General features: G+C 39.6%; 1 long non-coding RNA gene across 1 annotated transcript; it reads right to left on the bottom strand.

Moving 5' to 3' along the window:
* Positions 1-33,023: 33,023 nt before the first annotated feature.
* On the bottom strand, positions 33,024-35,360 carry LOC111883592 (uncharacterized). Its single transcript, XR_002847486.2, has 2 exons — positions 34,824-35,360; positions 33,024-33,343 (listed from the first exon to the last, which is right to left on the bottom strand). It is a non-coding gene; the product is annotated as an uncharacterized LOC111883592 (long non-coding RNA).
* Between the last annotated feature and the right edge of the window lie 36,729 nt (positions 35,361-72,089).

Genomic DNA, 72,089 nt, shown 5'->3' on the forward strand with positions numbered 1-72,089 from the left:
CAATTATCTTATAATTACAATTCCAGTCCCTTAAGTTTAATTAATCTCTTTTAGTCACAAAACTAATTACCAATTAATTATTGACTAATATTAATTAAACAATATGATTTATCCTTTAATATATTATTCCCATAGTATATTAATAAATCATATTTAATCCTTTCTCTCCATAATTCATCCTATCAAGTTGCTTTGGTGAAGGCAACCCAAAAGGACCATGCACCATCGGATCAAGTACATACCAAAATAGTTATGGACTTAGACACTAATCCAACAGATAGTCCATGGAATTTTTAATCCATGGATCCTATGGAAATGAAAGGTCATGGGTATTAGGGTTTACATGAATGTAACCCTAATACCCCATACTATATAAAGAGGTCTTTGGCACATGAAATGGCACTAGTGTGTGAGTGAACAAGAGTGGGCTAATTTCTAATGTGACTACTATTCTCTCAAGTTTTCCAATGTGTTTTGGTGATTTGTGATTCCACTTGAGGCATCCACATTATTGGTGTTAGGCTCTTGAAGCTCCAAGGAATCAACCACAAGAAAAGGTATGTCATCCCACTAAGTTTTATATTACAAGTACCCCATGGTATGTTAGTTAGGATGAGAACCTTGGAAAAATCATATTTGCATGTATAATAGAGAAAACATAGATCCAAGGTTTTTAGGGTTGCATATACACCATAGGAGTGTTAGAATGCTCAAAACCCATCACCAACTGCTACGCACAGTCAATCACCTCCCCATTAGGGCCCAACCAATCCATGTTGATGCTTGTTCCCACGCAACGGAATGGGAACCAAATCCACGAGATAGCGCTCGTCATACAACCTCAAAACGCAGTCTCTGAAAACCTTTGATGCCCGGAAAGATCGGTCGTCAGCAATCTCAACCTCTAAAGGACAATCCAATATCCCTGATGACTCGGAAAACCTCTTGCTAAGATCAAGAGACACAAATGATCGGGTAGCCACCGAGTCAAATAACACCTACACCGGAATGTCGTTCACATGGAACGATCCTAAACAAAACACATAAACATAGCCAATAAATATCATAAACGGCATGTAATAAGAGTTAGGGAGGAGAAAACATACCCATCACCACATCCGGTGCAACACGCACCTCCTCGACAGTCAGTTGGAAGGCTCGACTCCTCACCACTGGAGCATCTGTCTTTCCCTGTCTGCCATCGGTGATTCGCAGGGTCGCTGGAGCTGGGGCTGCCACTGGCGCCCCCGATTTCAACCTTGGGCATTTGGCCTTTTTATGGCCCTTCCGATTGCAATGGAAGCAAATCAAGTCTATTGTCTAAAGAGTGGGGGTAGGGGCAGTACAATTGTAACGCCCCGTCTTTGGCATGATGCTTTCGTGGCTTTTATTTAGAAGTTTTATTGAGGGACTCGGCGAGTCTATGGCCTGACTCGTCGAGTAGGGTCGAGTTTGCGTGCACGTGTTAGTTGGCGACTCGGCGAGTCCATATTCGGGACTCGGCGAGTCTGCCTGTCTGGAAGAAACCCTAAATCCCCGAGTTGCTCACTATTTAAGCAATGCTTTGTGCCCCAAACTCGCCTCCTTCACCCTCAGAGAGCTGTGAGAAAACCCTAATCCATCCCTTATTTATTTTAAGTGCTTTTGTGTGTGGATTTTGAAGGCTTGAAGAAGAAGAAGAAGAAAGGAGCAAAGAGAAGAGGTGTAGAGCAAAGATCCAAGGGCAAATCAGAGTTCATTGAGGTATTTCTCGGATTCCTTCTGTTTTATGCTTTAGATTTCCAATTGAACTCTTCTAGGGCTAGTTTGATGCATTCTCCAAGTCTTATAGTTGTTTGGATGCCTTAATAGGTCGAGATATCCCTAGATCTGTTCATTTAGGAGTTGTAGAGCCCGGATCTATTGCCTTTTTGAAGATGCTTTGCATAAGAACCCTAGATCTACTCTTCTAAGTGCCTTTTTAGCCTTTATCTCCTTTTTCATGTGTATGTACACGTAAAGTTGGAAACTTTACGTGGTGAATCAGCTTATTGGACTCAGATCTATCATTTGTATGCGATGGATTCAAGCAGAATCGAGTTTAGAGTAGTTGCATGGATGTGACTCAGCGAGTCGGAAGAACGGCTCGGCGAGTCAAGTCGCGAGTCCCGTTTTTCCCCTTTTTGAGTGATGACGAGTGGAAGCCTGTGAGTAGTAGAGTGGACTCAGTGAGTTGGAGAGCAGACTCAGTAATGGAGGGACTCGACGAGTTGTTCATACAACTCGGCGAGTCCAAGGCAATCGTCTTAAGCCCAAGAACAGCTCGTCGAGTTGTTCATATGACTCGGCGAGTCGGATGCAGATTGTCTGAGTTCTTGGATCGAGAGAGTACTCGTCGAGTCGATGCCATACTCGACGAGTAGCCACGAGTGGGGTTGTGAAATGAGACTAGAGACTCGGCGAGTTGGCGGCCCAACTCGGCGAGTCAGGTCAACTGTGGGTTGACTTTGACCGAGAGCGTTGACTTTGACCGGGAGAGTTGACTTTGACCAAGGGTAAAAGAGTCATTTTACCCCATTGCAGTGTTTAGTATTTGATTGAGTGTGTTTATGGCCTTGTAGCCGAGGAGATACCGGAGCAGCAGCAGTTAGCTTCCAGAGCCATTCACACAGCAGCTAGTTCACGAGGTGAGTTTCCTTCCAGTAGTAACGGGTCTAAGGCCACAATGTCGGCCCGTTTAGCTAGCAGTCAGCTTCGGACCTCGATCCGATGTAGTAGTTAGTACGTTTGATGCCTTCGTGGTTCAGACAGGATTTATGTGTTTATGCCAGTTGATATGTTTATGCTATGTTCAGTCAGCTTCGGACTTTGGTCCGATGTAAGGGACAGAGGTCCAGTCAGCTTCGGACTCCGGTCCGATGTAGGGGACGTAGGTCCTAGCCAACTTCGGACTTCGGTCCGATGTCTCAGTCAGCTTCGGACTTCGGTCCGATGTCCTAGTCAGCTTCGGACTCGGTTCGATGTAGGGGACGAAGGTCCCAGTCAGCTTCGGACTTCGGTCCGATGTAGGGGGCAAGGCCCCGGTTAGCCAGACTTCGGTCCGATGCAGTGGGCAAGGCCCAGTATGTGCTTTCTATGTTATTGTGTGGTATGTGGTAGTTTGGGGGAGCTCACTAAGCTTCGTGCTTACAGTTTCAGTTTTGGTTTCAGGTACTTCCGCAAGCAAAGGGAAGAGCTCGGGATGATGGCATCGCACACACCACAACTACAATTTTTATCCTGGGAGTTGATCAGCTATCTTAGATATGTTTTGATACAGTTGTGACACCGTTTTCCCATTTGTATTTTAGTATGGTTTTGTGATTTGCAACGCATGGTTTTATTATGATATACTCCGTTTTATGATTTTTGGTTATATTAAAAATGAAATTTTCGGGTCGTATTTTTGGGTCGTTTCAACAATCCCTGCCAAAATGCCTAAGCTTGTCACACTTATAGTAGCCCGATGACCCTAGTCTACAAACCCCCTCATGTGTCTTGTTGCACTTCCCATAATGGCTCTATCCCTGTTGTCCCTTCGACATAGTGTCGGATCCCTTGGTTTTCTTCCCCCGAACCGCAGTCACCTACCCAGCATCCACCTTCCTCTTCTGGATGTGCTTTATATCAATATCCCTCTCTTTCGCCCTGGTTATCATGTCCTCAAAGTCGGGCATGTTGAGTAGCTGACATGTTTCTTGATGTCAGCTCTCAACATGTCATAGTACCAGGTCTTCCTCATCCCCTCATCCCCCGCGTACTGAGGCACCAGTAAGTGCCTCTCCCTGAACTTGGCGGTAATCTCCGCCACCAACTCAGTCGTCTGTCTCATGTCAAGAAACTCCCTGGCCAGCTATTAAATCTCTACAGTTGGCGCAAACTCAGCCCTAAACATGGTCACAAATTCCGAGCGGGTCATAGCCTCAATGGATGGGGCTCCCAACGAATCATTGATTGCCTCACACCAGTCTCTAGTTCTGTCCGTCAAACACCCTGCAGCATACCGGACCTTCGACCCCTCAGGGCAGAAGCTCGTCAATTGTGCAGACTTGATGTCTGTAATCTACCTCCTGGTCACATTGGGGTCCTTCACCCCATGGAAGTCTAGCGCACTACATCCCCTGAAATCCTTGAAGGAAAGTGTGTGTGTCCCTGACTGGCCAGATGCCATGTCGCTCTTGAACTCCCTGAGGCGCTCCTCCATCAGCTCGATGATCCTTTCCTTGATCGAACCTAAAATCACCAGGGTCGCCTCAAGGATGTATCTCGTAATCTTAGACGTGATGAACTCATGTAGTTCGTCATCAACCGGCTCGGAACCTGCACCCGAACTTGAACCTGATCCTGACCCAGACCCTGAACCTCCTGCTCTGTGATGTGTCACCACCATTCTGAAACAAAAAACATAATCATCAGGGTCATACATAACCTCGAGAGGTCTTAAACACTCTACAAGTTCCCTGGTTCTATCTCAGCCCTCCTTGACTCGAGTACGGATCCTCTGCTTTCATTAGTACGGGCCCATACTACCTTCAACATATACCCGTACTTTCCTCAAGGATTGCCTTGACTTCACCAAGTCCCTTCTACTACTACTGCTCGCTGCACTAATCTCATCCTAAACTTACCCTAGGGTAACTCTCCGACCTACTCTCCGCCATCAGTTGCATAAGAAATTCGTGCTACCTTTACCTAACTAGCTCACGAATACCATTACATATCATTAATACCAGATAATTCTTCGAATGAGAGGTCCTACCCTACAACAGTTGGACTCAGACAAGAGCTGTGAAATAGAGCTAGACCTAACCTTCTTAAAGTATTCAGTCCTCGCAATATGTAACTTAACGTATTCATTTACTAATTAATTAAAGATAACCAGAACTCCTAAAAGCACAAATCAAGCAACATTCGACATTGAGTAACCAAACCAAGCATATCTTACTCAGGCCATCATATCACTGACTAGTCAATTCTAGCATGTAATTCAATAAGCACATATAGCAGGCACATAAGGCATCTTCCTAGATGCTTAGCTCTAATCTAGCATGCAGTTCTCATACGCATACAATACGCATATAAGTCATCCTTCCTAGATCCTCAACCCTAATCTAGCATGCAGTTCTCATAATTATATCATATCATAACATAACATGTATGGGTATCTTGGGGAAATTTACTTGATCTCGGCCGATTGCACGCATCACACACCTTGTTCTTTCTTAAAACTCTTTATTTTAAATTTTAGAAAAACTATTTTCTTGTAAAAATCTTTCAAACCCTCGATTTGAGTCCAGACACCCCCGAAGGTGTGTCCGAATCCCTCAAACCAAGGCTCTGATACCAACTTGTAACATCCCAAAATTCTAGACCAAAAATTTCATTTTTGATATAACAATTCATAAAACAATTTATAGAAAACATCATCAAGTTATTACATTTCATAAAGAACATAGATCATATTTCTCAAAAGCATGTGATAAGATAGTAATAATGTCATAGTACAAATCCCAAGATTCTCATATGCGGAAAATAGTGTGTGTGATGCGCTGCTACCGTGTCGGCTCCTTTCCCTTCGGAGAAGAAGGACCTGAAAAACAAAACTGAATACCGTAAGCACAAAGCTTAGTGAGTTCCCCCATCATACCACATACCATACAACATACTCTTGGATTAGGTGTCTAAGCCCATAACTATTTTGGTATGTACTTGACCCGATAGAGCATGGTCCTTTTGGGTTGCCTTCACCATAGCAATTGATAAGATGAACTAAGGAGAAAAAGGATTAATTATGATTTATTAATATATTATATGAATAATATATTAAAAGAGAAATCATATTGTTAAATTAATATTAATCAAGAATTAATTTGTGGCTAAAAGAGATTAATTAAATAAAGGGGACTGATATTGCAATTATATGATAGTTGCAATTGGGCTATGGATTCCTAATGGAAAGGGCATTGGACGAAATCTATGGGAAGCCCATATGATTTTGGTCCAAGGGCTTTCTAAGGGAACTTCATGAGTTGCTTAAGGCCTAAGTAGAGAATTAGGGTTTCACCTGAAACCCTAGCAGCCCACACAAGTATATAAAGACCCCTAAGTCTCCCAAAAATGTGGCTAAGTCATCTCTAAGGGTTCTTAGACGTTTTTGGTACTTCTTCACCCTCTCCTAAGTCACCTTGTTGCTCATGGTGTTTGTGGATCCATTAGAGGTGCAACATTTGAGGCACTAAGCTTTCAAAGGTCAAGATCAAAAGGAATTATGATTGTTATTGCTACATAACAATCAAGGTAAGATCTAAACCCTATTTTTCATATATGATTTCGATTATAGTATACTAGATATAGGGTTTATGAGCTTTGGATAATTTGCATGTACAATTAGATAAACCTAGATCCAAAGTTTTAGGGTTTTGCATGTGTACAATAGGATTGATGATTTGCTCAAAACCCATCAGTGGTATCAGAGCCTAGGGTGTTCTTATATTGTACTTGATGCAAAACTAAGTTTTCAAAGATGAAAATTTGTGAATTTCGAATCTGACCTGATTCACGTCGTGAACACAGTGTGTTCACCTTGTGAATTCAGTCTGACTGCAGATTTTCGAATTAAACCAGACTCATGTCGTGAACACAGTGTGTTCACCTCGTGAATTCAGTCTGACAACACAATTTCAAGATTTTTGCCTTAGTTTGCTTTGGATAATTAACTTAAATTATTTTTTCAAATTAAAATCAGATTTTATATTATGGTAATTGATATCCTAATCAAATTAATGGATAATTGTCAATTTAAGATAAATACTTGTTTTATAAAATAAAGATTGATTATTTGTAAATTGATTTGAATTATCTCGTAAGGAAATAGATTAGGTCAAATTATGTGATAATTATTAATTATATGATATTTAATTATTTTTCAAATTTGATCTAAAAGATATTTTGAAAAGTTTCAAAATTTGCCCTCAAGTTTTGGAATTTAAAATTTAGTTAAAAAGTTTAATTTTGAAATATTAAATTCTAAAACCCTAGTTGTTTGAAAAGTTCAAATTGCACCTTATGGTTTTATTAAGTTAATTAAAAGAGAGTTAATAAATCCATAATGACATGGTTTGTATTTAATTAAATTAAAAATATAATTTTGTTACATTACAGTATTACACCACGAAGATGGAAAGTCGGTATGTGCTCATGTCTTGGATATGAAGTTGCATATTGATAGATTGGGAATGTTGGGCGTCGATGTCTCAAGGAAGTTGGTTGTTGACTTGGCTCTTCCGTCACTTCCCGAATCATATAGTGAGTTCATTAGAGAGTACTATATGATGGACCACGATGTAACCCTCATTGATTTGACTTATTTGCTTATTGCTGCTGAATCAGCGATGATTTCGCGCACTGGTCAAACTAATTTTTCTGGTAAATAAATGTCCCATCCTTCTATGGGAAATGGCAACATTGGAAGTCCAGAAAAGTCTTCACTACGCAAGAGAAAAGCTGAGTCTGAGATAGTCTCGTGTACCATTCCAGAAGAATCCATATGTTTCTACTGCCAAAAGAGGGGGCATTGGTTACGAAGCTGTCCTGACTACCTGAGAGATCTAAGAGATGGGAGAGTCATGATGTATGACTTTGCTTCAGGTAAAATCCACTATCTAACTCTATTAAGTTCCTATTTGGAGATTCTTAATACATGATGTGATAAGATTGCATTTTGATGTGTTGCAGGATCAAAGAAAAGAGAGGAAGCTTAAAGGAATAAGTGAGTTGAGTCTATTCATGCAGAAATGGATTTCGATCGCATGATTCGATGATTGGATTTTTGGAGCTGCTACTTTTAGAGTTATGATAGATTGTTTAGGAATATGAAATATCATAGTTTTCATTTGAATTTGCATTGTAAGGAAAAGTTTTTCCGCACCTTTTATAAATAAAATAAATTTTGGTTTTTGTCTTATTTATAATTCCTTGCAATGGCATGTATGAAAAATGATGTTTGTGTATTTCTATTTTTAGCAATATTGAAATGGATGTTATAACACCCGGTTCTTGGTACGTATTCTCTTGTTATATACCTTGCATTTTGGCCTTGGACTCGGTGAGTTGAAGGTCCAAATCGCCGAGTAGAAGCGAGAAGGGACACCGGACTTAAGCGGTGGACTTGGCGAGTCGGTCCCGGACTCAGCGAGTAGACCATGTTTGGACAAAAACCCTAATTCGAGGGTTTGCACCCTATTTAAACGCCTTAACTCGGCCACCTTCGTCCCATTTGCTCCCAAAAGACCCCCATAGTAAACCCTAGCCGTTATTGAAGCAATCTAAGGCATTTGGAGTGACTTTGGTGCTTTTGTGATCCAAGGAGGGAAGGAAAAGCTTGAAGGAACAAGAAGAGGCTAAAGGGATCCGAGTTTGTGCACCATTTTCAGCTCATTAAAGGTAAAAAGCCTGTACCTTGCTCTTCCATTTGCTAGATCCCATTTTGTGAAGTTTTAGGGCTTTTCTAAGCCATTTTGGTCACCAACCACGATTGAAAGCATGGTTTGGAGTTGATGTTTCGGATCTAGGCCCTTAGAGGGGTTACAAGGCAGAAAGGAGTGGCTCTTGCACTCAAAGAAGGCCCCATGCTTTGAGAGGGCTTGTTTAAGGACCTCTTATGCTCAAAGTCCCATGCAAGCACGTAAAGGTTGTAACTTTACGTGCTAGATCGATTGTAGAAGCATAGATCTATCTTTTGATCAAAGGTTGTACGTCAGAAATCGAAGATTCAGTGAGTGGTTGTGACGAACTTGGTGAGTCCGTTCTTGGACTCGGTGAGTCCAAGGTTCTATCTCATATTAGTTGAGGATCATAAGGAACCAATTGAGTGTGGAAAGGTTTTAAGGGGGTCCCAGGGAGTGACCCAACGTTCTGACTAAGCCATTGTTCTGGAAATTCATGGGACTCGGTGAGTGCATGAACAGACTCGGCGAGTCCAAGGCAATCTTCTTAAGGATGAAGATGAACTCGACGAGTTGTTCATACAACTCGGAGAGTTAAGGACAGGACCTGTGTATCAGTTGATGATGAACTCGACGAGTTGTTCATACAACTCGGCGAGTCGGATGAGGATTCAGTCGATGTTCATTTAGAAGGAAAACTCGTCGAGTCATCGCGTAACTTGACGAGTAGAGAAGGGTATGAGGTCTAATGGAAGGATAGGGACTCGGCGAGTTGGCGAGCCAACTCGGCGAGTCAGGTCAACTAGAAGTTGACTTTGACTTTGACTTGGTCAGGGGTAAAATGGTCATTTTACCCCAAGAGTAGATGTTAGTTTCTGACTAAGTGTTTTGTGGGAATTATAGCCGGAGGATTTTCGGGGCAGCAGCAGCAGTCAGAGGATTCCCGCACAGTTCGGCAGCTACTACGAGGTGGGTTACCTTCCAGTAGCGGTGGGCCTACGGCCACAATGCCGGCCCACCAGTAGGGATCGTATGTTAGATGTTTATCATTGTGATATTCATCTGTGTTGCTACTACCTGATATGATATATGCTAGCGTGATATGATATGTGATAGTGATAGAGTTCGATTGTTAGGACCGAAAGGGTAGGTTAGGCACCCCAGATATGCCTAACAGTATGTTATGATATGTTTAGCTGCTAGCATGATATGTTATATGAGATAAAGGTAGTAGAAGGGGGAAAGGTCCCCGAGATTCGGTCGTTGGGACCGAAGGGTAGGTCAGACACCCCTGATATGTCTGACAATAAGTTATGCTATGATATGTGTGATAGTAGTAGTAGGGGTGAAATAGTCCCCGAGGTTCAGTTGTTAGGACCGAAGGCTAGTCAGCACCCCAGAATAGCTCGACATGGGTAGGTCATCGCCCCAGAATGGCTTGACACGGATAGGTCGACACCCCAGAATGGTCGTACCAGGTAGGTCGGGCACCCCAGAAATGCCTAACAGTATGTATGTGATGTGATTGTATGGTATGTGGTACGATGGGGGAACTCACTAAGCTTTGTGCTTACAGTTTACAGTTTTGTTTTCAGGTACCTCATCAGCGAAGGGGAAAGAGCTGGCACGGTAGCGGCACATCATACACACACATTGGTTTTTCCGCATTATGAGATGTTCTGGGATTGTACTCTGACATTATTATTATTATTTTCATGCTTTGGTTTTCAGACACGAGATATGTTTTATGAATTGATATGATCGAATGATGTTTTACTACTAAAGTTTTGCTAACCACTTAATTTAAAATTAAACTTTTGGGCGTGAAAATTCGGGTCGTTACAAGTTGGTATCAGAGCCCTGGTTTGAGGGATTCGGACACACCTTCGGGGGCATCTGGACTCAAACCAAGGGATTAAAATATTTTATAAGAAAGTGGTTTTGTAAAGAATAAAACAGAAAAGTTTTGAGAAGGAACAAGTGTGTGATGTGCGCGACCGGCCGAGCTCAAGTAAGTATTCCCCAAAGTACCCATACAATGTTATGCTATGTTTATCAGATTCAGTAGAACAACATGCTAGAATAGGACTAAGGATCTAGAAATGATGCCTTATGTGCCTGCTTTATGTGCTTCAGCTTATGAGAATTGCATGCTAGTATTGAGTAGACAGTAGTAGGATAGCCAATTTAGGCTATGCCTGGTAGTATGAGCTTAGAATTATATGGTAGTTCAGCTTCTCATTATGAGTACAGATTTGCTTGAGTAGTTTTCCTGCGTCCGAATGCTGCTTGCTTTGTGCTTTGTGGAACTCTGAGTGATGGGAGTTAGTCATTAGGTGAATACGTCACATTACATGTGATCAAGGTTGAATAATCTCAGAGTGATGGATTTGGCCCTATTGCACAGCTCTTGTTTGAGTCTAACCGTTGTAGGGACGAGTATGTTACTCGAAGGATTATCTGAGCCTCATCACATGTGATGGTATTCTGGTAATGGCTAAGTGGCATTATAAGGAGGCCCTCAACAGCTGAGGACCGGTTTGGGTGGAGTCAGTGATTTTCCCTAGGGCAAGCCTAGAATGGGAATAGCAGAGGATCAACAGTGGTGAAAGGGATCTGGTGGAGTCAAAGTTGTCCTTCAGGAAGGTACAGATAGATGTGGAAGGTAGTATGGGCCCGTACTACTGAAAGCAGAGGATCCATACCCTAATTAAGGAGGACTGAGGCAAGACCAGGGAACCTGTAATAGATGTGATCCCTTTAGAGGTATCAGTATCACTAATGGTTGCTGTATGTATTGCAGAATGATGGTATTACGTCCAAGGCCAGCAGTTGGCAGTTCAGGAGAGGGATCGGGTTCGGGATCAGGTTCTGAGCCATTAAATGAGAGGCTACGCGAGTTCATCGCGTCAGAGATCACCAGAGGCATCCTTGAGTCGACCCCCATCATTTTCGGGTCGATCAAGGAAGGGATAGTTGAGCTGATGGAGGACCGCCTCAGGGCTTTCAGGAGTGACATGGCATCTGGCCAGTCAGGATCTCGCACACTGTCCTTTAAGGACTTCAGGGGCAGTGGTACGCCGGATTTCCATGGGGCGAAGGACCCCATTGCTACCAGACGATGGATTGCGGACATTGAGTTCGCACAGCTGACCAGCTTTTGCCCCGAGGGGTTGAAGGTGAGATATGCAGCAAGTCATTTGAGCGACAGAGCTAGAGACTGGTGGGAGTCTATTGGTGACTCATTGGGAGCCTCGACTGTTGAGGTTATGACATGGTCAGATTTTGTGACCCGGTTCCGTGCAGAGTTTGCGCCAGCGGTAGAGCTTCAGCAGCTGGCCAGAGAGTTTTTGGACATGAGACAGACTACGGAGACTGTGGCGGAGATCACTGCCAAGTTCCGGGAGAGGGCATTGTTGGTGCCTTAGTATGCGGGAGATGAGGATATGAGGAGGACTCGCTATCATGATATGCTACGATCCGACATTCGGGAGCATGTTAGTTTTTCAGCTTGCCCTACCCTGGAGTCCATGGTTGCCAAGGCGAGGGAGAGGGAGATCGATCTGGAGCATGTCCGGAAGAGGAAAGTAGAGGAGGGTCAGTCGATTGGGGCTTCGGGGAAGAAGCCCAAGGGATCAGATGGTAGGCCGAAAGTCCAGTCAGGACCGGGCCGCTGCAGGAAATGCGGCAGGCCACATGAGGGGGCGTGTAGACTGGGATCATCGGGCTGCTACAAGTGCAACAAGACGGCGCATTTCAGCAGGGATTGTACTGCCGCTGCACCGGTTATACAGACGTCTGAGTTGTTGTGTTTCCACTGCAACCAGAGGGGCCACAAGAAGGCCAATTGCCCCCAGTTGACAGCAACATCAGCGCCAGTGAAGGCGCCAGCTCCAGGGACCCTGTGGATCACTGATGGCCGGCAGGGCAAGGCAGAGGCTCCAGTAGTGAGGAGCTAGGCATTCTAGTTGACTACCGAGGAGGCACATGCTGCACCCGATGTGGTGACAGGTATGACTTCTTATTTATGCTGCTATGATATGCTGCTGTGATTTTGATATGTTATGTATGTGCTCTGTTTATGATCATTCCATGTAAACGGTATCCCAGTTCAAGTATTGTTTGATTCGGGTGCTACCCGATCGTTTTTTTCTCTTGCGCTCTGCAAGAGATTTTCCGAACCTTCAGGCATGTTGGATTGCCCTATAGACGTAAAGATTGCAGATGACCGTTCGGTGCGAGCTTCAACGGTATTCCGAGATTATGTGTTGAGATTATTCGAGGAGCGCTACCTGGTGGATCTGGTTCCCATACTTTTGCGGGGGAACAAGGTTATTATTGGTATGGATTAGTTAATCCCCATTGGGGCAATGATCGAATGCACGCAGCAGTTGGTGTGGATCAGGAACCCAAGTGGGGGAGAGCTGGTGATTCAGGGCGAGAGGCCACAGCAAGGACCAGCTCTATTGTTCAGCAGCGAGAGCTAGGCGTTACCTCCAGCAGGGTTGCGCAGGTTATGCCGCGTATGTTATGGATACCCGGGAGGCGGGTAGGGCGACGGTGGACGAGGTTCCCGTAGTACAAGAGTTCGCGGACGTATTCCCCGAGGAGCTGCCTGGGATACCTCCGGAGCGCCAGGTGGAGTTCAGGATCAAGCTCCCTAGTGCGGCTCCGATATCCAAGGCACCATATCGGTTGGCTCCTCCCGAGATGCAGGAGTTGTCTACGCAACTGCATGAGCTGATAGACAAGGTATTTATCAGGTCAAGTAGTTCGCCTTGGGGAGCCCCGATTCTATTTGTGAAGAAGAAGGACGGGTCGCATCGTATGTGTATAGACTATAGGGAGCTGAATAAGGTAACGGTGAAGAATCGTTACCCACTCCCGAGGATTGACGACCTCTTTGACCAGCTACAGGGAGCATCTTGGTTCTCCAAGATTGATCTGCGTTCAGGATATCATCAGATGAGGGTCAGAGAGGAGGATGTGCAGAAGACTGCGTTTCGGATGCGCTATAGCCACTACGAGTTTGTGGTGATGCCCTTCGGGCTCACCAATGCTCCTGCCGCGTTCATGGACCTCATGAACCGCGTGTGTAAATCGATGTTAGATCGGTCTGTGATATTCTTTATTGATGATAACTTGGTTTATTCCAAGACGCAGGAGGAGCACGAGGAGCACCTGCAGGAGGTGCTGGAGACTTTGAGGAGGGAGAGCTTGTATGCCAAGTTCTCCAAATGTGAGTTTTGGTTGCGCGAGGTGCAGTTTCTTGGGCACCTTGTCAACCAGAACGGGATTTTGGTAGACCCGGCCAAGGTGGAGGCCGTGATGAGATGGGAGGTTCCGAAGTCTCCATCTGAGATTCGGAGTTTCCTGGGATTAGCAGGATATTATCGGAGGTTCATCCAGGATTTCTCCAAGATATTCCTACCTTTGACCAGGCTAACAAGGAAGGCCGTGGTCTTTCGTTGGGGGCCTAAGCAGCAGGTAGTGTTCGAGACACTGAGGCAGAGGTTGTGCGAGGCGCCAACCTTAGCCCTGCCAGAGGGCATGGAGGATTTTTTTTGTGTACCGCGATGCGTCCATCTCAGGTTTGGGCGCAGTATTGATGCAGAGGGGGCATGTTATCGCCTACGCGTTGAGGCAGCTGAAGCCTCACGAGGCAAACTACCTGACGCATGATTTGGAGCTAGGGGCTGTTGAGTTCGCCCTCAAGATTTGGCGTCAGTACCTCTATGGGGTTTGTTGTACCATTTACATGGACCATAAGATTTTGAGGTACCTCATGGATCAGCCGAATCTAAACATGAGGCAGCGTCAGTCGATGGACATGGTAAAGGATTACGACTGCGAGATCCTTTACCATCCAGGGAAGGCCAACGTGGTGGCCGATGCGCTTAGCCACAAGGCGGCGGCGATCAAGGATATCTGGATGCGGATGACAGTGGTGACTCCGCTATTGGAGCGGATTCAGGAAGCCATGAAGGAGGAACATCGGAAGAGTGAGCGCATAGTGGGTCAGGTTTCCTCCTTCGACTATGACAGCAGGGGATTATTGACATTACACCGTAGTGTGTGGGTGCCATACCTCGGAGGCATGCGCCAGATCTTGATGGAGGAGGCGCACAAATCCCGATTCTCCATTCATCCCGGGGAGACAAAGATGTATAGGGATCTTCATCTAGACTATTGGTGGCCCTGCATGAAGCGGGATGTGGCATGGTACGTGGAGCGGTGCTTGACCTGCAGGAAGGTCAAGGTCGAGCATCAGAGACCACACAGCAAGATGCAGCCGTTGGATATCTCGCTGTGGAAATGGGAGGGTATTACGATGGATTCTATCACCAAGCTACCCAGGACCGTGCGGGGAGTGGATTCGATCTGGGTCATCGCCGATCGATTAACCAAGAGCGCCCACTTTATCCCAATTCAGGAGAGCATCTCGGCCGAGAAATTGGCCGATATGTATATCAGGGAGGTGGTGGCACGGAACGGAGTGCCAGTTTCGATGATTTCAGATAGGGATGTACGGTTCACTTCCAGATTCTGGAAGAAATTCCACGACGAGTTGGGTACTTGTCTGCTTTTCAGCACCGCCTTTCACCCGCAGATGGATGGCCAGAGTGAGCGGACCATCCAGACTCTGGAGGACATGCTGCGGGCATGTGTTTTAGACTTCGGAGGTAGCTGGGATACTTACCTTCCGTTGGCGGAGTTCTCGTATAATAATAGCTATCATGCGAGCATCGACTGTCCTCCCTTCGAGATGTTGTATGGGAGGAGGTGCAGGACCCCGATATGCTGGGGCGAGGTTGGTCAGAGGATCATGGGGAGCACCAAAGTAGTGCTCAAGACGACAGAGAAGATTCAGCAGGTCCAGAGCAGGCTTCAGACTGCTCAGAGTCAGCAGAAAAGTTATGTCGATAAGCGTCGATCAGACCTGGAGTTCCAAGTCAGAGATACGGTTCTCCTAAAAGTGTCGCCTGGGAAAGGCGTCATTCGATTCAGGAAGCGGGGAAAGTTGGGCCCAAGGTATATTGGATCGTTCAGGGTTATAGCCCGGGTGGGCAAGGTGGCATATAGGCTGGATTTGCCAGTCGAACACAGTCAGATACACAACACTTTCCTTGTTTCTCAGTTGCGACAGTGCCTGGTGGACGACTCAAGAGTGGTACCCTTGGAGGACATTCAGGTTGATGACAACCTGATTTACATCGAGCGACCTGTAGCGATCCTTGACCGGAAGTCGAAGGATCTGAGAAACAAAAGAATGGAACTCGTGAAGGTGCAATGGCAGCACCGGAAGGGGTCGGAGTGGACTTGGGAGTCGGTGGATGAGATGATGGAACATTACCCCGAGCTGTTTTATAATCGAGCAGCAGACTTCTAGGATGAAATCTAAAATAAGTGGGGGAGATTTGTAGCACCTGGTTCTTGGTACGTATTCTCTTGTTATATACCTTGCATTTTGGCCTTGGACTCGGCGAGTTGAAGGTCCAACTCGCCGAGTAGAAGCGAGAAGGGATACGAGACTTAAGCGGTGGACTCGACGAGTAGACCCTGTTTGGACAAAAACCCTAATTCGAGGGTTTGCACCCTATTTAAATGCCTTAACTCGGCCTCCTTCGTCCCATTTGCTCCCAGAAGACCCCCATAGCAAACCCTAGCCATTATTGAAGTAATCTAAGGCATTTGGAGTGACTTTGGTGCTTTTGTGATCCAAGGAGGGAAGGAAAAGCTTGAAAGAACAAGAGGAGGCTAAAGGGATCCGAGTTTGTGCACCATTTTCAGCTCATTGAAGGTAAAAAGCCTGTACCTTGCTCTTCCATTTGCTATATCACAATTGATCCTCTAAGTAAATCTTAGTGCACTAGTATGGCTAAGAAGAGGAATCGGAAATTGTTGAAATACTTAAATCAATAGGTGAATCATACTTCGTTCCGAAATCAAGTCTTAGAGTCATACTCCAAGATTGTGACTTGAGTGAAATATCTTAAGAAGTTTTAACACACTCATCATATGTAGAGTAGAAAATGTTTTTCTTACTTTTGCACAATTGAAATTGGTAAGTTGTGATGTCTTGGATAAGACAAAGACCAACTAAGACCAATTGTGTGTAGTGGTTTGTCTTGATAAGAATCCACACTAACTCTTGAATATTTGTTTGTCAAGAAATGTTTCTTGACAAGAGAATCTTATATGTCAAGAGGTCAGTGGGAGTCTAAATGATCTTGAAAAAGGTTCAAGAACTAATCAAGAGTAAACCTGTTGGACACTAGTGCACGACTTGAGGTTCTAACCTATCGTGTTGACAAAATTTTATTTCTATGCCATTCCAGTAAAGCTACCTATGCATATGAGTTCTACGAGTTCTCAATTGACTGCAGAAGGGCAAACACCTTGTTCAATGAAAGTACATTGACTGGTATAGGTGAGCTGCTAAATAACTTGGAAGCAATGGTGGGACCCTTGATGGCCAGAAATTAAGAATGAACAAGTTCTTTCCATAAGAGTCTGGATTTGTCACAAACATTATCTTACGAATATGGTTATGGCAAAATTCACATGGATAGGAACACATACACCATAAAATCTAAGTGTCATAAGGTTTCTTTCCTTCATGAAAATGATTGTGAGGAAATGCTTTCACTAAGAGAGATTTTAAGGAGATATCGATTGTGTAAATTACGTTCTTAAATTCGATTATGATTACGGCATCCCTCTTCATAGTTCGAATTGTGAAATTTGGCAATTAGTTTAAACATTTAAGACTTATTGCTATAAGTGCTTAAATTGTTTAGACACATATATGAGCTATCTAAGGAAAGGTGTATGACTTTGAGAAGCTTAGATAAAAGCTTATCGAAGCATATCGTATTAGAAATATGAACTTTGGAAGTCAATAAGTATTGCTTTCTAAAAGTCCAAATGTTTTCTGAATACGTGTCAAAGCTAGTGGGAGCATAAGTGTTATGCTGGTATGGAGATAATTATCATGTTAGTGGGAGCATGATTATTATTTTAAGTGTTTCAAGTTAGCAATATTAATTATAGAAAACAAAAGTTTCACTTCGCAAAGTTGCAGGGGTTGAAAAGTTGTTTTACTATAATTAAGGGAGAGAATATTATACTTCATTTCAAATCTAAAGGCTTAGATCGAGAAATTTTAATTGAATTTAGTCAAAAGACATATATGAATGTTATGTTCAAAAGGTTTAACATAGGGGCATTCTATATCTAGCAATATTATAGCAAGAAACTGGTAAAGTATCATGTTTTTTCATTATGAATCGTGTCCCATACGCTTCGGGTATAGGATAGATTGCATATGTTGTAATATTCGACCGTTCTAAAATTTTACAAATGCCTAGGGCATTAAGAGGGAAAAAGGACTAGAACCGGTTTGACTAAAATAATTAAACATCTGTGAACGACAATCTAAGGTTCGCTAAGGATTGGTCGCTTGTGGGCAGTTGGAAGTATAGTAAAGAATGGACCATAATGGAATTATTATAATTAGATATGATTCTATTAATAATGAGTTATCGTATGGCAAATATGGAAATGTTTCCATATTGGGAGTTGGATATCGATAATTTATGTCTAGATAAGAAACTTTTATGCAAGAAGGATGTTCAAAGGAATGTACTTTGAATGTGAGACTTCACATCTATGGAATTGTCTTATAACAATCTTCAATAGAGCACTTTGTAATATCATTGGCAAATTCTTGGTGGCTTTTGTGTTGTGACATTACGAAAGGATCGTTGCATAAAATGTTAGAATCTAACATATTCTAGTAGTGGCGAGAATTTTGTTTTCTTACACTAACGATAAGGATTATTAGTTGTGAAATGAGTATCATTGGAAATGTTTTTCAATTGATCTATTTCACAAAGTATGGACCATAGGTAAACAGAGTGTGCATGCTTGGTGCATGGGACAACTGCTGTTATCATTCAAGTAATAAGTTGATCATCCGAAACATTATACAATGAATAATGTGTAATCAATATGGTGACTAAATAAAAGGAGTTTTATTTATACTCAAAAGTTTGGGGCCATATTGGATCCGATTATTCTTGTGTTTCACTTTGCATGTTTTGACATCCTGAATAATAAGATTATTCGAACGTTCCACAATCGCTCATACTTTGGGAGTAGGTATAAAAGAAGATTGTCATGAATTGGCTTGTAGATTGTCTAAAGTGTATTAGACATAGGAAAAGTTTGTTGTAACATTCAGGAGTACTTATGAATTAAGATATGAGTATTAGATTAAACCAACGCTCACTTGGACCGCTTCATGGATTTTATCACGGGTGATTGGTGGGACGATAATATCTTATATTCTTGAAACTTAGACATGTTAGTTGTATTCTGCAAGTTGGTTGCACATTGATAATATGTAAACGCACCAGTACTTTGGTGTTATAAAACATATTGTTATGTGTGATTTGATGAGTAGGTACAAGCGAGCATTGAGTCAAAGTTTATCCGTTCCTTTTACCCAAAGTGTAATAAAAGTGATATCTGTGGGCCCCTTGATGATTTAGTGATGACACCCTAAGCGCTTGGCCAAGTCGGGACTAAATTGATGTGTTTAATTGTAGTTTGTTGCCAGTCATCATAAATTGGAAATTGGGAAACAAAAGATAGACTGAGAGAATGATTATAATCCATGTCTCATGTCTATACGATATCTAGAATTGAGGAATATATGATCCCTTATCTAAAGGACACGTTTCAGATATGATCAGAATTCGACAACGGCTTTTGAAAGCTACGATTGCTGATCAGATTCCGAAGTCATACGCAATATAGTTATTAGACTTATCCAAGTGGGAGACTGTTGGATTAGGTGTCTAAGCTCATAACTATTTTGGTATGTACTTGACCCGATAGAGCATGATCCTTTTGGGTTGCCTTCTCCATAGCAACTGATAAGATGAACTAAGGAGAAAAAGGATTAATTATAATTTATTAATATATTATATGAATAATATATTAAAAGAGAAATCATATTGTTTAATTAATATTTGTCAAGAATTAATAAGAATTAATTTTGTGGCTAAAATAGATCAATTAAATAAAGGGGACTGATATTGCAATTATATGATAGTTGTAATTGGGCTATGGATTCCTAATGGAAAGGGCATTGGACGAAATCTATGGGAAGCCTATATGATTTTCGTCCAAGGGCTTTCTAAGGGAACTCCATGAGTTGCTTAAGGCTTAAGTAGAGAATTAGGGTTTCACCTGAAATCCTAGTAGCCCACACAAGTATATAAAACCCCTAAGGCTCCCAAAAACATGGCTAAGTCATCTCTAAGGGTTCTTAGACATTTTTGGTGCTTCTCCTCCCTCTCCTAAGTCATTTTGTTGCTTATGGTGTTTGTGACTCCATTAGAGGTGCAACATTTGAGGCACTAAGCTTTCAAAGGTCAAGATCAGAGGAATTGTGATTGTTATTGCTACATAACAATCAAGGTAAGATCTAAAGCCTATTTTCATATATGATTTCGATTATAGTATATAGATATAAGGTTTATGAGCTTTGGATAAATTGCATGTACAATTAGATAAACCTAGATCCAAAGTTTTAGGGTTTTGCATGTGCACCATAGGATTGATGATTTGCTCAAAACCCATCACATACATATTGTCTAACATATCTGGATACTGGACTACCCCTTCGGTCTCTTTTAACCGGTAACTGCCTAGCACATCAGGGTGATGGGCTACCCCTTCGGTCTTATCGACCGGTACCTAGCCTAACATATCAGGGTGTTGTCCTACCCCTTCGGTCCTTTTGACCAATACCTCACCTAGCATATCAGGGTGATGGCCTACCCCTTCGGTCCTTTCGACTGGTATCGAGGACTATTTCACCCCTTACTCTACCACATAGCATCCTAGTGCATAAAATTATAAATCATATACTACCTAGCTTATCCGGGTGTTGGCATACCCCTTCGGCCCTATCGACCGGTATTGGGGTCTATCCTACGACTATCAGATAACATCATAGCATACTAGCACATAAAGCATAATAGATAGTGACATACCAGATAATTATCCCAAAGACAATCATCTCTACTATACTCTTACTAGTAGGTCGGCATTCGTGCCTTCGACCCACTTCTACTGGAAAGTAACTCACCTCAATGTCGTGAAGTAGCTAAACTGTCCTTGGTGTTGGGATCAACTCCTCTCTTACTCCTACATATAACAATCTCCTTTAATTACCCTTTCATACTCATAACCCCTTTAAGGGTCAACTCTGGTCAATGATCAAAGTCAAAGTCAACATCCTGGTCAAAGTCAACATCCTGGTTGACTCAACTCGTCGAGTTGGTCCATCAGCTCGTCGAGTTCCATGATCCATAAAAACCTGAGATCTCGATCCTACTCGTTGAGTTCTTTCATGAACTCGTGGAGTTCCCCTTCATACAGAGTCGGGACATTTTGCTCACAACTCGTCGAGTTCCTCAATCTTCATAACATAGTCAGGACCTTTCACTCACAACTCGCCGAGTCCTTCCTTGAAATCGTCGAGCTCCTCAATCTTATAACATAGTTGGGACCTTTCACTCACAACTCGTCGAGTCCTTCATTGGACTCGTCGAGTTCCTGAATCTTCATAACCCAAAACCATGGTCAACTCGCTAAGTCATCTCCTAGACTCAACGAGTTTACTCGGTAACAGAAAAGGTTGGGGGAACACGACCCAACTCGCCAGGTTGTATGAACAACTCGTCGAGTCCCCCATAGCCTATATCCATCAAGTCATTTTCAGTTGGGCTTAATGCATCCAAGTCATATATCTGGTTCCCTAGGGTCGATCTATCATGTAAAGTTTCTAACTTTACGTCCATGCATGGGTTATTTAACTCAGAAGGCCCTAAAAAGTGGTTCAAAAGTTGCATGGGACTCCCATGGCCATAAATTGGCACCTTTATGCCATGAAGTCCCTCAAGGGCTCTAGATCTGAAGTCATGACTCCAAAACATGCTTGCATCCATGAATGGTCCCAAAATAGGCTCCTTAAAGCCCTAAACTACTCCATGAAGAGATCTAGTAAATGAATAGTCAAGGTATAGACTTTATACCTCAATAAGGCTACTTTGACAACGAAATCTTTGGATCCAAGGCATCTTCCTTCAACCAAGCACTTCTTGCTACCACTCCTTCAAGGAAATACCAAATAACCACTCCTTTTTCACTCACACACACTCAAAAGGCTCAAGATCACAAATTAGGGTTTTGCTGGACCGAGGGAGGGGATGAGGGAGGCCACGATGAAGTGTTAGTACCCTTAAATAAGGTACAAACCCTGAAAATTAGGGTTTCACTCTGACAGCCCTTCTCGTCGAGTTGAGGCTTCTTAACTCGTCGAGTAGACTTCAAGTCCCGCATCCTAAAAATCCGGTTCTACTCGACGAGTTTGGGGCCTCCTCCAATTCTTTGAGTCCCTTTGCAAGAATGAATAATTTGGCTTAAGGTACATACCAGGAACCGGGTGTTACAACTTGGTTGCTTAATTCATGCGTTTTGAACGTCATAAATTCTTCATACGATCTCGGATTTTAACGATATTTATATCCATGCATTCGTATTTTAGTCTATTACAAATTTTGTTTAGATCACTCTTGTTAAAAAGTAATATATTTTTACTTACTATCTCACATTTGATTACTTCTGGTTACACATTCCTTGGATTTTTATAGGATGTAGCTGAGTTGTAGTGATCTACGAGATTTATGTATATATCCTAGTATGATAGGATGCAACAATAGTAGTATATTGGTTAGAGTACCAGTAGGTTGGTTATTGTCTAGTGGAGTGTCATAGGGGTTGTATGTAGTCATGTAGGATAGCCTGAGAACTTTTGATCTAGGCTTTCTTGTTTGTTCCTTGTTTGGTTGTGGCTCTAGAGTATGATCATCTATTCAGGTTGCTATCTTACCTATGGTTACGTATGGTTACGCATTTTATAGAGGTTAGCTGGTAGCGGAGCAGTATGCTATGAGAGACTAGTAGGTGATAGTGAGATGTATGATTGATAATTGTCTGTATTATCTGCTTACTTGATCTTTGATGATTTATATGTCGACATATGGTGGTGGGATAGGTTGAGGCGGTCCTGCTATGTGCTGTAGGCCAAGATACCTGGTGTGAGCTGGTTGTAAGTCGTAGGCACGGAGGCATAAGAAGAGCAGTTGGGTTGAGGCGACATGCCAACAAACCATGGTATTCCAGTCCGATGAGTGATTGGACCCGTTGCATGTTGACATTCCAGTCTGATGACTGATTGGTCCAGGGTATTCCAATCTGATGATTATGGGCTCGTTATACATGATAGTACGTTTGTTGTATGGGGTATTTTGAGGGAAACTCATTAAGTTTTGTGCTTACCCAATTATTTATGTTTTCAGTTCTATCATTGATCGTAGGAAGGCGAAGGCAGGATTGTACATATTCATCAGCAATATTAAGGATTATGTGTTTTCTATATTACTCTGATTTTCGATAAATGTATCTTAGATTAAACGATTTTTATTAAAAATGGATTTATAATTAGGGATTTTTGTCTTATTTAAAAATTAAAACTTTTTGTTGTGAAAACGGGACGTTACACATAAGCATCAACATTCCCACACCTCTCATTAATAATTGTCTCACGTAAGATGTCGTAAGAAAAACCTACAGAAATCATTCATAAGTATTGAATGAGTGCAAAAATAAAAAGAACTTATTTTGAAACAAAAAAAAAATTAAGGACTATATGTGTACAAAATGAGAAATATATTATCATATTAAGTCATTTTTCCGACTAACTTGAAGTAACCATTCATAAGGACTGAATGTGTACAGTTTAACAAATTGAATGAGTAAATGTGGACGAAAAAAAATCAGTGACCAAATGTGTACAAATCAAAAAAAATATATTACCTTTTTAAGTCATTATCTCATCACAAAACCTAGAAACCTTCATCCTCCCTCCTTTCACCCCACAATCATTTGTCTTTATCGACAAGATCACCACCTTCATCATCATAGATTTATCTGGTGTTAAAAATGGAGATTTAAAAAAAATGTTCAATCTAGCTTATCATGTATTAAAACGTAATAAGTTGATAAGTTATTTTTAATGTTTGCTAAAATTTGGCTATACATATAAAATGATCAAAAAAATATATATATTTATATATTATTGATTCTTTTTTCTAGCATATATAATAGTACCTAAACAAAATGTTCAATTGCACATATCATATATGTTTACATGCTAAAAAAATATACTTAAATCATATGCTTAAGTTCTATTAAAAAGCAATATTACTTTAGTTTTTTATCGGGAGGTAGGGATGCAAACGAACCGAACGAACATGAACAAATGCTTGTTCGTGTTCGTTCGTTTAAGTTAGTCAAACAAATAAACTAACAAGAACGGATAAACGAACAAATTTTCTTGTTCACGTTCGTTCGTTTAACAAATTACATTGTTCATGTTTATTTGTTTATATTCGTGAACATGCTAAACGAACATAAACAAATGAACATAAATTAACAAGGATTAAAAAATAATTGAGCCTATATGAACATATAATATAGTAATGTAATCAAACACAATTAAGCATATATGAACATAAAATGAATTTATATAAACGAACATAAACGAACGTAAACGAACAACATAAACGAATGTTCAAGATTCATGAACATAATCGAATGAACGTGACCATTGTTCATGTTCGTTCGTTTAGTTAAACGAACGAGAATTTGTGTTCATGTTCGTTCATTTATTAAATAAACGAAGATAAACGAACATTCCGTCGAACGGTTCACAAAAAGTTCGTTGAACGTTCAGTTCGTTTACAGTCCTACAGGGAGGTCTATCAATTCTAGTACAATTGTATTTCATTTAAGTTTTTTTTCTTTTTTTGTTATTCAAGTTGACTTAAAAAGTTTTGGAGAATGTATCTAAGGGTTTAGATACATTTTCTTTGTTTGTGATTGTCTTATAGTTTCCTCTTATTTAATCATGCTTCTGTTTGGTACATGTTAGTTTGGAAATCTATTTCTACTAATGTTTTTTATGCAGTGATTTTAGTGATTTTTATGTAGGTTCATTTAGAAATAGACGTTACTACAAAACTTTTATTATCTGTGTGTTCTTTTTTATATTTTTATTTGATAGATTTTGTTTTGCCGGAGGTTTCTACAGCAATGATCATACTTTCCTCTTACCTTATTTGTATGGAACTAAGTTAATATTGTTTGTTGTAACAATTCATAAAAATCATATTTTAACACATCAATCCATAATTTTTATACAACAAAACATTTATTATTATACATAAGTTATAAGTTATTTTAAATAAGCTAGAAAGCATTAACTTATGAAAAAAAAATTAATCAATAAAAATTTTCAGTTTTTGTCTATCCACACCATGGTTGTCAAAATCATGATCCTGATCGTAGGATCATACGATCCTACGATCCTAGGTATGAAAAACGACCCGGATCGTATTTAAGGTAGGATCGTAAGATCGTAGGTAGGATCGTAGGATCGAGATCCGATCTGATCCTATCTTCCCTTGATTTTTTTTTTTTTTTGCAAATGAAATTTTTTTACCACTTTATGTCTTTTATCCTTTACCAATCAACAATTTATTATTTTTTATTGTGACTTATGACTAATATTTTGAAGCTTTATAACTTTTGAACGAAAAATTAAATGTTTGAAATATTTTTCATGATTAAATAGTATAAATTAAAATTATATTTTATTTTGTGGGATCTTAGGATTTCGATCCCGATCTTGCAAACTCAAAAACGATCCTATGTAGGATCCCAATTTTGACGACCTTGATCCACATGTTAAAAAAAAAATGCTTATTAGCAATGTTAAACCACATAAGCTAATAAGCATATTGAATAAGCAATCAACACCTCCAAAGTATGTGGTTAGAAATGATTTTCTTTGTGACACAAAAAAAAGATTTTCTCGTCGACAATGAGTTTGTATATCTAACAAACACTTAAAACATTGTTACTAAACTATTTAAAGAATAATCAATTTATCCACAAAGAAATTAAACAAAACACCATCAGTCGACATTAAATAGTTATGTTCATCTAGAAAAATATAATTTAAAGCATGATTGGAAGTAATATTTTATTAAAAGCTTAATTTATCGTTAGTGCACAAGTGATTGGCCGAAATTATCGGTGTTTAGTTTAAAACATGGCCATGAAATTGAACATCTCTGTCTCTTTAATCTTAATCAAAACTTTAAACAAAAGGGAGAATGGGCTATTCATTTTGTGACAACTAAACCAAATGATTCCTTCTAAAAACAAAAAAGTTTAATCTCAGATTAGACACTTGTATTAAGTTAGGCATAAATTCACAAAGTGGCATCACTTTTGGACCACTAAATAAATTTTTACCTTTATTAAACCACATAGCTTACTCCATTTTTGCAAAAGATAAAGAGTTTTTATTAATGTTAATGATGTCCAAGCACCATATCCGCTTGTTGTCGTAAACACAGGGTTAAAAGCTACATCATGTTTTCGTAAAGCAGACATCAAGAGTGTGTTTTTTTTTAACTTTAAATGTTCGTACACTAATGATTGTAATATTAACTTGATTAAATATTATTTTTTAACAAAATAACATTTAAATAAAACATATAGTTGAAGGCATAAGATTTTTTGTTTATATTTAATGTGATGAGGACATTGTGATTGTGTAATTGGTCATGGGGTTGTATGGGCAAGGAATACGGATGTGTCTTGATCATATTAAGACTGAATGAAAAATGTTTCTATCACATGTAGAAGGTATGTCTGGATCTTAATGAAGATGAGATGTGACCCTAGTGTCCATGTACCACTCATTGTCTCCTTCATCATGAAGATTCATCATGTTAAAGGTTTGTGAAAGAGACAGGGTTTAAGCAGTGTTGGTAGGTGGATGAGACCATATCTATGGAAGCGACAATGTAGGGTCTGCTTATTACTGTAGTTTTCGAGAGGTTAGGGGTTGGTTTCAATATTTAGAATCATAGGAGGCGAGAAATTGTCAGAGAACTGAGGTTTGCAGATGGAGGACATGCATTGTTCCTCGAGAAGAATCATGGATCGTGTTTCTGAAAACATGGGAAGATCAAAGATGGATTTGATGCATGTGCTGAAAAATTTAGTGGATTAAAAGTTACGTTTTATTCAACTATCAAATGGTTTATATACAATGAGTTCTTGATCAACGAGAAAACAAAGATAACAACTAGCTAATGGATAATAACCATGGATAAATCAGATATTCCAGGAGAGGATAACTCTTCGTTTTTTTAAATTCCTTTACTCCCCCTCAAGTTGGAGCATGTAAGTTCCGAATGCCAACTTGCTAAGCAAAAAATGAAGACGTTGTGAACCTAAAGCTTTAGTAAATAAATCAGCAACTTGATGTGTAGTGTGAACATGCATTGGACGAACCTCTTTGGACTCAACTCGTTCACGGACAAAATAACAATCCATTTCAACATGCTTAGTTCGTTCATTAAACACAGGATTATTAGCTATGTGCCTTGCTGCTTGATTATCACAAAACAAAGGTGTGGGACCAACAGGAGGAGCTCCCAAGTGTTTCAATAACCAACGTAGCCACAAAGTCTCACTAACAGACGTTTCCATGGCTCGATACTCTGCCTCTGCTGAAGAACGAGAAACAACGGACTGCTTTTTGGTTTTCCAGGAGATGGGCGCACCTCCAAGTAGAATCAAATACCCGGTACGAGAACGCCTGGTGGCAGGACAACCAAGCCAATCTGCATCACAATAAGTCGCAAGATTCATTCCTCCACCTTTTGGAAAAAATATTCCCTGACCTGGTGTTGCCTTTAAATATCTTAAAATTCGGTGCACTGAGTTCAAGTGTGTTTGCCTTGGATCGGAAACAAATTGACTCAGAATGTTTACCGGAAAAGCTACGTCCGGCCGAGTTGCTTGTAAATAAAGTAGTCTTCCAATTAAACGTCGGTATTGACTAGCATCAACAACAGGACTATCCTTGCATTGATCTAGTTTCAGATTTTGCTCCATCGGAAAGCTACAAGGTCGACAACCTTGCATCCCACTGTCTTTAAGAATATCTAAAGTATACTGACATTGACTCAAAACCAAACCATCCGTGGTCCGAGCAACCTCTAGTCCAAGAAAATACTTCAATGGGCCTAGATCTTTGATGCTAAACATTTTGTCTAGATACATTTGTGTGTCTTGTATCTTAGAAGCATCATTCCCAACAATAACGACATCGTCCACATATATAAGAGCTGCAACAAAACTTCCCTGTTGCTTGTATATGAAAAGTGAATGATCCGCATGCGATTGTTTGAAATTGATTACGAGCAAAGCCGTTGTAAATTATACCAATTATGTGATGCTTGCCTGAGACCATAAAGAGATTTACGCAACCGGCATACTCTAGTATCACCTTCTTTGCTAAAACCTTGGGGTATCCTCATGTACACCTCCTCATCCAAATCTCCATGCAGAAATGCATTGTTGACATCAAGTTGATGCATGATCCAGTCTCTTTTTACAGCTACAGCAAGTAATGTTCGGACAGTAACAAGTTTCGCCACCGGAGCAAAAGTGTCATGAAAGTCTACCCCCTCTAACTGAGTGAAGCCTTTTGCAACAAGTTGTGCCTTGTACCTCTCAATTTCGCCATTTGGTTTGTATTTAATCTTATAGACCCATTTGGAGTCTATAGCACGCTTTCCTTTTGGCAACTCCTCAAGTGACCAAGTTCCATTTTCCTCAAGAGCGTTTACCTCTTTTTGCATTGCTTCTCTCCACTTAACATCCTGCACGGCTTGATTAAAATGTTTCGGCTCATGGTTTGAGCTAACTGAAGTTAAAAAAGCTTTGTGCAAATCGCTAAACTGATCATAAGACAAAAAATTAACTGTGGGATGTACCGTCGAAGGTTGTTGATTGGCGGTGGGTGCTGCATGGTCTACCGAAGATGGCAAGTCCACAATGAAGTCATCGAGATATTTGGGTCTAGACCTGATTCTTTTATCTCTGTGTTCTTCAGTGGGTTGCATTTGATCAGCTGTGTCTTCTGTAACATGATCTGCTGGATCTTCAGACGAGTTTAGATCAATGGTGGTCTCGTTCTCATTACATGTTCCCGAGTCTAATTCAGGTTCGTTCAGTAAACCTTGATCAACCTCTCTTCGTGTTAATTCATCACTTTCTTCGACAGTGTTGCCTAGAAAATCATCGAGCCCTGCTTCACTATTGTTCCTTTCTATATTATCAGAGAAAGGAAAAACATTTTTCACAAACTTAACGTCTCTAGAGACAATGATCTTCTTATCGGTAAGGTCAAATATTCGATATCCTTTTTTGCCTTGTGGATATCCTATGAACATGCCTGGTCTCCCCCTCACTTCAAACTTATCTCCCTTGGTTTCCGTGTTTCTTGCATAAACTAAACATCCGAAGACTTTCATGTGGTCATAATTAGGTTTTTGTCCAAACAGGACTTCATATGGGGTCTTATGTTTAATGACCTTTGAGGGTAATCTATTGATAATGTACGTGGCTGTGAGAACACACTCTCCCCAAAACTTGATTGGCACATTGGCCTCAAACTTCAACGCTCTTGCGATCTCAAGAATGTGTCTATGTTTTCGTTCCACAACCCCATTTTGTTGTGGGGTATGTGGACATGTGGTTTCCAATATGATTCCTTCCTTAGCATAAAAATCTCTCATGGAGCCTGATATGAATTCACCTCCATTATCTGCTCTTATTCGCTTGGTTTGTTTTTCAAATTACGTTTTCACCATGTTGTGAAAATCAATTAAATAGCTGCTTGCTTCATTCTTGTGTTTAAGAAGATAAACCCAAACAGCCCTACTGAAATCGTCTACGATGGTAAGGAAATAAGAAGCACCAGAAATCGAAGGAGTACGATACTTACCCCAAGCATCAACATGTAACAAATCAAAACAACTATTTGTTTTTATTGAACTAAGAGTAAATGGAAGCCTAGTATGCTTAGCTTTTACACAAGAATCACAAACTCTTTCTTTTAATTTCCTATAATGATTTTCCAAAAAATCGACTTGGCTCAACTTTGATTTGGAGGCATGACCCAACCTCTTATGCCACAGCTCAACATCAACAGTTGTCATCATAACACTCTTCTTTTCTGTTGCCAAGCCCATTCGGTAGAGACCACCTTTGCACTCACCCGCGCCAATCAAGTTCTTCGAGTGTAAGTCCTGCATGTAGCACAAATCAGGAAGAAAGGTTATGGCACATTGTAAATCTCTAGTCAGTCGACTAACTGATAATAAATTGCAATTGAATTGTGGAATATGCAAGACTCCTTCAATTTTGATTCCATTCTGTAAAGTGCAATTTCCTTTTCCATCAACGAAAACAAGGTCTCCATTGGGTATTGTAACTGATGGTTCCAGTGGATTTCTTGTTTTGTTTTCTAGCAAATCTTGTTTATATGTTATATGTTTAGTAGCACCAGAGTCAACGACCCATGAATCATCAATCTCAACCTTACCAGCCATGTTTACTGTGGGTGTGGTGTTGCTGTTTGACCCATCTTTAGAGAAATGTTTGATCAGGTTCTGGTATTGCCCATTCGATAGACCTGGAATAGGACTAATTCCTGAATCAACGAATGTTGCCTTCGTTTTATTCTTTTCTTGTTTCGCCTTATTTGGCCACCAATCAGGATACCCGATTCTTTTGAAACATCCGTCTCTGTTGTGACCATTCTTACCACAGTGGTTGCAGTGCTCTACCTCTTCTCCTGTCACCTTCTTGATGTCTTTTGATGCAGACTTCTTCCTTTGTTGGCTGAAATCTGCAGTGATTTCTTTCTTTCCTCGAGTGTAGGTCTGAAAGTTGCAGCCTCTGTGCTTGTCTTCTTGGATGCCGAAACAGCCCTTTGTTATTCGTCCTCAGCCACCAAGTGATATACGGTTCCTAAAGAGGGTGTGGGTTTCATGGCAAGGATTTGTTTCTTGATTGTAGAGTATTCACTGTCAAGGCCCATGAGAAACTCGTAGAGCTTTTCTTTTTCTTTGAACTCATTAAGCCTTTTGCCAATATCACAGGTACAGTTGGAGCATGAACAGCGTGGCAAAGGTGATATGGTCTGGATCTCGTCCCACAGTCCCCGTAGCTTGGTGTAGTAAGCTGAAACCGATGTTCCTTCTTGTCTTGTGATGGTGAGTGACTGTTTCAACTCATATGCTCTTGGAGCACTTTCTTTTCCAAACCTCTCCTCCAGGTCATCCCAGATCTCCTTCGATGTGTCTGCATATTTGACGCTTGTTCTGATGTCCTTCTCCATGGCTGTAGTTAGCCATCCCTTGATCATCGCATCTGCACGCGTCCAAGGCATGTATACGGCTGAATCTTCTCTTAGTTTCTTAATTGATCCAGTTATGAATCCAACCTTGTTCTTGGCGAAAAGGAAGTTCTTCATCTCCTGGGCCCAGTCATTATAGTTGTTATCGGTTAGGACGTCGTTAACTTGCATTTACCTGGGGTACTCCGATGCATGGATGTAGTAGGGAGAATTGGAATCGATGGGAGTTCCATCGAGTTCCTTCGAGGATTCTGGTTTCTCACCGGTCATCTCCGGTTAGGTTCGTCGTAAGCCTGTGGAGCCTGCTCTGATACCATGAAAATTTTAGTGGATTAAAAGTTACGTTTTATTCAACTATCAAATGGTTTATATACAATGAGTTCTTGATCAACGAGAAAACAAAGATAACAACTAGCTAATGGATAATAACCATGGATAAATCAGATATTCCAGGAGAGGATAACTCTTCGTTTTTTTAAATTCCTTTATGTGCAATATGTCAATATATGGTTATAGTGGAGTCACAGGTGTCAATATATTATCGAGTTGAATAGATTTTGCATCAGTATTACTTTAAAATAGATTTTCTAAATTTACTCAAATATGTCGCATGTCGTGACATTTTTTTAAGGATCATATGTACTAAATGTAGAATCCACAATTTAACAATTGAATTATTCATGTTTATATTTTTTATCGACTAAAGACAACTTTAGGGTCCATTGTTGAACTTTGAAAACTATGGGGTAGTAAATGAAAATATCAAGTGCTAACCATGTGATCTATATAATTAAAAGAACTCTTTTCATAATCCTCCCTACTTAGCCTACAAACCATAAGATAGCAAACATATCTTTAGGTGAACATGTTGATAGCATTTTCGTAATTATTTGATATAATAATGATCCTATCATATACTATATACATAAGGTGATGCTAATTAAGGGAACATCTAATCCATTCCCCCCATTACATCTCCAAAGAATATCTTTCACTTTATCCTACACAAAATCACTTGAAAAAGCGTCACCTACAATTTTAAATAACTAGACATCTTCACTTTAGGTTTGGTTTAAACAACCTTCTAGAATAAAAAAACTTACCCTAGCTTTTACATTGTAAAATCTATGGTTATATTTAACCTATGATATGTCTATTTGCTTTAGTTTAGTGATACTTAATGATGTTAAAACCTTAATTATGTTTATGATTTTATTGTGTTGCTAAAAAAAGACATATTGTGGGTCAATTTATATATAGTGATGTCTACTTTCTTTCACATATCATGATACACTATCTACTTTCTAACCTAAAGTCAAGCATTTTAACTACTTCACACACACACACATGAATCACATGTAACGTAAACAAGCATTTTAACTATTTCACACACACATGAATCACATGTAACTTAAACATTGGATCTGTAATCTTTTTTCCTAGTGGAAGATATATTTACATTTAAAACCGGTGAATCCTCCTTAATAAATGAAGGTTTTTTTGTTACATTTCAATCTCCCATGAGTTTTGACACTTGTCATTTTGTGGTATTTTTGAAATAATTATTATCCACTTATTAATATTTGATTTGTTTCAATTTTTAAAATTAAAATCATATATTTATATATACAAAACATTAAATATCATATATATGATATTAAATTGCAATAAATACCTTTATTCCTTTCTTATTTTAAAGTTATACATTAAAAAATATTTTCTATTTACACTTTAATTTAATGTTTAATTTTTTTTAAATCAATCCGTATAATACACGGGTCTCACACCTAGTATTTATTAAATTAGTAATCTGCTCAAGAATACTATGAATTCCACAACATATCAAGAAGCATTAAGATTGAAGAATGAAATAGTTAAATGTGAATATGTGATATTACAACTATATGAAAAGATTTTTTTTTTAAAAAGACACCTAGCGTACCTTTTAAGGGCATGTGGTTGCATTTATAATCCATTAAAATCAAGAATTCTATAAAATGGGCCTTCATATCCTATCATTGATTGGGCTCAAATAATCTGGCTTGGGACCATGACAGCTGTACAAATTGATATTTATATAAACAATAAAATAGAAAAAAAGCAATTGAGCTTTAAATACGCAGACACGCAACTAAAAAAGATGAAAAATTATTAGTCAAATGTACATGTGAAAGTAATGTAATATAATTATGTTTTGTACATATAGGCGAACAAAAGCATGTATTAATGATTAAATTAATTTGTTTGTTACATGGACAAAGGCAGAAGCAATCTTCTGTCTTTTTTTCTTGCGATTGTTTGCCTAGAAATCCTCAAGCGAATTGGAATTGAAATAGAAAGGCAAATGATGATAAATGAAAGCCAATAATGTCTCAAATAGAGTGTCATGTATGATGATGTTACAAGGATAATGAGCACAATCAGCCAGAAAATTGCCACACCAACATCAATCCTGCAATTTTCAATTAAACTTCCCATTATTTCACAACCAGTAAAAAAAAAAAAAAAAAAGAGGTATTTATTTACTGCAATGTGAATATTTGACAAAGTGAGCAGACAAAAAGATACATTAAAGAAAAATTGGAATTGAAGTGGTTACAAGTGGGTAAAGTGCTACGCATCCATTTCAGCCTTGTATTTTTATCCAGGGGTAATTTGGGAAACTCAGCGAATAATTACATTTTTGATAGTGGAAAGGCAATTTGGACGCCCTGTTTGATAGGCATCTTTTCAGGTCCAAACAGATCTTTCTGGCTGAATGGGTCGGAAAACTGTTTGATTTGCCAAAAAAAATGGTCTTTTCCGGTAAGATATGTCTTTCCCAGAAAGCCCGAAAACCATATCTTTCTAGCTGAATAGTCATTTTTCATCATTCAACACAGTCAGGCCTGTTTGATAGTTGTTGTTTGGGAAATTGATGTCTTTCAGTTTACTGACTGAGAAAGAAACCATATTGTTTGATTGTACATCTGACTGACTATGTTGAATGATGAAAAATAACCATTCAGCCAGAAATATATGGTTTTCGGGCTAACTAAGAAAGACATATCTTACTGGGAAAAACCCATTTTTTGTGCAAATCAAACTGTCTTTCCGGCCCATTCAGCCAGAAAGATCTGTCTAAACTTTGAAAGATGTCTATCAAACAGGGTCTCAGTCAAATGTATAATCAAACAGCATGGTTTCTTTCCCGGACAGCAGTTTCCCAGACAGCAACTATCAAACGGACCCTTAATTCCTCATTAGTGTTTTAGCCACACCATGTTGCCAACTCCATGACTCGTTAACTTATATAGCGATTTCACATTATTTAAGCGACCACATGTATCTTCTTGCTACTATATTTCTCCACTAATTTCTCCTACACAAAAGCATAAAACCTAATACAAATTTCCTTAACTAACTTTCCCTATTTCATACTTCATTTTCGTGAAGAATTCGCCTTTTTTTTAAAAAACTCTTCAAGTAACATGTAATTCAATATATGGCTCCAAATTGCTCCTGATGAGAATATACAAGACTAGCTAAAAATTCAATATAAAGTTGCTACATTATTTTGGGAATTGAGTATTGACTAATTCAGTCATCCCCCACAGTTCTTTCTCAACTCCAACATCTTTCCCTTTACTATTTCTCACTATCATCTTATACTCTTAGTCCAATATTAACAAAATGTATACTGATCCTACTTATGGTCAATTGATAATCTTTCGTTCTAATGATACTGTCTTCTTCACTTCAAGTTAAGTTCATCAAAACCACTAAAATATCAAGTATTCCACGGAATTTCAAAGAAAAAGTAACCTATATAAGTAAATCATTGCTCAAAACAAGGAAGCTAAACATACAGTGTGCTAATTTCGATACATAAACTATAAAATTTAGTAACATATACAGTATCAATGAATGTTGGTTTTAGAGAGAGATTTTACCAGGAGGAGAGATTTGGTTTGGGGGAGAAGATAACGAGAGGAGACCACTTGTGCTGAGATCGGATCTGGCTATCTCGGAGTTGCTCTACGAGCTTTGAGCGCGTGATCATAATAACAGAACGGAGATACAGATTTCTCTCCGACCACGAAAAACCCTAAAACGAGTATGGAAACCTCCAAAATGACAATATCTTCAAAGAATAGTTGCAAAAAGATGTCCGATTGGAAAAGAATAACCTGCCTGAGATTCGATTAGTGAATCGGATTGAGAGATGAGAGTAGAACCGAAATGTTAGGTCGTCGCCGGATTACCAAGAAAATCGGAGAAGAAGGAAAGATTTCTCGGTTCGATCTGCTTGTTTGTGTCGCTATTATTCGTTTTTTAATGCTTTATGAGATCTAAATTTACTTGTATATTTCATAAATAATTTTTTCTTTTGAAGGTTTTACTTATAGACATTATGAATCTTATTCTTAAACTTTATTTTCACTTGAACCCTATTTTTTTTTTCTTGAGGTGTCATATTTCCAACTTGAACTTCATTTCCTACACATCTAATATCGTAAGGCATATATATATATATATATATATATATATATATATATATATATATATATATATATATATATATATATATATATATATATATATATATATATATATATATAGGGTAAAGTGAATATACCTAACAACCTTATATAAGCTTAGGCACCTAACCACATCATACTACGTAATTTTGTATCATATTTGCATTGTAATCACCCAAAGTTCTTAAAATTCAACCTCATAACTCAATTGCTTCCAAAATCTTTGGACTTTCACCATTATCTTCCTTCAAATGACGTCTTTCTGTCGGAGACCCCCTGGTGGGTTTTATATACTACCGTTACAAATCAAATGGTGTAGAAGGAATATTATGGTGAATGTCTGAAAATCTTGGAAGTAAATCAAGTTAAGGTTTGAAGTTTAAGAACCTTAGACGATTGCAATGGAAATATAATGCAAAACAATGTAGTATAATGTGGTTAGGTACCTAAGCTTATATAAGGTTGTTAGGTATATTCACTTTACCCATATATATATATATATATATATATATATATATATATATATATACACTAGCAATTGGCTCGCGCAAAGCGGCGGCAAAAGATTAGTTTGTTATTAGAGAACATATTCCAAAAAAACAGTTACCACATTGATCAATCGAATATGGAAATTTTTGAACTTTCGCGTTTTATTGGACATGTGTTCTAATTCGATTGATTGTCTTTGTGTTTGTTCGGTATGTATTTTCTTACATTGGATTCTTTATACCAAAAACATATAATATACAACTACATTTTCATTTTGTATGATACCAGAAAAAGTGTCATCGGTGAATAGTTTTTTTTTTTCGGAGACATTTCACATTCCAAAAAACATGTGGTGAATATTTTTAATAAAATATGTTGAATATTAATTGGGTAGGTTGGTTTTAACATGCTATTCTATCTCTTTGTTGATTTTGTAGCTTTTGAGTAGATTATTTCTACAATTGTTCTAACAATAATCTCTTTTGTCTTTCTAGAAAAAACATGTGGCGAACAAAAAAAAAATTAGTGGTCACTTTGCTTTTCGATAAATATATTTATCGATTTTGCATTTGTTGTATGTGTGTTTTTATATATTAATCGGTTTTGCATTTGTTGTATGTGTTTGGTTTGCTTTTGGATTGATTTAGAAATTATCAAAGATCACCTATAGTCGTTTACCCGCGCAAAGCAGCGGTGACAAATAGTTTTCTAGCAATGATTAATTCATTTCGTTGAATAGTTTCATAGCAGCTATAAGATCATACCATTACGTGTTAACCAAATTACAACATATTGATAATTCTTTAGTTCTTACAATCTTTAAACAGTGATAAATCCAGTTATATGTTACTTCCTTGAAAATTTCAATTAATCACTCATAAGACAAACTCCAAATAACTATAACATCTTAAGTTGTTCCGAAACTTTGGCCGGTTTGGTGGGTGGTGCGTTGGTGGTGACCACCGTCGAAGGTGTACACTGGTGGTGGTGACCTTCGATGGTGGTGAGAATTCACCACCATCGATCATGGAGCAAAGAAGAACTGTTAATATTGTACATGGAACAGAGATGATGGTGGGTCAAGGGTTAATTTGAGAATGGTGGTTGAGAGGAAGAGCAGTGGCAGTTTGGCATGGTGGCGTTAATGAGTAAAGGGTGCAAGTCGCCTTCATTTTTCTTGTAGAGAAAGAAAAATTGTTAGTTCGAGGCTTTTGGTTTCTGAAGGAGTCTCCCACTTCAAATGAACTGGGAATTGCTCACGTTAACTAAAAAAAAAGGATTTGCCAAGATACGTGGAGAATTAATAAGCCAGGTCAATAGGATGATAATGTGAGATGAGCTGCGTCAAAGGTGGATAAGAGGGTGTTGTTAAACACATCCGATTTAAAAGATAAAAACCACTTTAAAAAGTCAATATCATCTTTACATGGGTTAAATAACCCTAATTGATATGATTTGAGGTAATAATTACATATTAACATAAATTGTTACATTTTTATTTTTATTTACGGATGGAAACAATATTTTATCAAAATATTAAATAACTTTTACATCTTTACCCTTTCATTTAAAACATATTTTCAATTTATATCATTTTCTATTTTGAAAAATTACTTTCAACCCTTATTACTTCACTTTAATATATATATATATATATATATATATATATATATATATATATATATATATATATATATATATATATATATATATATATATATATATATATATATAATACTTCTTTGTTGTGTCGGTATTTGGAGGATTTTGCGGAAAATAATTTACAAGTCGGTCACTGTATCAAATAAGAAACTAAATAAAAATAATTTTTATACAAGTCGGTCAGTGTACCAAATAATAAAAATAATTGTTATTATCACTTATATTATTTTTTTGGTTAATATAATTTTTATACAAGACGCTTTTAAATAAGAAACTAAATAAAAATAAAGTATAAAACAATCAATATATTCTTGCTATTAATCTTAAACAATAATATATTTATACATTTAACCCTAAATAACAATGTATTTTTATTTGTCACCCAAAATAACGTATTTTTTATTTTTATCTTGAATAAGCTTACGGAATGAAAAACTAATTGCCGTTGGAAATTAATCACCGGAAAAATTATATATATATATATATATATATATATATATATATATATATATATATAATTAAAAAAATAAATATAATTTTATAAGAAATCTATAGAAACTCTATTAAAATAAAGAACAAATAAAATTGTTATATAATAATAATAATAATAATAATAATAATTTGTTAAAAGAAAATGAAAAAAAAAGGAAGATTAAGTTAGTCTTTTTATCCCAAATGACCAAAACTGCTATATATATAAACCACAAGGATACAACCTATTAATTTTTTAACTTAGGGACCAAAACTTATTAACTTTTTAACTTAGGGACCAAAACTTCAATCAGACCAAAGCTCAAGGGCCATTTCTATAATTTACTCTAAAATAAACAGGAAAATAGTTTTGAAAAGTGGACGGGTGGTTTTGACTTTTTATTGGGTGCCTTTAAAGGGATAAGATTTCAAAATATAGTTAGTTTAACTTTTAATTATTATTTTAATAAGAGATAATTGTAATTTAAGCTTATATATTTGTACAACTTAAAATATTATTATTTTATTAATGGTTACTTGTACTATTAGCTTAATGACTTGAACGTGTTAAAAAAATATTATTATTATATTGAATCTATTTTTAGAAATAGTAAGATTTACTTTATAATGTAGTGTGTGTGTGTATATATATATATATATATATATATATATATCTATATACACACACACACACTAGCCATTTACCTGCGTAAAGCGACGGGTGCGGATCAACAAAATGACATAAAAAAATTTATTAAACAAAATGACGAACAGATAGAGATTTCTTATACCTGGGCTAGGATTAAACGTAAGACCTTTTTGGGCTTATTCGATTTTAATAGAAAGAAAAACAAATGAGGATGTAGCGAGCATGAGAGAGAACCAAGGTTTGCGGTCAATGGCAAGTAATTCATGATAGACGAATGCTAGATCAATGCGCCTCTTCCAGTTTATATGAAATGTTTTATAACGTGTACATCGTATTAGACCGATTCAAATGGATATGAAGAACACTTGGTCAAAGTTTGACCCATTCAAAATCTTATCATCATCATCTTATTTGACTTTTTCATAAATGTTGTTCGGATAAGATTTAGTATTTACCGATTCAATTGGATATGAGGAACACTTGGTCAAACTTTAACCCATTCAAAATCTTATTGTGACAACCCGAAATTTCCATTCGGTCAAACCCTACAAGTCAACCACTTCGTATCATAAGTCAATGTCAGTATTTCTTATTTTTAAGAAATAGAAAGTTCATTTGATTATTTTAATATTATTTTTAAACGAACGGGTGAAAGAAAGTGTCGTCTCGGGTTTTGAATTTTAAAAACCGCAAACACCTTGCGTCTTAGAAACACCCGACCAAAATTTTATGTTTTGGGTTGAGAAATCACCCAAAACCGTGAACTCATACCTATGTATGAGTTTACTCCCCAAAAAGTTAGTCGTTTGTGTTTACTCCCCAAATGTCAAAAGAGTAAACTCCAAAATATCCTCTCAAGTATCATCCAAGTTTTTATTCTAGATCTTCAAACTAGTAGGTGTTCTAACCCTTTCAAGTTAGTATATCACTTAATCTAGTGATTTTACATCCTTTAATCCATTCATTTATGTGTTTTGACTAGTTTTTCCAAAACACCAAGAACACACACTAGTGTTCTTGGACTTAAAGTTCATTTCAAGCTTCCACAATGTAAGTACTTCTATCCTAGAGTCATTTTAAGCTAGCTATACATGTTTATACCCAGGAAAAAGTCCCAAGAACACCAAGAACAAGGTGTTCACGGTTTTGGGAGGCTCCCAAAATCGTAAACACCAAATATAGTGCCTTAGGGTGCTTTAGGGTGTCTAGATGCTTCACAATGCCTTAGGGACTTGTCTAGATCCATCCTTGATGGGTGTATCACACAAAAAGCACCAAAATCATATATTTTTATGTGTTTATGGTTTGGGGATCTCCCAAAACCGTAAACACCTCAAATGTTGTGTAAATGTCCCATAAATGGCCCATGGTTGTTCCTTATGGCTAGAATCTAACCTAGACTAGTGCCATGTTTGAGCTAAGGACTTGAAAACCGCCAAATACCAAACTTAGGAGTTTAAGGTAGTAAACTCATGGAGAAATGGTCCTTAGACCGTAAACTCCATTTAGGAGTGTTTTGATGCCACACAGCACTTCCTAAGGCTAAATCATGAAGTAGGAATGCTTGGAATAGCTTAGAAGACTTCAAACCAACAAATGGTCATAAAATGTAGAGTTTACGACCATAAACCCTTGAGTTTATTGTCGTAAACTCCTTGGTTAATGGTCATGAAAACCGTAAACTCCAAGGGAGTTTACCCTTGAACCCCAAACACACTAGCCTTTCCCTACAACACTTAGATGCACTCCTTAGCACTTATAACACTTATACAAAGTGTTTGTCATGCCTTAGAGTGTCTTGACTTTATTTATTAGTTGTTTAAAGACTAATTGTTTATATACATATATCCTTATATGTTATTAGGATCTTTGTGCGTGTAAGTCTTCACTTGACACCAAGCACTTATCCGACACTTCTTTCCGATCCACTTGCTACAGGTGAGTTCATACCCCTTAATCAATGTTTTAACTGTTTTTAAATGTTTTACCGGGGGAGACAAGTAGAATCATGCTAGTTATTATATCAATCACTTGTGATTAATAAACAACATACAAATGATTGGCTACTCATTAGCCGTTTACCAAACAGTTTCCTTCAAATGTTTATCGTAAACACTTATTATGTTTAAAATTCCTTATTAAACTATACATTTTACTCTGTATGTCCCATTCAAACTCATTTACAATTGTGTTTCAAACAAATGCTTCCTTATACTTAAACTGTTTTATCAAACCCATGCCTTCAAACCGTTTCATAGATTGACATCATGTCGATCTTTTCTTAGATAATAATTATGTTCAAAGGTTTTACAAAACTTATTTTATGCTTTTATATTATAAATTGCATGCCTCTATATGTATTGTTATATAAGAAATGTTTAAAAGACTTAGGAAGGCTATCCACCCTGTTTCCTTTTCCTCGATTTGGATGTGGTCTGGTGGGATATCGGGTTTTCGTCCGAAGGTCGTTTAAATATTAGTTATATAACATGTGTACATATATAGTCATAAAGGCCCTTCCAGTTCATCCCATGCCCTTCGGTAGCAAGGGTATACATCCATGTCCATACGTACCAGTTAGATTACTAGTAAACTACCATATGGGTAGTTTAGGAAGATACTAGAATGTGATATCATACAATGAGTCAGTTCATTCATGAGTCAATACTTGCTAGATAGAGAGAACATACATTACTATGAGAACATATACATTACATTACTATGAGTACATATACAACTATACTAGAGGAAGAACATATACAACTATACTAGGAGAAGAACATATACAACTATACTAGAGGAAGAACATATACAACTATACTAGGAGAAGAACATATACAACTATACTAGAGGAAGAACATATACAACTATACTAAAGGAAGAACATATACAACTATACTAGAAAGAGAACATATACAACGATACAAGAACGAGTAACAATACATTACATATACATATATACATTGACAAAATTGTGATCCACTGTATCGGAGCATGCCTTAAATGTCATGGCCCGAGTTGTAGCCAGAGTCTCTTGGAGGGAGAGCATGAGTTTGCGTATAGATCTATATTGGATTGACTATCCTACACCTTGCTGCTAGCTACAACCGGACCTGCAGGTCTGCGGGTGCCAAATGTCATTTCTTTTTACGACCATACATTTGTCATTGTTACCAGTCGATAGTATGGTACAATTAATCACATGATACCTTAACATAAATCCGGTTTAAGGTAGTTAGTACAACAGTAGTTCCCATAATACAACACTACAGTACTACATTAATTTCCCCCTTACATATATTTAGTGATCATTTCACTTAAACATTAAATGTACAAACTATATTTTGTTAATGATAGTTACACTTGGGAAAATTACACACTTTTACAAAGAACGAACATTTAGAACAGTTAAGTCTTGGTAGAAGACTACATTGAGAACAGTTAGGTCTTGGTAGAAGACACCCTTATATAATAGTAGGAATCATAGGGATTTCTAGGGTTTTTCAAACGTTTACAGTTGTTTTAGAAACATTTTCCATACTTACAGTTCATATACATTTTCCATACTTACAGTTCATATACATTTTCCATACATACAGTTCACATACAAACAATTTCTTACATATACATTAAGACACTAAAATACTTATGATCTCACCAGCTTCAAAGTTGATACTCTCTTTCAAAATAACTTGTATCATCAGGTCAAACATAGACAGGTACCGATGCAAGGTTTAGAGAAGATGGAGCTCGTTCAAGACTCATCTTTCATTTTGATTTATGCTTTAGTGTTTATCAAAATTTGACAGAACACACTTGTATAATAATTATATTATTAATGCAATGGATGATGTTGTTGCTTGTTTACTACTTTTCATTGTTGTGATACTGTACATGACGTCCTCCGCCCCAGAACGTTTCCGCCGTTCTTGGTTTTGGGGTGTGACACTTATCATCATCATCTTATTTGACTTTTTCATAAATGTTGACCGGATAAGATTTAGTATTTACCGATTCAATTGGATATGAGAAATACTTGGTCAAACTTTAACCCATTCAAAATCTTATCATCATCATCTTATTTGACTTTTTCATATTTAACCCATTCAATTTGAAGATAAGCTTAGAAGACCTATTCAAAATCTGTCTTTGACCGGATAAGATTTGTTATTCTCCGATGCATAAAATTATTGTATATGATGCTTAAAAGCTTGTACCTCTTAAAATTCAGCAAAATCTTGTAAATGCTTTTTAAGGTATAAAGATATATATATATATATATATATATATATATATATATATATATATATATATATATATATATATATATATATATATATATATATATCAAGGTTCTAAATAACGTGAGGCGTGACTTGACGGTAATGTCAAGCCTCAAGCTTTTCCGAGGCTTGGCGAGTCACGGCGTTTGTAAGACGTGACTTAAGGCGGAAATAATCTATATAAATAATTTTTTTATATGTATTTTCAACTATTATTCATTTTTATACACATATATGAGTTAAGGCGGCGTTTTGGCAAAGTTTGGCGGCAGATGCAAGCCTTGGAGTCGTGGCGCGCCATGGCGGAGTCATGACGAGCTTTTTAGAAACTTGATATATATATATATATATATATATATATATATATATATATATATATATATATATATATATATATATATATATAAGAGGGTTCAATTGAGAAAAAAAAAGGTTGAGAATGGGGGAATCATTCTAGCCAATCATTTATTTTTGCCGCAAAAACCTCCAACGTACCGGCAAAAATGGGAAAGGAATACACATGTGTTTTCCAACAAAACATGTTTCCTTAAACTATGCTAAGGATTACCTTAATATATATACAAAAACATAGTTTTTTCGTTTTTTTTAATTTTTAAGAAGCTATTTTTATCGAAAAATGATTTTAAATATACTAAAATTCATGATTTTTTATTCTCTACAAATAGAGATCCATATTGATATAGTTTTAAGATAAAATAAAAAATTTTTTTTTTTTATATTTTCAGCTATCATTATTCATAAGTGAATAAAAATAAATCAGGTTTTTACTACAGTACATTCGTTATTCACTTATGAATAAAAACTATGATTAATTTTTTTACAATTAAAGTATCATTCATATATGAATATAGCATATACTAAACATAGTATATTCATATTTAAATATTAGACGATGCATTCACTTGTGAATATTACATAGTATATTCACTTGTGAATGTTAGATGGTATATTTACTTATGAATATTAGATGATATTTTCATATGCGAATATTATATAGTATTACATGGTATATCACATGAGAATAGTACATAGTATATTCAGCTGTGAATATTAGATCGTATATTCACTTATGAATAATATTTGGTATATTCATTTGTGAATATTGCATAGTATATTCATATATGAATATTATAAGGTGTTTTCAGAAATATATATAATTTTTATATGTTATTCACATATGAATAACATACAGACTTGCATATTTGTTTGGTGTTTTAATAATCACATATTGATTCAGGTGAGAAAACATATTCATATGTGAATATAACGTGGTAATTTAGTTTATGCATTTCATCAAACAGTTGGAGTGCATACAAGTTAACTTTTTTAAAAATGTGATAAATATGATACTTTGACTATTTAAATCTTACAAAACAGTAGATTGGTGGAGAAATATATGAAAATTCTCAAACAAAAAATGATTTGATCTTTTTCTAACCTTAATTTCAATGTTTTATTTGATGAACGATGTTGAATGAATGATACGAATTGAATTTTTTGTTGATTATTGATGATGTTGTTCTAATGATGTTGAGATTATAATTAATCGTAGATGTTGAAGATATGTTCGTATTCAAGCAGAATTGAAGGTTGGATTGAAAGAGCAAAAAACGAATGAATTTCAATTGTTATCTAATTCTCTACACTTACGTATTTGTGATTGAAGGCTATTATATCATATTTACAAGTTTGTCACCGTGTCCTTTATGTTTAGAGGCTAATTAAATGAGTAGCTGAGAATGATTCCCCTATTCTCAACCTTTTTTATTTTCTCAATTGAACCTACCTATATATATATATATATATATATATATATATATATATATATATATATATATGGACCGTTCTATGGACATTCGGCCTATATGGAATGATTCCCCTATTCAGCCTATATGGACCGTTCTCTGGGCATTAGGCTTGACTGGTACGCCTCTCAGGCCTTCAGTTTATTTGGGCCGCCCTGTATCTCTTGGCCTTCAGTCTATACTAGTCTGCCTTAACCCAACCACACATAACATGTCAACATATACATCACTCATAAACATGTTGGATAAGGTGTCTAAGTCCATAACTTATTTGGTACATACTTGACCCGACCCGACATGGTCCATTTGGGTTGCACTTCACCCAAACTATTTATGGATAATTTTATGAGAGTTATACACATATGTTTATTAATATATTATAAGTTATAATATATTAATATGAAGTCATGTTATTTAGTTAGTCTTAGTCTTAAATTAATTATGAATTAATTTAGAGATTAAAAGGAAGACTAATTAGATTGTGGGCTATTGGTTTTATATAGTGTGGGCTAACACCCATTTGTTAATGGGCTAGGCTTGTATGGAAGTCCATGGATGATCCATGGAGCTTTTAACCCATGGATCCTTGGAAAGGAAAAGATATGGGTTATTAGGGTTTCACCCTAACCATGCACACTATATAAGCATGCTTATGTTGCATGAAATAGCCACTAGTGTGGTTTTGTGTGTGTGGCCGATTTTCTATGTGTGTATACACTCTCTCAAAGTTTTCCAAGTGTTTGTGGTGATTTGTGATTCCATTTGAGGCATTCACACTATTGGTGCTTGGCTCTCAAACTCCAAACAATCAACCATCATCAAAAGGTATGTATTTCTACTAGTACTTTTATGATTCATAATCCTTATGTTATGCTAGTTAGGAAGAAACCTTGGAAATTATTATTTGCATGTATTTTAGAAGAAAACATAGATCCAAGGTTTATTAGGGTTGCATGCACACTTAGGAAGTGTTAGATTGCTCAAAACCCAACAGTGGTATCAGAGACTAGGTTTGTTTTCTTGAATACTTGATGCAAATTGCTGAAAAATGTCGAAAAACTGCATTCTGCACAGCAGACTCACCGAGTCCATTCATGGTACTCGCCGAGTCAGTTCATGCACTCGACGAGTTGGCAAGCCTGAGTGCAGATTTTCGAGTTTTGGTGCTGGAATTGGTCTAGAATCATTACCTTAAACTGTTTTGATCTTATAAAACCTGTTTTTGATGTGGTAATGATGATGGTGGACTAATTTCAAAGTTATAATCAAAATTTCAAGTTTATATGTGTTCATATGATTCTTGAAATTGTTGATGTGGATGTTCAAGTTCATATGAGTTTTGTTAGATCATAGGAATTATTTGCAAATTGTTTGTTAGTTAATTCTTGATCTTAATGTGTTTTAATGGAATTCATAATTTGTCCTCAAGTTATGGAATTCCAAAAGTTTTTTTCTTTTAAATGTTTTTTTAAGAAGTCATAAGTTACACTTTAGAAAAGTTTTTCTAATAAATGCTTTTATGGACTTCATAACTTGTCCTCAAGTTATGGATTTCCAAGAGACTCTTCATTAAAAGTATTAAACACTTAATTAAAACTCATAAGTTATGAATATCCAAAAGTTTATGAATTGTTCAAAACTTGCCCTCAAGTTTTGGAATTTGTAAAGTCTCACACAAACTTTAATTCCATACCCTAGAAGTTTTAAAAGTTAAAATTCTACCCTTATACTATTATAAGATTAATGGTTAATTATTATATATATGTATAAGAACAAGTCGTTTTACCGTTAGTAGGCCTCATTCACGAAGCCGGTCTATAAGGTGGGTATAAGGTTGTTGCCTATAAAATGGCGACTTAATGGGTGTCCACTCTCACCCACCGCTTGATTGATCGGTGGAGGGTCATTAGCCGAACGGGTAGGACAATGACTTTAAATTCTCATTAAAAGTATAATGATTATTATAAAGTAACTAAATATTTTTATTTAATTCCCAATCTTAGTTACTTTAGGAAAAATGTGAATTTGGTGCTAGCCCATGGAATTCACACTTTGTACCTTACCAAGTCGTTGGTGGAGCGTGTGTGGTTAACCGGCACACTAACTTGGACTAGTAAGGATTACGAAGGGTGACTTAATGTTTGTCATAGGTCAATGGAGCGTGTGTGGTTAACCGACACATTGATTAGGTGATAATATTAAGGGTACCAAGTGAATTGGTATGGTTATTCACACCTTGTTTTGTGATCCTCGGCATCCCAGTCACAAAATTTGAGAGGGCACACTCGAGATTGAAACATGCCATTGAAAAGTTCAATGAATCTCAAAAGATCTAGGAATTTCAAATCCAATTAAAACCTAATAAATTATTTCATTTTTCATGGTGGAAATTGGTGAATCTTCATTCGCCTACCTTCAAATATTTTATAGCTTGGATTACGGCATCCCTCTTCCAAATTATAAAATATTGTGTTGGGTCCTAGCCTTAATATATAACAGCCCGGAATCTCAGGTATTGTTAAATTATGTTTTTGGGGTGAGTTAAGAGGGGACTCGGCGAGTTGGAGCCTAGACTCGCCGAGTAGGGTCGCAGACTTGGTCGCGGGTTCGCGATTGGACTCGACGAGTCCGATATGGACTCGGCGAGTCTACGCTGTTTAGCGAAAACCCTAACCGTTCAGGTTTGGGTCGTATATAAGGCACTTATAGGCCGTCATTGTCCGTCTTTAGTCGACTGAGAAGAACCCTAAACGGCTGTGGGCATCTAGAGCAAGATTGAAGGATATTAGGGCTTTGAAGGAATTGTTGTGCAAGGAGGAGAAGAGTTTTGACTAAAGGAACAGCAAGGGATTCGAGTTCTGCGATTTGGGGACACAGAGAGTGCATATTTCAGGTAATATTTCGGATTCCTTTATGTTATGTTGATGTGTGCATGGATTTAGGGTTTAGGGAACCCATTTGGTGATTAGATGAATTAGTACCTTGTTACCCAACGACTATAATCTAGTATTAGGACCTTTAGAGGTCCAGAAGGTCCCATGCTTGTGTATTTCGGGACGAAACTTATCTCAGGAAGCAGTTTGATCGACTGCATGGCATGGACTCGCCGAGTCCGACGAACAGACTCGGCGAGTAGCTTGGAGATTGACTGGAACTCGTCGAGCTGTTCTTCAGACTCGGCGAGTGGAGTCGGGGTGGCCCCGCGATTCTTCCAGGAGTAACTCGTCGGGTCAAGGAGGATACTCGACGAGTAGATAGGGACTCTCAGAGAGTTGGAGAACATCTAGACTCGCCGAGTCGCCATGGCACTCGTCGAGTCCGGTCGAGTTGACCGCTGACCGTTGACCAGAGTTGACCTAAGTCTGACTTGTTAGGGATAGTCACACTTAGAAGATATAAGTGTTAATGAGAGATATGTGATGTTATAGGGAGGTTGTAGCTCGTCGGATTGTGCACGAGGGATTTCAGGATTTGCTAGCTTCCAGCATTTACGAGGTGAGTATTCTCACTATACTGTACCCGGAAGGGTTTGACTGTGTGACCGGAAGGTCAGATGTGATATGTGATTTGTATGCTATATGTGGTAAGTTATTTGTTGTATGTGCTATGTATGTTATGTGGGCCGGAAGGCAATATGTTATGGGCCGGAAGGCGATTATGTTATGGGCCGGAAGGCGTTGTGTTGAGGACCGGAAGGTCAGGGCCTGGAAAGGCGTATGTGCGTAAGTGTATATTGGGGGACTCACTAAGCATTTATGCTTACAGTGGTTATGTATGTGTTTCAGGTACTAGCGAGGACCGTGGGAAGGCGCCGGCGTGATCGATACACACTGGAGAATGCTTTTACGATCTTGGGATTTTGACTATTTGTATTTGACAGAATACTTAAACTATTTATGCCTTGTTTTGAATGAAATTACTCTATTTATAAAAAGAAAATTTTGTTTGAAAATTTGCGTTGTTACAATTGGTATCAGAGCCTTGGTTTGAGGGATTCGGGTGCACCTTCGGGAGTAACTGAACTCAAACCGAGGATTTGAGGAAAACTTTTTAAAGTAAAGGCATAAACTTTTGTAAATGGTTTTGTGGTAAGCAAGAAAGAAGCAGTGTGTACGATCAGTCAGCGCCCGAACGGTAAAGATCCCCAAAATACCTTACAATGTTATATGATGTAAATTGTTATGCATGCTAGAAGACTAGGTATTCATGATAGGACTAGAGTGGCCTGATTTGTGATGCCTTAGTCTAGGGAAGTTTGCCGATATGAGATGCTTTGCTAGTATGCGGGTAGATAGTGCATATCAGAAGTAGAGTACTCACTATCCGGGGTTTGGGGAGGAAGACTTGGGATGAATGCTGATGCAGTGTGGTCGGTAGTATTGGGCCCGTACTACCGAAGACACCGGGTCAGTGGGAGACCCAAGTACGAATCCCTGGGTATCGGAGACTGAGTAGGGTTGCGTTATCGAGTGCAATTACACTCGATGGAGTCTCTGATAGTTTTATGTTATATTTCAGAGACATCATGGTTAGACCACGCCACGGGGCGAGTACGAGCGGTGTGAGTGACGAGGAGATTCGTCAGATGATTCACGAGGAGGTGGCGGCGGCGATCCGGGCTGAGATCCCGGAGATGTTTGGATCTATTAAGACCACCCTGATGGAGACATTCGATGAGCGGTACGCCGCATTGACTGAGGCTGCAACCGCTGTAGCTACCGCAGCTGTGGCCGCTGCTAGGCCACAGGGGGGTGACTCGTTGCTGTTCCGAGAGTTCAGCAACACGAAGCCACCGGAGTTCGATGGGACGCAGGATCCGATTGCTGCGATGAGGTGGATCGCGGACATAGAGGGGTGCTTCTACACTTGTTCATGCCCGGAGCACCTGAGGGTACGGTTCGCTTTGAACCAGCTCCGTCTGGGAGCGAAGGACTGGTGGAAGTTCGTGACGGCGAACTTCACTTTGGCAGAGACTACAGCGGTGACATGGGAGGGGTTTACTACCATGTTCAGGGATGAGTACGTTCCCCCAGTGGAGCGGGAACGATTGGTTCAGGAGTTCTTAACCCTCAAGCAGGGTACAGATTCGGTGGCGGCGATCACGCGGAAGTTTCATGAGAGGGCGATGTTTTTCCCCGAGCTGGTGTCCACAGAGCAGGCTCGGATGAGCCGGTACTTGGGTGTCTTGAGGAGGGATATCCGAGAGTTTGTGTCGAACTCCACCTATCATACTTTTACGGAGCTTCAGGCGAATGCCAGGAAGCGTGAGATCGAGTTGGAGACTCAGGCCAGGGAGGAGGCCGAGTCTCAACAGGCAGATCGGCGGCCGACTCAGTCTCAGCCGGCAGCCAAGCGGATCAAGTCCGCCGATTCGAGGACAGGAGGTTCGAAGAGCCGCACTTGCGGAAAGTGCGGCAAGGGTCACGATGGGGCGTGTCGAGCCGGTGCTTGCTACAAGTGCGGCAAGGAGGGGCACATTGCTAGGGAGTGCCCCAAGGGGTTTATGGTTTGCTTTCATTGCAACCAAACCGGCCATCGGAAGGCCGAGTGCCCGCAGCTTCGTTAGGGATCTGCACCTATTGCCAGGACTACCGAGGCTCGACCGGTGAAGGTCGAGGCCCCGAGGGCTCGTGGGAGAGCCTTTCAGCTGACTGCGGAGGAGGTCCGCGCTGCGCCCGATGTTGTGGCAGGTATGTTGTAATTCATGTATTTATTTTAATGTCGAGATGTTATGCTTATGTTATTATATGCGTAGGTACTTTCCTTGTGAACTCTGTGCCTGCCTTAGTGTTATTTGACTCGGGCGCAAGTAGGTCCTTTGTGTCCTTAGCCTTTAGTCAGCATATCAGCGCTAGTCGTGAGTCGTTGAGTCGACCTTTGAGAGTTTCTATAGCTGACGAGAAAGTGATTTGTGCCACGGAGGTTCTTCGGGGATGCGTGCTAGAGATTTTCGGGGTCGAATTCCCGATTGACCTGATTCCTATTGTGATGGGTGATGTCTGTGTCATCGTAGGCATGGACTGGTTGAGCCGATTCGGCGCTGTCATCGACTGTGAGCGTCAGTTGGTGACCATACGAGACCATAGTGGGGGAGTTCTTTCGGTGTACGGCGAGGGTACCCGTTTGGGATCAGCTTTTTGTTCGGCCGCTAGGGCGAGGCAGTGTCTACAGCAGGGCTGTAAGGGTTTTGTGGCGTATGTGATGGATACGCAGGTGGTTTCCGAGAGACCGAAGTCAGTTGAGGAGGTCCTTGTGGTGCGTGAGTTTCCAGATGTTTTCCCTGAGGAGCTACCGGGAGTACCTCCTGTGAGGCAAGTAGAGTTTGCTATCAATCTGGTTCCGGGGGCCGTGCCTATCGCTAAAGTGCCTTATCGTCTTGCACCTCCAGAGATGCAAGAGTTGTCCTCGCAACTCCAGGAGTTGCTGGGGAAGGGATTCATTCGGCCGAGCAGCTCGCCGTGGGGAGCACCTATTCTGTTCGTCAAGAAGAAGGATGGTTCACACCGGATGTGCATTGATTACCGGGAGTTGAACAAGTTGACGGTCAAGAATCGTTACCCGTTACCGAGGATCGATGATTTATTCGATCAGTTGCAGGGAGCGTCTTGGTTTTCCAAGATCGATATGAGGTCAGGGTACTATCAGGTGAGAGTGCGGGATGAGGATGTCCAGAAGACAGCGTTTAGGACGCGATATGGGCATTATGAGTTTGTGGTGATGCCTTTCGGGCTCACCAATGCCCCGGCTGTGTTCATGGATCTCATGAACAGGGTATGCAGACCGATGTTGGATCGATCAGTGATTGTATTTATCGACGACATTCTGGTGTATTCGAGATCTAGAGAGCAGCATGAGGAGCATTTGAGGGAGGTCCTTGAGGTATTGAGGTCGGAGAAGCTTTATGCAAAGTTCTCCAAATGTGACTTCTGGCTGCGGGAGGTCCAGTTTCTAGGACATGTTGTTAATCAGAAAGGGATATTGGTCGATCCGGCCAAGGTTGAGGCGGTGATGAGTTGGGAGGTGCCGAAGTCACCTTCTGAGATCAGGAGCTTCCTTGGGTTGGCAGGGTATTATCGGAGATTCATTAAGGATTTCTCCAAGATTGCAGTGCCACTCACCAGATTGACCCGGAAGGGTGTTGCATTCTCATGGGGGCCCGAGCAGCAGACCTCCTTTGAGACACTTCGCCAGAGGTTGTGCGAAGCCCCGGTATTAGCTCTCCCAGAAGGGATGGAGGATTTTGTGGTATATTGCGACGCATCGATTTCGGGATTGGGTGCAGTGTTGATGCAGAGGGGTCATGTGATAGCTTACGCGTCGAGGCAGCTGAAGCCTCATGAGGCGAGATACCCCACGCATGATTTAGAGTTGGGAGCAGTAGTGTTCGCTCTCAATATTTGGCGTCACTACCTGTATGGGGTTCGATGTACAATATATACGGACCATAAGAGTTTGAAGTATTTGATGGATCAGCCCAATCTAAATATGCGTCAGAGGAGGTGGTTGGATGTGGTCAAGGATTATGATTGTGAGATCCTGTACCACCCGGGCAAGGCTAATGTGGTAGCCGATGCATTGAGCCGCAGGGCGGAGAGCACTCCATTGCGAGATGTATGCCTGAGACTGACTGTGATGACTCCAGTATTGGATGTTATTCGTGGGGCACAGGCCGAAGCTGTGCGACCAGAGATGCAGAAGAAAGAGCGGATTGTGGGGTTAATTTCAGAGTTCGTTAAGGATGGGCAAGGGCTTATGACGTTTCAGGGTCGGATTTGGGTACCGTTCGTGGGCGGTACACGTATTACTTTGATGGAAGAGGCTCATAGATCGAAATTCTCAATCCATCCCGGTGCTACGAAGATGTATTTGGACTTGAGGAAAGAGTATTGGTGGCCCTGTATGAAGAGGGACGTCGCATGGTTCGTTGAGAGGTGCTTGACCTGCCGTAGGGTCAAGGCCGAGCACCAGAGACCGCATGGCAAGTTACAGCCATTGGAGATCCCCGAGTGGAAGTGGGAACAAATCATTATGGATTTCATCACCAAATTGCTGAGGACTGCCAGGGGAGTTGATGCAATTTGGGTGATTGTGGATAGGTTGACGAAGAGTGCACACTTCCTTGCCATCAGTGAGAGTTCTTCAGCGGAGAAGTTGGCGGAGATATATGTGAGAGAGGTGGTATCTCGGCATGGGGTACCGATCTCGATTGTCTCAGACCGTGACATGCGTTTCACTTCCAGGTTCTGGAAGAAATTTCATGAGGAGCTGGGTACTAAATTGCATTTTAGTACCGCATACCATCCCTAGACAGACGGTTAGAGCGAGCGGACGATTCAGACGCTGGAGGACATGCTCCGGGCGTGTGTGTTAGACTTCGGGGGTAGTTGGGATGTGTATTTACCACTGGCAGAGTTTTCCTACAACAACAGCCATCATTCGAGCATTGGTATGCCACCTTTTGAGCTGTTGTATGGTAGGAGATGTCGAACCCCCATTTGCTGGGGAGAGGTGGGACAGAGAGTGATGGGCAGCACAGAGATCGTGCTTCAGACGACGGAGCAGATTCAGCAAGTTAGACAGAGGTTATTGACCGCCCAGAGCCGACAGAAGAGTTATGCAGACAGGCGCCGATCCGAGCTTGAGTTTCAAGTCGGCGACTTCGTTCTCCTGAAAGTTTCTCCTTGGAAAGGAGTGATTCGATTCAGGAAGAGGGGCAAGTTGGGGCCCCGGTATATTGGGCCATTTCGTGTGATTGCAAGGATAGGCCGGGTAGCATATCGGTTGGAGTTGCCAGCGGAGTTGGGACAGATCCACGACACTTTTCACGTGTCGCAATTGAGGAAGTGCATAGCCGATGAGTCGGCAGTGGTTCCATTAGAGGATATTCAGGTGGATGCGAGTCTGAATTATGCCGAGAGACCAGTGGCCATCAGGGATCGGAAGATCAAGGTTCTGAGGAACAAGGAAGTACCTCTGGTGTTGGTTTAGTGGCAACACCGTAAGGGGTCGGAAATGACTTGGGAGCCGGAACGTGAGATGCGGGAGCAGCATCCGGAACTATTTTCAGAGTGAGACTTTGAGGGCGAAGTCTAATCCAAGTGGGGGAGAGTTTTAATAGCCCGGAATCTCAGGTATTGTTAAATTATGTTTTTGGGGTGAGTTAAGAGGGGACTCGGCGAGTTGGAGCCTAGACTCGCCGAGTAGGGTCGCAGACTTGGTCGCGGGTTCGCGACTGGACTCGACGAGTCCAATATGGACTCGGCGAGTCTACGCTGTTTAGCGAAAACCCTAACCGTTCAGGTTTGGGTCGTATATAAGGCACTTATAGGCCGTCATTGTCCGTCTTTAGTCGACTGAGAAGAACCCTAAACGGCTGTGGGCATCTAGAGCAAGATTGAAGGATATTAGGGCTTTGAAGGAATTGTTGTGCAAGGAGGAGAAGAGTTTTGACTAAAGGAACAGCAAGGGATTCGAGTTCTGCGATTTGGGGACACAGAGAGTGCATATTTCAGGTAATATTTCGGATTCCTTTCTGTTATGTTGATGTGTGCATGGATTTAGGGTTTAGGGAACCCATTTGGTGATTAGATGAATTAGTACCTTGTTACCCAACGACTATAATCCAGTATTAGGACCTTTAGAGGTCCAGAAGGTCCCATGCTTGTGTATTTCGGGACGAAACTTATCTCAGGAAGCAGTTTGATCGACTGCATGGCATGGACTCGCCGAGTCCGACGAACAGACTCGGCGAGTAGCTTGGAGATTGACTGGAACTCGTCGAGCTGTTCTTCAGACTCGGCGAGTGGAGTCGGGGTGGCCCCGCGATTCTTCCAGGAGTAACTCGTCGGGTCAAGGAGGATACTCGACGAGTAGATAGGGACTCTCAGAGAGTTGGAGAACGTCTAGACTCGCCGAGTCGCCATGGCACTCGCCGAGTCCGGTCGAGTTGACCGCTGACCGTTGACCAGAGTTGACCTAAGTCTGACTTCTTAGGGATAGTCACACTTAGAAGATATAAGTGTTAATGAGAGATATGTGATGTTATAGGGAGGTTGTAGCTCGTCGGATTGTGCACGAGGGATTTCAGGATTTGCTAGCTTCCAGCATTTACGAGGTGAGTATTCTCACTATACTGTACCCGGAAGGGTTTCACTGTGTGACCGGAAGGTCAGATGTGATATGTGATTTGTATGCTATATGTGGTAAGTTATTTGTTGTATGTGCTATGTATGTTATGTGGGCCGGAAGGCAATATGTTATGGGCCGGAAGGCGAATATGTTATGGGCCGGAAGGCGTTGTGTTGAGGACCGGAAGGTCAGGGCCTGGAAAGGCGTATGTGCGTAAGTGTATATTGGGGGACTCACTAAGCATTTATGCTTACAGTGGTTATGTATGTGTTTCAGGTACTAGCGAGGACCGTGGGAAGGCGCCGGCGTGATCGATACACACTGGAGAATGCTTTTATGATCTTGGGATTTTGACTATTTGTATTTGACAGAATACTTAAACTATTTATGCCTTGTTTTGAATGAAATTACTCTATTTATAAAAAGAAAAATTTGTTTGAAAATTTGCGTTGTTACATAATATTTCATATTGGGTGTTATATTAAGGACTTTGAATCAACTAACTTGATTTTCTCCCATTATAGATGTCTGGTTCAGACAATTATGATCTTCCCAAATCTCTTGAAGATGGTGTCCCTCAACATCATGCTTCACTTCCTCCACCTCCTCCAATTATTCTCCCTCACCCACAAGTTCTTGAAAAGTTTAAAGTCACTCAATCCCTATTGGCAAGCATAGTCTATGTGTGCTCACATCTTGGAGATAAAGTCACATATTGACAAGCCGGGAGAGTTGGGTGTCAGAGTCTCGTGAAAGTTGGATGTTCAATCACTTTCTTAGTAACATAGTGAGTCTTTTTGGGACTACTATGAGACGGACTATGACATGACCCTTAATGATGTTATCTATTTGCTTGGTGTTGTGTAATCAGCAATGATTCAGAACACCAGTAAAACAAATTTGATTAAAAAGAACAACTTCCCAAGTCTTAAATGGACATTGACAATGGTAGCATTGGATATCTAGAAAAGGATTTCTCTTCCCAATGGAAAAGGATCGGCCATAGTCAACTCGGTTGACCAAATGGTAAAGAGAAAGACTAAGTCTGAGATGGTCTCATGTGCCATTACCAAAGGGTCCATGTGTTTTGTTGCCAAAGGAAGGGGCATTGGTTGCGAAGCTGCCCTATTCGCCTGAAAGGTCATAAGGTTGATCAAGTCAAGAGGTTTGACTCTACTTCGGGTAAAGTCCACTGTCTAACTCTATTAAGTTCCTATTTGGAGATTCTTATTACATAATGTGAATGGGTCACATGCTGATGTTTTTAAGAATCAAAGAAAAGATAGGAAGCTTAAAGTAAGTATATGTTGATTCTGATTGCAAAGGTGGGTTTTCGATCACATGGTTCGGTAATCATAATTTTGAGCTGTTGCTTAAATATATTGCTTATGAATAGATAACAACAAGGTTTTCATGTGGATTGTAAGGATAAGTTTTTCCGCAAAGTTTTAAAATAAAAGGAAAAAAGGGTTTTAATTTTATTTATTTTAAAAATATCCTTACAATGGCATCTGTGGAAAATTGTTGCTTATATGTTTCCAGTAATAGCAATATTGGAAAGTGGATTTGATTCTTTCATTTGTGGTAGTGTTTGAATTTACCAAATGAAGAAAGTTTTTCATCACCCAAGTTTCAATTGGACATAAACTTGGAATCATACAAGTTGTATTGTATGATGAATGAGAATTTTCATCTTTGAAAATTAAGACTAATTCTTTGATCACATGTATATGTGAGTCAATTGAAGGACTAAGGAATTAGGTACACTGGGTGTGCGCTGGTCAAGGTCCACCACAAAGATTGATTTGTCATGATTTACTAAAGATTAGTAAATATGATTATACTTATAAGGTTAAGTATAATTCTGTAACATTGGAAAGGTTACAATGTATGACAAAACAAATGAGAAGAATCAAATTAGGCAGAAAGATAAAAGTTTTCTCAAATCTGAAAGGATGGGAGAGTACTTTAGTATCGTATTTCATGATCATCTTAATGATTATGAAACCATATCACAAATTCATACTCTAAGGACGTCTTAGTGCATTGTTATGGCTAAGAAGAGAGGTCATGAATTGTTGGATTGGTTAAAATCAAGAAGATGAGTCATACTTCGTTCCAAAACAATTCTTAGAGTCATACTCCAAGATTGTAACCTTGAGTGACATAAAGGAAGATTTATTAACACTAGTCAAATGTAAGAGTAAAATGTTGTCTATTCTTGTACATTTAAGATTGGTAAGTTGTGATGTCTTGGATGAGACAAAGACCAACTAAGACCAATTGTGTGAAGTGTTACTCTTGATAAGAATCCGCATTGTCCCTTGAATATTTTTTTTGTCAAGGAATGGTTCTTGACTAGGGAAACTTATATGTCAAGGGGATAGTGGGAGCCTTAAAGATCCTAAAAAAGTTTCAAGATTTAATCAAGAGTAAAACCTGTAATTTATCACTAGCACACAACTTAAGGTTTGCAACCTATCGTGTTGACATAATTCTTGTTTATGTACCTACTTCAAATAAGTTGAATTTGCATGTGAGTTATCAGAGTTCAACTTGGAAGCATTGGTAGGCCTTGTGCTACCAAGGTGACAAGAAACTAAGATTGAACAAGTTTGATCCATATAAGGCTGAATTTGTCACTAACCTTATCTTGTGATTATGGTTTTGACAAATTCACATGGATAGGAACTCATACACTATAAAATCTAAGTGTCATAAGGTTTCTCTCCGATTCATGAAAATGATGGTGAGGAAACGCTTTCACTAAGTAGATTTTAAGTAGATATCAATTGTGTTATTTGCATTTTCAAAAGTCGTTAGTGGAGCGCGTGTGGTTAACCGGCACACTAACATGGACTTGTGAGAAATGGCAAATGCCTAAGCAATTGAGACTATGATTACAGCATCCCTTTTCATAGTTCTGAAAATTGTTTAGACACACATGTGAGCTATCTAAGAAAGGGTGTATGAATCTAAATTTCAGAAGTCCAGCAGATTTCTGGAAATATGTCAGAGCTAGTGGGAGCATAAGTGTTATGATGATAATCATCATGTTAGTGGGAGCATGATTATTACGTTTAGTGTTGCAAGTTAGCAATGTTAATTATAGAAAACAAAAGTTTCAATTCGTGAAGTTGTAGGGGTTGAAAAGTTGTTTTGCTATAATTAAGGGAGAGGAGATTATACTTCATTTCAATTCTAAAGCTTAGATTGAGATTTTAATCATCTTTAGTCAAGAATATATATATATATATATATATATATATATATATATATATATATATATATATATATATATATGAATTTTATGTTGGAATGGTTCAACTTGAAGAAATTCTATATATATTGCGTTTTCAAAATTTGATTATGATTACGGCATCCCTCTTCATAGTTAAATTTTGAAAATATGGCAAATAAAAAATATTGTAGCAAAAGACTGGTCTAGTATCATGTCTTTATGTCAAACATCATGAATCGTGTCCCATATGCTTCGGATATAGGATCGATTGCATGTGCTATAATATTCATCTTTTCTAAATTTTCCAAATGCTTAAGGCATTGAGAAGGAAAAGTCTAGAACTGGATATGACTAAAGTGATTAAGCAATTGTCGAGGACAATCTGAGGTTCGCCAAAGATTGGTTGCTCAGGGAAAGTTGGAAGTATGATGTAAGTTGTCGGAAAGGACCATATTGACATATTCTGAAAAGAAGTAACTCTTGTTCGGAAGTGATAGTCAAAATGGGACTATGGAAATGTCTCCATAGGTGGAAGTTATTCAATCTATGTAATATTAGAAAACCTTAATGCAAGAAGGATGTTCAAAGCAATGTACTTTGAATATGAGACTTCCGTTCCATAGAGGTTGACCTTCTTTGGAATACTCTGTAATGACTGGTGACAAGGTTTTGGTGACTTTGTGCATAATCATTACAAGAGGAACATTGCATAAAAGTTTAAAATCTAACAGATTTTTTGGTAAATGATAGGAATCGGGGATTCTCACATTTACAATAAGGATTTGGGATTGTGAAATGAGTATCAATGGAATCATGTTCAATTGATCTACATCACAATGTAAGGATCATAGACAAACATAGTGTGCATACTTGGAGTATGGCATAACTATTATTTAGAAAAACAAAGTGTACATGCTAGGAGCATGGGACGACTGTTGTTTTTATTCAAGTCTTAAGTTGATTGTTTGAAACATTATACAATGAATGATGTGTAATCAATATGGTGATAAATAAAAGGTGGTTCTATTTATATTCAAAAGGGTTCTGAGACCATATTGGATTCGATTATTATTGTGTTTCACTTTGCATGTTTTGACTTCCAAAATAGCTAGGTTATTCTTTCCGAATGACTAAGTTATTTAAACACTCCATAGTCGTTCATATGTTGGAAGTAGGTATGAATCAAGACTGTCATTAATCGAGTTTGTAGATGGCTAAATAGGTTTAGTCATAGCAATGGTTGCTACAACATTCATGAGTGCTCATAAGTTATGAGTATTGGAATAAACCCACGCTCACTTGTATCACTTCATGGAATTTATCTCGAGTGATCGTGAGACGGTAATATCATATAAATCTTCAAACCTAGAGATATGAGTTGTTACCTATGAGTTGGTTGTGCATTGATTGCACGTAAACACATCAGTAACTTGATGTTATAAAACGTGCCTTTGTGTACAATTCAACAAGTAGTAGAACAAACATATGAGTCGAAGTTTATCTGTTCCTTCTAGAAATAGAAGCGATATCCGGGCCCCTCGATGATTTTGTTGTGACCTATGTACCGGCCGGTCAGAACTAAAATTGATGTGTTCGATTAAGTTCTTTGTCAAACAAATCGAAAATCGGGAAACAAACTGCTGGACAATAAGTACGACGTTGTTCCATGTATTTGTCCGGCTGATATCATGAGAACAGACGATTATATGATCACTTATCTAAAATGGCGCTTCATAGTTCAACAGAGTTTTCGAGAGCTACGATTGATGGTTGGTTCCTGAAGTAACATACGCAAATATAGTTATTAGACTTATCCAAGTGGGAGTCTGTTGGATAAGGTGTCTAAGTCCATAACTTGTTTGGTACATACTTGACCCGACCCGGCATGGTCCATTTGGGTTGCACTTCACCCAAACTATTTATGGATAATTTTATGAGAGTTATACACATATGTTTATTAATATATTATAAGTTATAATATATTAATATGAAGTCATGTTATTTAATTAGTCTTAGTCTTAAATTAATTATGAATTAATTTAGAGATTAAAAGGAAGACTAATTAGATTGTGGGCTATTGGTTTTATATAGTGTGGGCTAACACCCATTTGTTAATGGGCTAGGCTTGTATGGAAGTCCATGGATGATCCATGGAGCTTTTAACCCATGGATCCTTGGAAAGGAAAAGACATGGGTTATTAGGGTTTCACCCTAACCATGCACACTATATAAGCATGCTTATGTTGCATGAAATAGCCACTAGTGTGGTTTTGTGTGTGTGGCCGATTTTCTATGTGTGTATACACTCTCTCAAAGTTTTCCAAGTATTTGTGGTGATTTGTGATTCCATTTGAGGCATTCACACTATTGGTGCTTGGCTCTCAAACTCCAAACAATCAACCATCATCAAAAGGTATGTATTTCTACTAGTACTTTTATGATTCATAATCCTTATGTTATGCTAGTTAGGAAGAAACCTTGGAAATTATTATTTGCATGTATTTTAGAAGAAAACATAGATCTAAGGTTTATTAGGGTTGCATGCACACTTAGGAAGTGTTAGATTGCTCAAAACCCAACAAAACATACATATAACTAGTCAACAGACAATCAGGAAGATCCACAAATCACTAAGCATAGCATCATCCTATATACCAGGATACCGATCTAACAGATCACTACAACACGATAAAATACTATCACATAACATGATATCTAATCCAATGGGTCGGCCTTAGTGCCTTCGAACCACAAGTACAGTGAGGAAAAACTCACATTACAAATTGGACAAAAGCTGATGAGGTCTCGACTCTGAATCTCAGCTCTAACCGTCACCTAACCAACCAAATGACCAATCACAATCCAAATCCCAAAATACCCTTAGGTCAAAGTCAAAGTCAAACTGATCAAATCAACTGAGTCAACCCAATCGAGTCACCACATAGTGAGTACGCGGGGCATACTTTAAATGTACGTTGGGCGCACTCGAATGTTGACCACCATCGGGGTGGTTGACCTCATACATGGGGCGTAGTCCCAGACCCCCAAATTCTCATTAAGAGCTAAATGGGTTAAGCTCTCACGTCCATCTTTCAGATCCTTGGCTAAAATACCTTTAAGAGACATAAAGTTTCCAACTCTATGACTTGCATATACATTAAGTGCTTAACTCAACTGCTTAATCCGTTAAGACCTTCTAAATGATGCATGGAGCCAAACCAACCATTTGGAACCCATTTTTATGACTCAAGACCCATCCAAATGTCTGAAATGACAGGTTAATGGGTCAAGAACATGCTATGTTCATGAATCTCCACATTTGGGACCAAAAGAACAAAAAACCATTTCAACACAAGATCTAAATGAAACTTCACCAAGTTCAGAACTTCATACCTCTAAATGGTGTCAAATGGTGATGTGATCCTAGATCTAAAGAGCTTCACTCTTCCAAGGTGGTCTCTCCTTCCTTCCTTCTTCTTCAAAAGCACAAAACACACAATCTCAAGCTTAGAAATGCTTCACAATATGGATTAGTGTTGCAAAAACTAATCAAGAGGATGGACGATGATAAACTGAGGGAAAATGAGGCTATAATGGGGTTTAAATATGATTCAAACCCTAAAAATTAGGGTTTGCATGCCTGGCACGTATACCATGCTAGTCAATTTAGAGGCGATAAGTATCGAAAATGACTTTTCAGCAAAAGATATTTATAATAAATAGTCTTAACCAAGTTTTAGAATATTTCTCAAGGTTTCCGTACATATAAAGAACGCCGAAATCCGAGTTATAACGAAGAAATTATGACCCGTCGAAGTTTTACGGCAAAACCGGCACGACACCGGGAGATGTAAATAGTGAATTTACGATAGAGAGAGATTTAGCCTTAGTGATCTAAACAAAAGTCGTAGAATATGTTAAACCGAGAAAATCCATAAAAAGAACGCCCAAATCTGACTTCGTATGAAGAAGTTATGAATTTTTCTAAGATTCGGCTTAACAGTGCACGGCCCGAAACTCGAATTTTAGTTCGATGTAACATCCCAAAAATACGAGCCAAAAATTTCGTTTTTAAAACATGTACTTAGCAAAACATTTAGGAATAAATCATTCAATGATCATTTCATTTCACAAAGGATGTTGCACGACGGAAAACATTGTCATAATCATAAAAGTGTCAGAGTACAATTTCCCAGGAAAATATCAGAATGCGGAATACAAGCAGGTGTGTGATGTACCGCTACCGCGCCAGCTCCTTCCCCTTCAAAGAAGAGGTACCTGAAACCAAAACTGAAAACTGTAAGCACGAAGCTTAGTGAGTTCCCCCAATATACCACATACCATACAATCACATATCATACATACTGCCGGGCAATTCTGGAGTGCCCGACCTACCCGGTACGACCATTCTGGGGTGCCGACCTACCCGTGTCAAGCCATTCTGGGGCGCTGACCTACCCATGTCAAGCCATTCTGGGGTGCTGACCAACCCGTCGGTCCTAACAACCGACCCACGAGGACTATTCCCCTCCTACTACCAGTATCACATATAACATATCATACCAGCATATATCATATCATCACATACTGTCAGACATATCTGGGGTGTCTAACCTACCCTTCGGTCCTAACAACCGAACTCTACTACTATCACATATAACATATCATGCCAGCATATAACATATCAGGTAGTAGCAAACCTAGATGATATCACAAAGACAATCATCCAACATACAACTCCTACTGGTGGGCCGACATTGTGGCCATAGACCCACCGCTACTGGAAGGTAACTTACCTCGAAATAGCTGCTGATCTGTGTGGGAATTGACTGTCCACTGCTGATGCCTCTCCGGAAATTCTCCGGCTATAATTCCCACAAAATACTCAGTCAAATACTACAAACCGACTTCAGGGTAAATTGACCATTTACCCTTAACAAATTAAGAGTCAAGTCACAGTCAACTGCCAGTTGACCAGACTCGCTGAGTTGGCTTGCCAACTCGCCGAGTCCCTATCCCTTTGTCTGACCATGAGCCCGTCTCTACTCGTCGAGTTAGGCATTGACTCGACGGGGTTTTCCTTCTAACCAAAGGCCAATAGTCCTTCATCCTACTCGCCGAGTTGTATGAACAACTCGCCGAGTTCATCTTCATCCGAAGAAAACTCTAAGTTGTGACTCGCCAAGTTGTATGAACAACTCGCCGAGTTGTTCTTGAGACAAGAAGATTGCCTTGAACTCGCCGAGTCATGGCATTGACTCGCCGAGTGACTTCATGAGTGAGTCTGGCTTCCGACCCACTGACTCACACCGAATGACTCACTACTCCCAACCCGCAAATGCGAAAAGGGGGAAACTCGGGGACTCGCGACTCGACTCGCCGAGTCAGATGAACGACTCGTCGAGTCGGCCACATGCAAAAACTATACACGCGATTCTGCTTGGATCCAACTCATGCCATTCATAGATCTGGGTTTCTAGGGAATGAATAACGTGTAAATAAGCACCAATAAAGGTTTTAGGGCTCAAAATGCACCAAAAGAGTAGATCTAGGGCTTTCATGCAATATGGCTCCATAAAGACAGTAGATCTAAGCTCCTAGAGCTCAATTTCACCTAGATCTAGAGGCTAACCACTTATTACAACCCACAAAGCACAAACAAGCTTGGGGAAAGGCTCAAGAAGGACTTCCATGGAGCTAAAAGGGACTATAAGCATGAAAACAGAGGGGAAATCGAGTTATACCTTAAGGAAAACACTGAGATAGCTCAAAGATGCCTGGCCTCCTCCTCTTCTTCTTGATCTACTCTCCTTCCCACTCCAAATCTTCAAGAAAACACACCAAATGCTTCAAACTCACAAGGAACAAGGCTTGAACGAGGTATAGAGCTCTGAGGGTGAATGGGGGCAAGCTTGGGGGGAAAGGGGTTTAAATAGGGTGCAAACCCTTGAAATTTAGGGTTTCATCAGACAACGGTGACTCGCCGAGTCCAGAATATGGACTCGCCGAGTCGCCAACTTAAACGTGTTCTGGATCCTGTCCCTACTCGGCGAGTCGGACCTACGACTCACCGAGTCCAAGGCTAAAAAGAAAAACACTAAGATAAATTTTACGTACCAGGAACCAGGTGCTACAAATCTCCCCCACTTATTTTAGACTTCGTCCTCGAAGTCTGTTGCTCGATCCTGAAACAGCTCGGGGTAATGCTCCATCATTTCTTCCACCGGCTCCCAAGTCCACTCGGACCCCTTTCGGAGCTGCCACTGCACCTTCACTAACTCCACCCTCTTGTTCCTTAGATCCTTCGACTTCCGGTCGAGGATCGCGACCGGGCGCTCAATGTAATTTAGGCTGTCATTAACCTGTATATCTTCTAACGGCACCACCGCTGAATCATCCACGAGACACTTCCGCAGCTGGGAGACATGGAAGGTGAAACGACCCAAAAATTTTTGTTTTTAATATAATCAAAACTGTAATCAGAGCATCATATAATAAAACCATGCGTGATGTATTCCAAAACATAATAAAATACTGTGCGGAAAACTGTATCATACTACATCAGATCAAAACAACTAAATCAATCCCAGGCTAAAGCTGAGGCGGTGGTGTGTGCGATGCCATCATCCCGAGCTCTTCCCTTTGCTTGCGGAAGTACCTGAAACCAAAACTGAAACTGTAAGCACGAAGCTTAGTGAGCTCCCCCAAAATACCACATACCATACAATAGCATATAACACATATTGGGCCTTGCCCACTGCATCGGGCCGAAGCCCGGAAACTGCATCGGACCGAAATCCGGAACTGACTGGGACCTTGTCCCCTGCATCGGACCAAAGTCCGGAACTAACTGCATCGGACCGAAGTCCGGAACTAACTGCATCGGACCGAAGTCCGAAACTAACTGGGACCTTGTCCCCTGCATCGGACCGGAGTCCGGAACTAACTGACTGAACATATCATAGCATATCAACTAGCATGAACACATATTCTGCATACTACATCGAGCCGTAGCCCGGAACACATAACACGTAACACATAAAACATAGCACATAAATCCTGTCTGAGCCACGAAGGCATCAAACATACTAGCTGCTACATCGGACCGAAGTCCGGAAACTACTGCTAACTGGACGGGCCGGCATTGCGGCCTTAGACCCGTCCCTACTTGAAGGAAACTCACCTCGTAAACTGGCGGCTGAGTGTGTGTCTCTGAAAGCTACCGGCTGCTGCTCCTGAATCTCCTCGGCTACAAGCCCATGAACACACTCAATCAAATACTAAACACTGCACTTGGGGTAAAATGACTCTTTTACCCTTGGTCAAAGTCAACTTACTTTTGGGGCTGACTCGCCGAGTTGGGTCACCCAACTCGCCGAGTCCTACTCTCACTTCTCAGTTCTACCCACTGCTACTCGTCGAGTGTGGCATCGACTCGACGAGTACCCTCTTGATCCAAGAACTCAGACAATCTTCATCCGACTCGCCGAGCCGTATGAACAAACTCGACGAGTTGTTCATGATCCTAAGAAGATTGCCTTGGACTCGCCGAGTTGCATGAACAACTCGCCGAGTCCCTCCATTATTGAGTCTACCCTCAACTCGCTGAGTCCACTCTCTAACTTACTGGATTCACTCGACACTGATCAAAATGAAGGACTCGGGAACTCGCGACCCAACTCGCCGAGTCGTTCTTCCCGACTCGCCGAGTTGCCGCCATGCAACTGATTTTTACTCGATTTTGTTTGAATCCAACGCATACAATTGATAGATCTGAGTCCAATAAGCTGATTTACCACGTAAAGTTTCCAACTTTACGTGCACAACCTCATGAATAAGGGAAATAAGGCTAAAAGATGCATAAAATGGGTAGATCTATGATTAATATGCAAAGTAACTCCAAAAAGACAGAAGATATGGGCTCTACAACACCCCAACATTCAGATCCAAAGGTATTTCGACTTATTAAGACATTCATGCAAACATAAGGCTTGGAACAAACATCAAATAGCTCTTAGAAGAGCTCTAATGGAAGTTTAAAGCATATAACAAGAAGGGAACTCCGAAAATACCTCAATAAACTCAGATTTGCCCTTGGATCTTTGCACTACAACTCGTTTCCTTGCTTCTTTCTTCTTCTTCTCCTTCTTCACACCTTCACAAAATGGCACCAAATCACTTATAAGCTCTCAAGGGAGGATTAGGGTTTTCTCACTGTGTTCTCAGGGTGAGGGAGGCGAGAATGGGGCTATAAGGTGGTTTAAATAGTGGGCAACCCGGGGATTTAGGGTTTCACCCAGACGGATGGACTCGCCGAGTCCAGAATATGGACTCGCCGAGTCCCCGGCTCACGCGTGCTCGCAGCCGCGACCCTACTCGGCGAGTCAGGCTATGAACTCGCCGAGTTCCTCTTGCAAAACTCACAACAATTACCAATAAATTAACATACCGGAAACGGGTCGTTACAGAAGGTGTTGTGGATCTGGCTGAGCTCGGCTGGCAGATCTAGCCTATAAGCCACCTTGCCCACCCGGGCTACAACCCTGAACGGACCAATGTATCTCGGGCCCAACTTGCCTCGTTTCCTGAATCGAATGATGCCTTTCCAAGGCGACACTTTCAGGAGAACCATATCCCCGACCCGGAACTCTAGGTCTGATCGACGCCTGTCGGCATAACTTTTCTGCCGACTTTACACAATCTGAAGCCTACTCCGAACCTGCTGGATTTTCTCAGTCGTTTTGAGCACCACCTCGGTGCTCCCCATGACCCTCTGGCCAACTTCACCCCAACATATCGAGGTCCTGAACCTCCGTCCGTACAACATCTCGAATGGAGGGCGGTCAATACTCGCATGGTAGCTATTGATGTACGAGAACTCAACCAAGGGAAGATAGGTATCCCAGCTACCACCGAAGTCTAGCACGCATGCCCGCAACATATCCTCCAAAGTCTGGATGGTCCGCTCACTCTGACCATCCGTCTGCGGGTGAAAGGCGGTGCTAAAGTGCAGACGAGTGCCCAACTCATCATGAAACTTCTTCCAAAACCTGGAAGTGAACCGCACATCTCAATCCGATATCACTGACACTGGCACCCCATGCCGCGCCACTATCTCCCTGATGTAAATATCGGCCAACTTTTCGGCCGAGATGCTTTCCTGAATCGGAATAAAATGGGCGCTCTTGGTCAATCGATCCACGATGACCCAAATCGAATCTACTCCTCGCATCGTCCGGGGAAGCTTTGTGATAAAACCCATCGTAATATCCTCCCATTTCAACAACGGGATATCCAATGGCTGCATCTTGTCGTGCGGTCTTTGATGCTCGGCCTTGACCTTCCTGCAGGTCAAACACCGCTCGACGTACCACGCCACATCCCGCTTCATGCAGGGCCACCAATACTCTAGGCGAAGATCCCTTTACATCTTCGTCGCCCCTGGATGAATAGAGAATCGGGATTTGTGCGCTTCCTCCATCAAGATCTGGTGCACGCCTCCATGATACGACACCCACACCCTACGGTGTAGTGTCAATAACCCCCGGCTATCATAATCGAAGGAGGTGACTTGACCCACTATTCGCTCACTCTTTCAATGTTCCTCCTTCATAGCCTCCTGTTGAGCCTCCCGAATCTGCTCCAACAGGGGAGTCACCACAGTCATCCTCATGCAACTATCCCTGATCGACGCCGCCTTGCGGCTAAGCGCATCGGCCACCACATTGGCCTTCCCTGGGTGGTAAAGGATCTCGCAATCATAATCCTTCACCACGTCCAACCACCGACGCTGCCTCATGTTCAGATTCGGCTGATCCATGAGGTACCTCAAACTCTTGTGGTCCGTGTAAATGGTACATCGAACCCCGTAGAGGTAATGCCCCCAAATCTTGAGGGCAAAAACCACCTCCCCCAACTCCAAATCATGTGTCGGGTAGTTCACCTCGTGAGGCTTCAGCTGCCTCGAGGCATAAGCAATTACATGCCCCCTCTGCATCAATAATGCGCCTAGGCCTGAGATCGACGCATCACAATATACCACAAAATCCTCTACGCCCTCGGGCAGGGCTAAGATCGGCGCCTCACACAATCTCTGCCTCAGAATCTCGAACGCTGCCTGCTGCTCAGGCCCCCAACGAAAGACCACGGCTTTCCTAGTCAACCGTGTCAAGGGTACGGCTATCTTGGAGAAATCATGAATGAACCTCCGATAGTAGCCTGCTAATCCTAGGAAACTCCGAATCTCATATGGAGACTTCGGAACCTCCCACCTCATTACGGCCTCCACCTTGGCCGGGTCTACTGAAATCCCGTTCTGGTTGACGAGGTGCCCAAGAAACTACACCTCGCGCAACCAAAACTCACATTTGGAGAACTTGGCGTACAAGCTCTCCCTCCTCAGGGTCTCCAAAACCTCTCTCAGATGCTCCTCATGTTCCTCCTGTGTCTTGGAATAAACCAAGATGTCATCAATGAAAACTATCACAGACCGATCCAACATCGGTCTACACACGTGGTTCATGAGGTCCATGAACGCGGCAGTAGCATTGGTGAGCCCGAACGGCATCACCACGAACTCATAATGGCCGTAACGCGTCCGAAACGCGGTCTTCTGCACATCCTCCTCTCTGACCCTCATCTGATGATAACCTGAACGCAAATCTATCTTGGAGAACCAAGATGCTCCCTGCAACTGATCAAAGAGGTCATCAATCCTCGGGAGTGGATAACGGTTCTTCACCGTTACCTTAATCAGCTCCCGGTAATCTATACACATCCGGTGCGACCCGTCCTTCTTCTTTACAAACAGGATTGGGGCTCCCCAGGGTGAACTGCTTGGTTGAATAAACCCCTTGTCTAGCAGCTCCTGCAGCTGCGTAGACAACTCCTGCATCTCGGGAGGAGCCAACCTATAGGGTTTCGTCCTATCCTACCCGTTCGGCTAACGACCCTCCACTAGTCAAGAGTGCGGTGGGTAAGAGTGGATACCCATTCACTTGCCATTTTATAGGCAATTTCCTTAAACACCCCTTATAGACCAGCTTTGTGAATGAGGCCTACTAACGGTAAGACTGACTTTTACTCATACATATATATAATGTTAGACTTTTAATGTTATATATATAGTATAGGGTGTATTTTACACTTTTAAAATACTATGTGGTCTAATTTAACAATTATACTTTTAATTCAATTAAATTGTAAACCTAAACTTTTATGGATTTATTAAACCTCTTTTAATTATACACCTTAATTAATTAATAAAACCATAAGGGTGTGATTTGAACTTTTTCAAAACAATACTAGAGTTTTAGAATTTAATATTCCTAATTAAACTTTTAATCAACTTTTAAATTCCAAAACTTGAGGGCAAGTTTTGAAACATTTCAAACATTAGGGTTTAGAATTTAAATACACATCAAATTAAACAATTAATCAAAATTTAAATTCCAAAACTTGAGGGCAAGTTTTGAAACCTTTTTCAAAACATTGGGGTTTTAACTATTTAAATTTCAAAACAACAAAACTTTTGGGTTCAAATTTAAACTATAAAACCTAAAGGGGAAAATATGAAACATTTCATAACATAAGGATCAAATAACAAATAATCTAAATTAACATTTAATTACATAATTATCCATATTTGATTTATTTAATGATTTCTTGCAAAACAATTTATCAATTTAGTCAAAATAATTAATCAATTATCACATAAGGAAACAATTATCTTATTAATTGATAAATATCTTCAATTAGATCAAAGATATAGTCAAATATATCCTAAAATCGGATTTATATTGATCTAATATGATAAGGTAACTATCCATAAGCAAAAACAGCAAGAAATCACGAAATACCCTCCATCTGACTAGTTGACTCGGCGAGTCAAGCTTGGACTCGTCGAGTCTGCATGGACTCGGCGAGTTTAGCTATGGACTCGGCGAGTCCAGCCTCCAGAACATCAAAAATCGAATTTTTTGAACATGTAATGCATCAATACAATTGAAACCAGTCTAGGCTCTGATACCACTGATGGGTTTTGGTCATAAGACATCCTATGTGCTCATACAAACCCTAATGCTTGGATCTAGGTTTCTCTATTGTACATGCTTTGAATCCAAGACTATAAACCCTAATTCTAGCATACAAGTAATCATATTAGATATTAGAATAGGTTTATAATGTTACCTTGATTGTTATGTAGCAATAACAATCCCAATTCCTCCTTGAATTGACTTTGGAAGGCTTAGAGTCACAAGTGTCACTCCTCTAATGGTTCACAAACACCATAAGCAAGAGGATGAAGAGGAGAGAGGATGGAGGCTGCCAAAACCGTGTGAAAACCCTAGCAAGAAGCTTGTCCACATTTTTGGTCCTTAAGGGATCTATATATAGTGAGGCAATTAGGGTTATCTAACAAGGAAACCCTAATTTGGATGCTTAAGCCCTAAGCAACCCATGGAGCCCTTTTCTCAAGGCCTTGGACGATTTCATATGGGCTTCCCCCATAGAATTCGTCCACCTTATAATAAAAGGCAATCCATGGCCCAAATTGCAATTATCTTATAATTACAATTCCAGTCCCTTAAGTTTAATTAATCTCTTTTAGTCACAATACTAATTACCAATTAATTATTGACTAATATTAATTAAATAATATGATTTCTCCTTTAATATATTATTCCCATAATATATTAATAAATCATATTTAATCCTTTCTCTCCATAATTCATCCTATCAAGTTGCTTTGGTGAAGTCAACCCAAAAGGACCATGCACCATCGGGTCAAGTACATACCAAAATAGTTATGGACTTAGACACTAATCCAACAGTCTCCCACTTGGATAAGTCTAATAACTATTATGCGTATGACTTCAGATCCTGATCTGCAATCGTAGCTTTCCAAAGCCGCTGTCAACTCTGATCCTATCAGATACGCGTGTCCTTTAGATAAGGGATCATATATTCCTCCATTCTAGATATCATACGAGATATGATTTCAAATCATTCTCTTTGTACTATATCTCGATTCCGATTTATGACGACTGACTAATTGAACAAATCAAATTAGCCCTAGCCCGGCTAGGCATTTATGTTTGTCATCACTAAATCATCGAGGGGCCCAAAGATATCGCTTTTATCCTACTTTGGATAAAAGGAACGAATAAACTTTGATACAATGCTTGCTTGCACTCACTCACCGAATCACACACAACAATATGTTTTATAACACCAAGTTACTGGTGCGTTTACACATTATCAACGTGCAACCGATTCTTAAGATACAACTCACACATCTCGGTTTCAAGAATATAAGATGTTATCGTCTCACCAATCACTCGTGATACAATTCATGGAGTGATCCAAGTGAGCGTGGGTTTAATCCAATGCTCAAATCACATTCATAAGCACTCATGAACGTTGCAGCAAACATTTGCTTATGTCTAATACCTTATAGACAATCCACACACCAATTCATGACAGTCTTCATTCATATCTACTTCCAACATATGAACGACTGTGGCCCGTTTGAATAATTCGATTATTCTTAATAAACTCAATTATTCTGGAAGTCAAAACATGCAAAGGTGAAACACATGAATAATACTAATCCCATATGGATTCAAACCTTTGAGTATAAATAAAACACCTTTTATTTATCACCATGTCAATTACTCATTATTTGTCGTTTCGGTTAATCAACTTCTTACTTGAATTATTACACTTGTCCTATGCTCCTAGCATGCACACAATGTTTACCTATGGTTCTTACTTTGTGAAATAGATCAAATTGAACACACTTCCAATCATTCTCATTTCACAACTCCAAATCCTTTTTCATAAGTGAAAGAATATCAAATTCTTGCTACTTATAGAATATGCTAGATTCTAATATTCTATGCAACGATCCTTTCGTAATGTCACTGC

This window comes from Lactuca sativa, chromosome 3 (genome assembly GCF_002870075.4).
Source record: "Lactuca sativa cultivar Salinas chromosome 3, Lsat_Salinas_v11, whole genome shotgun sequence".
NCBI classification, from domain to species: domain Eukaryota; kingdom Viridiplantae; phylum Streptophyta; class Magnoliopsida; order Asterales; family Asteraceae; genus Lactuca; species Lactuca sativa.